At 40.1% G+C, this 72,089-nt stretch overlaps 1 long non-coding RNA gene across 6 annotated transcripts; it reads right to left on the bottom strand.

The window, feature by feature from the left end:
* Positions 1 to 12,818: 12,818 nt before the first annotated feature.
* Positions 12,819 to 34,069, bottom strand: LOC114016098 (uncharacterized). Of its 6 annotated transcripts, XR_008734478.1 has the most exons (7): positions 33,818 to 34,068; positions 22,227 to 22,395; positions 20,376 to 20,659; positions 19,677 to 19,830; positions 16,901 to 16,988; positions 14,247 to 14,440; positions 12,819 to 13,903 (listed from the first exon to the last, which is right to left on the bottom strand). It is a non-coding gene; the product is annotated as an uncharacterized LOC114016098 (long non-coding RNA). The 6 variants fall into 6 exon arrangements; XR_008734476.1 differs by having other exon boundaries at positions 19,677 to 20,659; positions 33,818 to 34,069; XR_008734477.1 differs by having other exon boundaries at positions 14,247 to 14,384; positions 19,677 to 20,659; positions 33,818 to 34,069.
* Between the last annotated feature and the right edge of the window lie 38,020 nt (positions 34,070 to 72,089).

Here is a 72,089-nt window from a genome sequence, read left to right as displayed (position 1 = left end):
TAAAAGTAGAGCTGAGAATTCATCTGCTTCGCTTCCAGAGCTCTTTTATGGAAATCAGCTATCTAATCAGGAATCATTTATCGTCACTTTGTAAGAGTTTGTGTGTCAGGATAAATTGAGTCATTAATTGCAAATACACCAGTGAGATCTTGGAATATGTGTATGATGTATATGTATGCATGTGAAAAATGTTGAAGGAATGGAAAGTACAGATAATGTGAAACTGCAACAATGAAGAAATATTGAATATGAAATGTAAGAACAGAGGAATTTAGAAGTAAAAGGGGATTTTAAAGGAAAGGCAACTGTCATATACAGAAAAGGGGAAAACATAGATAAGAATTAAATGGTAGCTATTCCATAGGCTTTTAAACATAATAGTTACAGAAAACTGCAGTAAGTTTACATTCCACTGCATTATATGAAATGTTTGGATTTCATGGGCTTTCCACTCCTAATTCCTGGTAGGTAATGTAAGCTCCGATGACAGTGTGCAGCAGTGGAATGGCAAGATAAGGACTATTGGGAAGAGATGCTTCAGGGGGGTTTCAGGTGCTGCGGAAGGTGTCTTGCCTCTTGGAAGCTCAGATCTTCAGATTCTACTTACTTCAAATAATTTGGATTTATTTAACTGTTTTGAATGAATTGTGATGAAGTAATATAAACAGAAGGCATTTATAAAAATGTGTGCGCAGGTAATGGAACTACTGGATTTTTCAGCAGAGCACTAGAAAAATCACTGTTGTATCCTTTGCAACTCTAGCAGCAACTTTGATGGTGATGCAGTCTTACAAAAGACACTGAATCAGGCTGGCAGTTAACCTGAGTAGCAATGTGTGTATACATGAAATATTGCATAAAAGAGGAATTTTAATATATTATAAAAAATCGGTAATGTGTTTGCAAGAAATCTGTTAATTGGCATGTCTGCCATACATCTCTTTGAACATTCACCTGAAGAGAACCAAGGACGGCGTTAGCAATAATGTGATACAAAATAATTAGCTTGTTTTCAGGGCTTAAATAGTCATTACTTTCTTGTGAAGTCCCTAATTAAGCTAATCCTAGTTTATAATACATTAGCAACAACTATTTATGTAGAAGCTACTTTTTACAGGATAAAAATAACTTTAGATTTTGAAATGTCAAAATTATATGCAAAATTGTAGAGCTTGGGACAGGAACAATGCAGACTGAAAAAATTATATAAGTACTTGATTTATTCTTTGCTGCCCACGTGCAATTTGTTCACCTGAAGTCTGCAGATACAACTGTTTAAAGGCTTTCATGAAACATTTTTCCTCTTTCTGCTTTGAAAGCCTATGACAGCCTGTTACCATGATTTTCTTAGGAGGTCTTGCTATAGCATTACCCAATTATTTCCTAAAAAGTGTAAAGGTTTTTCCCTGACTCACACTATAATGGAGGAGTGATTTTCAGTTTGATGTTTGACTTCAGTCAAAGGAAAAGAACTGATAACATGAAGTTGGCACAAAACAAAGCACAGAGCCTGCGCTGTAGGACAAAATGTGCTCTGACCCTCGTCCACCAAAAAAAAACCCAAACAACTGAAAAGGTAGAAAAAGATATACTTTGGAAGTGGGAGATCCGTGTCTTACAGTTGCCATTTTCCCAAGAATTATAGCTTTCCTTGACTTTGAGCCTTGCTTGGTAGTTTACCTGAGGTCAGTTGGAGGGAATATTTAGTTACAAAGACCTCAAGTTACGCAGGAACGAGTTCATGTTGATGCAAGCTAATGAAGTTAGCTGAGGTCGGAAAATGCAGACTGATGTGGAATATAAAGGATTCCCCTCCTGACCAAAAGGAATAATTCATTGGAAAAATAAAAAAGCTGAAAATTCAGCCAATGAATCCTGCAAAGACATCAAAATGAAGCAGGGAAGCCTGGATCTCCCTGCCCTTTGGATTTACAACAGGCAAGGAATTACATTTCCCATTCAAAGACAGAGCTGAACTCCTCACTTAAATAATTTGTAGAAGCTTTTGTATCAGCTTATGCTCAAAACCTAAAAACTGGAAGAGATAACCACAGCGAGCAAGAAAGCACCTGAGATCATCTGGGTATGCACCGAGCAACGAGCCACAGGGGTTCTTACAGAGCTATTTACCCAGGCATCTAGCTGAAACGTGGCTGCTTTACCATCATGTGATATTCTCTCTTTTCCCCCTGCACTTTCTCTCCTGGTACAGTATCAATAATTCATGTACTCTTCTTATTTAATATGTTGTAAGAAGCAAAATATACACAGTATGTATAAAGGAAAAGGATTTTCTGCAAGAGGTGTTTAACAGACCTCTCAAGCCTAGGAGCACGGGTAAGGCAAAGCTCAAGGGCATGTCTCACCCAGGCGTGATAGGCAATTCCCTTGCATGCTCATTTTTAATTTTTTTGCATGAGAGATGTAAAATAGACTGCTATAAACAATTTTCTGAGAGAAATATCATCGAGTTCCTGATTTTAACCTGTGCAAGATAGAGAACAGATAAAGCACAATGCAACAAGGCACTGCAGTAATGTGATGTTGTGATCAGGGCAGGGGCAACGTGTACACGTTTTTGTTTGTTTGATTTGCCTCTGGATGGGAAGTCGAAGCCGCTGACTCCCTCCCTAAACAAGATGTTGGTAACACTGCCCAAGCCAGCGTGGCCGAGCCCCTGTTGCCACCCTGCTGAAAGCTGGGACAGGCCTTTTAAAATAAAAAGTCTTTAATACACACGTGTATGTGTTGACCAGCTTACACTTATTTTTTTATGAGCAGAGCACATTGAAGTTAGAAAAGATTAAGCAGAATTAAACATGGATGCCTTTTTTGCAGAGCCAGTTCCCAGAAGACATCCATTTTTTCAGCATTCGCTCCCAAAGACTCCTCTAGCAGTGTTAGATTTGACTGCAAATGACAGGCCGTACACAGGAACCAGACATTTATGTCCCTGTCATCGCTTATTAACTGTTGTTATTGTGGCTGACAATGTAGTGATAATAATAGGGATTCTTTCAAACCTGGCTTTAAGATGTAGGAGTTTATGACTTTCAAAAATATCTCAACAGAACTGACAGGTGAAGGCATGTTCAGAAGCAGTTTATATCAGGAACAGTATATAAAAGCTGTGCAACAGTGGGCTGGGACCTTGAGGAGTCTCTGTTAACCCTTAGGATTTGACTTAGGCATTGAAAAGCAAGGTCATTTTCTTTTAATAAGGTATCACGGTCTCTGTCCAGAAATCACACTCCCGTGGCAGAGCGTGGCAGTTTATGTAGGCAAATGACTAACGGGGAATAACAGCGTTGCAATAAACAGTATGAGGAGAGGTATGATTGAGTGAAAAAAACAGGAAAACTGGCTGTGGCTACTTTCTTGCCTAGTGCAAGGCACAAAGTGAACGTACCGAGATGCTGATTTCCTTCAATTTTTGTAAGATTTGAGATTCTTCTAAGAGGGGTTTGGCTACTGAAAGCCTCAAGCCTGGAGAATGGAAAATGCCTTCAGCATCCAAGATTGTTGTTTTATGGATAATTGTATATGAGCCTTTCAGGCACTACCTCATCCACAGCACAAAGAACTGGATCCTGTCTCCTCACCTGTGTGCTCTTCCAGTGTGCAATGGCCATGTGCAAACACTGGTCCACCATAGTCACCTCCCAGTCAATGCAGAGAGGATCCCTCATCACATGCAGGTCAGATTTCAATAGGAAAACATTGCTGTGAAGATCTGAAAATTGTTGATGTAGGCTAAAGTCATCCTAATCCTGCCAGTAAATCTCCATAGGACTCCAAAAGAAGGATTTAAAAACAACAACTCCACAGCCTGATGGAAGACCATCTCCACTTCAGTTGTTCCCAGACGGTTGGAAAGACAGCACAGACCTGAGCGGCCCTAAGCTGTGCCCGTGCCCCGGTGGGTTTGGGGGGACCTTAGCAAGGCATGGTGTGCCAGGACGTGGCCAAAGGAGCGATTGTGTTGCAGTGGTTTGCAACTGTTGAGGTCTCCCTGGTGAAGACCAGCGAATGCAGACCATGAAGTGTGGATACCCAAGGCACTGACTGTCCATCACAGGTACAAGACTGGCCTCTGAGGCTGCACAGCTTTGCAGCAGATGGCTCCATTGCGGCTCTGCCTCGCCAAGTCCTGGAAACCTCGAAGGATGGCAATTTCACTGCTCTGCTGAGCGCTGCATGCTGCACTATCCTCTTGCTAAGAGATCTTTTCCTGCTGTCCAAGGAATAATTCTCTACACATTCTCCAGACATAAACTAATGATTCAGAGTCATCAAAGTAAAATTACTTAACTAATGTGTTATGTGAAGTTGGAAGGCAGGTGTTTCAGTTGCAGTATGACAAACCAGGCAAAGGCAGAGGGGGTAGCATTAGCTAGGCACTGTCTCGCAGGGTTAGAGGTATGAGATATAATATATATAAGGACCCAAGGGTGAGATTATCTCAGGATAATACACCCTTTAAGTTTTTAAGTTGCAGCCAAAGCAATCAAACCTGTTACCGTAGCATTCATTTTAATGCACAGATAAATTTGTAGCTCTTGTTTATATAGCTCATCCTCTGGAGGCATTAATATGATTCTCTTTAAAACTCAAGTTAATGAGAAAATAATGGAGCATTGTAGATATAAGCAATTTTTTTTTTTTTTTCACTATCACTATCATCATCTTTTATACAGCTAGATTGCTCTTTGAAAGTTTAAGTTGGATTTATTTTTTGTACCACAAAACCTTTAAAAATATTTCTTTACATCAAGCATTCTGATTCCATCCTAAAGCCAAAACTATTTACTGTCTAAATTTTCTTATAAATCAGTATATCATCCATGAATCTTACCTTATCCTTAATAAGAAATTTAAAATTGTAACTCTTAAAACTTTACCTTGGCAGCGTACGTTTTTATTCTACTGGCTTTTCTGGGCAGAAATCACTGATGAGATACTGTATGTGGCCAGGGAATAGGGATTGCATATCGGTTGCTGGGTGTAGTGAGCTGTGTAATGAAGCCATGTTTGTTTACTTGCCTCTGTATCCAGCACTGCAGTAAATCTCCGGCCATTTTCAAGATTTTTGGTGATTTCTTTTTGCTCCATCGGTTCTCTCAATTCTTTTGGACCAGCCGAGGAGCTCCGTTCCAATGGAATGTCCTCCTGTGCAAGGACTAGACATCGCTGACATTGCCATCAGCAAGCCTGATGCAAGGTGGTACCAAATCTCATAATTCATTTTGTCTGGAAAGGACTGGTGATATATACATAATTTACATTATCTAACATTTCTTATTCATGCAGATAAACAAACACCTACGTGGATTGGGTCTTCAGACATTCCAAAGCTATTAAGAGTTAATATGAATAAAAGGAATGTAATTTACTGGGACTGAAGTATTGCCCCTGGTCTCACTTGAAGACTGGGGGAATTTTGATTTGAGCAGAAGTTTCAAGGCTTCTGCTGGCTGTGCCTGCTGGTGAGGGCATGTCCTCAGCAAGATTCTTACTGCCACTCTGTAGCTTTTTTGTGTGCTTCTCTGCTGCCTTTTGTTTCCCTTAATCTTCTCTGAATTTTAGGCTGCTCCTGTTAACCTCTGCCTCGTGACGAGCCTGGCCGTACACCACACCATACCCGCTCTTCCCTGCAGCTCTGTTGTGGCTGTCATTGGGGATCCTTTGCGGCTGCTCTATCTGCAGGGTTAGAAAGGCATCTCTTCTGGAAGATGACCAAGTTAAATTTTCGTCTCCCTGGGGCACTAGACGCTGGTGAGCCAGCCAGGATTTTGCAGAGGTTTGTGAAGAAGAGTTGCAGGCATTTAGCTTCTGCCTTCTGGGCACGCAGGTTGGGGTGGTGAGACTGTCACCAGCCATGTCCCAAGGCTTTTCAAGCCTTGTCTTGCCACAGTCCAATATCAAGACTTGCAAGCTTGCTATTACAATGGAAATGTAATTATTGACTTCAATAAGAAAAATGCTGCATTGGGAAGTCGCTAATGAACTCGGTCTAAGACGAGTGAATTGGAGAAAGCATTGCATTGTTAGAACCTCTAAGAAATATTGTCTGAGTTGGCAGCAATGGCAGGAGAAAAAAGACTGCATAGCTTGAGTTGTATCTTACCATTTTTATATTAACATGGAAATACAATGTGACAAAGCTAACTAAATATTTAGACAATCGAGGAAACAGTCTGATCATATTAAAAGGCCAGTACTGGGGATTTAATAAAGGCCAGACCTAATTCACCTATTCCTTAAGCTCTGGACATCTCACCAGTGCATGAGATGCTTCCTCCAGGTTGCCCGGCTGCTGCTAGCCCATGCGATGCCAGACCTCCTCCTTCGCAGCCCTGCTTTCAGTAATGCCACGGGGCTGATACAGTTGGAGTCACACTCAGCCTATCCCACTGGGATCTGGTTGGGAAAACCATTCCAGTTTTCCTGCTGACAGATTTACTCTGAATAAGTTTATGTTTCAGATTGCCTTGGGATAGGAAATAAGTATGGAAAGATCTCAAGGGATTGGATAAGTAGTCTTAATTATAATGTGGCCTCTACGGAGAAGTGTTTCTTGAGAAACATTAAACAAATACACTCTTTTTTTTCTAACCCTGCTCGTTGTGTAGGAATTTTTCACATCTGAAGAAAAAGAAGAAGATAATTTAAATTTAATTGTAGTGTTTCATTAAATCTGTGTACCCAGTGTCATCTACTCTGTGCGTGCGTAGCTAACGCAGTGCTGTATTGTGGGGATCTTATCCCTGCTCCTTGCAAATAAGCACATGTAGTTAGAGAGGTCAGGGATTCACTGAGGTTGTTTTAGGTTGTCCTCGCCACCCCTCTGCAGATGTAAAATCGTCCTCCACACTGTGTTTCTAGTAGTTTCCCCAATCTAGCACTAGAGATGTCAAATGGCACTGTTTCTATTACTTCCCCTGAGAGACTATTTTAGTTTAGCTGATCTTGTTGCCGGGAATAATTTCTTTTTAATATTCCACTCCATTTCCCCACTAATCCCATTCATCCTCCTTGTAGCCTTACGTACCGCCCCGAAGGATCCTTCCCCTCCTCAGGGTGTTTGCCTCAGGTACTTTTAGATCACTCTTGATGTTGTCTCATAATTATAGCTCAGCTGAGCTACACGTATTCTATATGTGTGAGCAAACAAGGAAAACATCATGAATGAATCCATTCAACTGAATCGTTTTACTGAGCTTTCTCCAGCTCATCTCCATTTCTCTGCATTTGGTGTTTGGTCTGTAAAACAGAAATCCCAAACTGCAGCCCCAGGAGGGATATCCCACTGAATAGAGAGAAAGGATTATTCTTCATTATTATTACTATTATTAACAATAATAATGATAATAATAATGGTTTGGTTTTTTTTTTTCTTGCCCAGGCAAATAATTTAGTTTTATTTCTTGGATGAATTTTAGCTGGAGTTGGGTTGTCAGAGCCTGAACCAAAGTCCAGTGAAGGCTCCTAGCTCATTTTAATGCATATTAGCAGCCTGGATTCTTAAACCTCAGGTCTTCAGTTTTCAAGATCCTGACTGACACAGATCAATGGATTTTATTCCAGAAACTCAGTTGGGACAGTTAATGCCCATTAAATTGGAGACAGTGGGGGCCAGACAGATGCCAAAGTGCTTTTCTGATTTGGATATTATTTGAAAAATAATTTTGTGGTTTGATATAAAATTATGGAAGCACTGTATTTAACTATTTGGTGAGACAAATCAATGAGATAAGGAGGGACAATAAATTAATGCATGATTTGCACATTTGTTGAATCATTAATTCAATATTTTTCACTCCTTCCAGTCAAGCGGGCCTCTATTTCATGTATAATGTATTTAAGACCCCCTTCGCTTTACAGTGAAATTAAACCTCCTCCCATCTGTGACCACAGCTCTAAATTCTGTAGGTAGCTCCGTGTTTCAGAAGGTTGTGGGTGTGACCTTGGGGGATTATGGTGTAAGTGGAATGAGGGAGTAGGATTTAAACTCTATTTTGTTTTAGGCAGTAATAAGATTTTAAGTGCCTTGTGTCTTCTAATTGCCTTTCATGACCCTTTGAAGTTGCAACCAACTGGTTGAGAGAAGCTGTACTAAATAAATCAAATTGTGACTTATTAAAATTAAATTCTCAAGGCCTTTCTCAAGGATAGTGCGTTTTTGCATCTTTTACCCTGGAAAGACATTACTAGAGGGACAAAACAGTATGCATCAGTGATGGAAGTGAAGTCCTGCCCCTTTGAGACACGTAGATTGGAGTCACCGTTGTTCTGTAAGGAGCCTTCGCTCCCACTCCTCCTCATCCCCCTGTGTTTTGACTGCTTGCTCAGCACCTCAGCTGTGACAGTAAAACCTTGTGCAATGAAACCAGCTGGAGCTGAGCAACTAGAGAGTGACTGCAGGTGCACCGCAGCAAGGAGCACCTTGTACAAGCCACCTCTGAGGTCTTGCTGTGTCCTCTGGTCCCCCTGTGCGCACTGGCCTGGTGAGAGCATCTGCAACGGTGCCCGTGTCTTTCAAGTGTGATAAAACATTGAATATTTATCAGCACTCTGCCCACCAGTGTCTTTTTGTTGGAAATCACTTCTTTTCCAAACCCTCAAGCAATTTTCAAGGACTCTTCATTTTTTTAAAATAGCCAGTCCAGAAAAAAAGGGTTCCTTCATTTTCACCTGCCTCTTTTACAGGATGGGGAATATTTAGTTCTGACAAAATGTAGAAGCTCTCTCAGCTCTGAAGCTGAATGTCTTTGGCCATCCAGAATAGACCATGGATGTTTTTCTGTTCAATGAATACGAGTGGTCATTCCTGACACTTCTCAGAAAAGCCATGCTGTGTGTTCACAGCTTAATTACCTGTAGGACAGCTGTCTTAGGTCACATTCAGGGGGGTGCAGAATATATGAATTTCTCTTTCTCAAGACTCCAGAAGTATTAAAATTTACCTTCCAGTAGGAAACTGGCATTTTAAGCACGGAGATACAAGTAACAATAAATAACAATTCTTTTTTTAAAAAAAAAATCAACTTACCTAATACTATAATGCCAACATCAACTGGGGATGAAATAAAGGCTTACATAAGTAATTCAGTTAGCTGTTAATGAAATACCTGTAATAATACTGATATATTTACTGTACGCCAAAAAAGTACTTTTCACACATAACCATATACACGTAATATATACCCAGAATTTCCTTGCTGAAGAAAAAGAAAGCAAATTTTTTTTAAAGGAAGAATTGCAAATAATGAGGAAGCATACAGCTGACTTATATAAATACATGAGCAAATACATGTTGATTGCTACTCCATGCTGATAAATGTGGCCTATTGAAAGCTGGGAGAAGAGAAAATGTCTGCTAAATGTTATAGTGTTGTTGAATACTAACCAGGAAAGAGATTTCAACTTTATTGTTGGGAAATCCCTGAAGCTTTTGCTGTGCTGCTTCAATAGGCAGCTGTGGCATACGCAGGACAAACAGAATGCTGTGCAAAAAAATAAATCTCTAACAAAGGAGCTGGTAATACAGACTAACATATCACTGGGGTAAAGGTATGGCTGGTGTAAATACATTGATATAATTGGCATTGTGCTGGTGGTGAAACTGCTGCCGTTAGAGCTAGCCAATTTAAATAAGTTAAAAATAACCCATAACAGGTTGTGGAGGGGTTGCTAATCTTTGGAAAGAGATCTTGTGCTTTAAAAATGTGCTTGAAAATACCTAGCAAAAGCCTGGATGAACAGCTAGTGACCTCTGAGCTTATATTAGATAACTGCTAGTCAAGCAACGAATGGATGCGTTCAGGTCACCTGATTTTATTTTAGGTCAAAGTGATAATATCTGGAGAAGATATCACTGGATATCACAACTGGATGCCATAGTTGTCACTGAACAGGTGGTCATATCGAAGAGTGAGGTACTTATCATAGAAATGTCTGACTTTGTAGAAAGATTTCATAAAACCCCCTTTTGCAAGCTTTCTCAGATTATAACCTTAAAGTATGTCCAGACCAAATGTGTTCTGTCAATGTTAATTCAAATATTTGAAAAGCTTTTTTAAAAAAAAAAATTTGTAGTCATCTGCTATGTTTACTGAGAGGTAAAAAACCTCCTTTTAAGACTTCCAGTATGTGAAAAGGAGCGAGTTGGATAAATCTTTCCCTCAAAGAGGAAATCCAGCTTTTCAAAATGTAATACCGTGGGTGAGGAAATGTATACACAACAGCCCTGGTGTTTTCCCAGCAAATGCGTTAACATGTTGGATAGCTTAAAAGTTTAAGCCATTTAAAAGTTTTGGCTGTTTTGCTGCCTTGAAAAACTGCATCAAGGGGATTGATGAGGCGGTAGTCGTGACCGGGAGGAAAAGCCACCCGCAAAGGAGGATGCAGTGGCAGTTGGGGTTTCCAGATTTTGCAGGTGCAGGTTCATGTCACTGCGGTGTCACACACCTCCTTGAGCCACCTGAAACACCGCCAGCCCCTCTGAGCTCCAGCTTTTTGCCCAGTAGAGGTGACAACTGTCCCCTACGCTGAAGATTTGATACAAGGCAAAACATGGGCTAGACCGTGAAGCACCTCGAGGATGGGCAAGTTTTACAAGCGCATGATCTGTCAAGTTTCTTTTTTGGAATACACATTGCAAGTTCACAAGCGTGTAAAAATGTCATTTTCGCAGCACGGTTTTCCTGGTTTGTATGAAGATTAGCAAACAAAAGCTGAAGGCATGTCTGGACTAAGTGAGAAAGTGTTCCTTTAGTGAAAACCAAACTCAATGCTTTTCAAGCTTTCTGGGCTGCTGGATCCAAATGTGAGAATAATACCTACAAACACATGGAAAATAAGGGAGCAGCAGTGTGGAAATTAGTGTATTCTAATGGGAAAATTATAAGAAGTGCAGCTGTGCTTGCTTTCCCTACTGATCCTCAGCCTTCATATTCCTCTAAATTAAATTGTAAAATAATTATCTCCTTTTCTGTTTTCTACTAAGCTACATAGTTAATCCCTGATACGGAAATACATAAAGAATACATACATTTAGGAAAACAATTATTCTTGAAAAACGAAGGCCTTAAACCACAGCGTTTCCTCAATTTCCAATGCACATTTGAACCCATCTCTAAATTCTCTCCCTGGGTTTGTCTTTGTCTCAGTCTTTTGTTTCTAACCTGATTTTCAGGAGGAAAGTCAGACTATGATTTTAACAGGAACATTCGGTTGTTGCGGCAAATGCACACACTGAAATAATCTGAAACAGCCTGCCTGCTTTAGCTTTTTTAAGCTTATGATTATTTTTGCCTGATGATTTCTAACGGCAGCATAGTAAGAACAACAGACAGGCCTGGAAGAGGACTGTCTCTGTTATCAACAGCAGTCGATGCCAGACAGTTAAATATAACAGAGCTTCTGAGCTTGTAAGGACTAACCAATAGAAGAAATTTTAATAACTTCAATTAAAGTTGTTCCATTATTCAGGATTTCCATGACTTTAATAAGGTCACTGGTGTCAGAGGAAGGCATGTATTTTAAGTTCCTCATTTTCTCAGCCAAAGCGAACATGGCATTTAAGCACGTTGTCAACCTATGTGGCATCATAATTCTTTTTAAATAGGAGCTGTTTATTTAAGAAGAAGCAGTTGCGACTATAGGCCAGCTATGGCTCTGCACTGTGTGAACTGCAGTGTTGGCTTTTTTTGTTTACCAGGGACTAGTTCTGACCCGATTGCAGATGGCAGGTTGTGCCGTCCAGTGTGTCTGTCCTCTGGTGCCCTGAAGGCATGCAAATGAGTGAGAAATGCAAGGGACATCTCCTTTTAATAAAAAATATTGTTATATATAACTACCTTTTGTTCCAAACTGCTTTTTTTTTTTTTTTTTTTTTTTTTTTAACATGCCTTCTTTTCTCTCCAGCATCTCCTGCCACCAGGTCAAAAAGAAAACTAAGGGGGAAAAAAAGCAGACCGACAACAATTATTCTGGGACTTCTGAGGGAAACTAGGATATTTATGGATGTATTATATTCCCTGTGATAGCTAGTTTCTGAGATGTTAGTACACTGTCAAATATTTTTCAAGGTTAACAGTTTAGGGACACAATTATGTTGCAAGTTGTCTGCAAGATTAATTAAGGGTATTTCAGTGATATGGGAGAAAAATTGTTCCAGCAGTTATTAGACTGTAAGTAATCCCAACTCAAAGAGTAGTTCCCCTTCGTTTCAGTCCTCTTCAGAGAAAATAATCCCATGTTTAGGGCATACTCAGCAGCAGATAAAATGTACATCTGGGCTGAGATGCCCAGTGATGGTGAAGCAATTCTAGACACAACCCATACAGTCGGCTACCTGCTAGCACCCAGAGCAGGGCTGGCCCCTCCAGAAAGGTTATTTTAAAATAATTATTTCCCTGGGCCAGAAAACACCAAAAGGTCTCCCAGAGGTAACAAAGGCAGCAGCGATAGCCAGGCTTACTGGAGCTCCCCTCTACATCGGCAGCTGCTGGGCCGGCACTGGAAGGGCAATGGGAACCTTATAATTCAGTACCGATAGCAATATATATATAAAATATTTTAATTTTGTATATAAATAAAATTTATGTAAATATAAATAGAAATAAATAATATTATTTAATAAAAAGTCAGGGATTATTTGTGAAAATATTTACAAGGTCTTAAAGAAAAAACACCACCAACAACCCAGCACTTTAATCAAACCACTGCAACCAATACACGTATCTATCTATAATCTGATATTATTTTTAATCCTTTTTTTAAATCCCAGTCACTAATGAGGGATAACGCTGGACTGAGGAGGGCCAAAGAGATTTATTGATACAAACTCAGAGACGTCGCTGTAAATCAGGACAGTGAAGAAGTATGCCACTGCTGGCTTATGTTCTCTTCCTGCAAAAGGACAGGGATGAATGAACAAGTGTCTGAATGAATGACTGAATAGATGAATGAATGAAAGAATGAATGCATAATGAAATAAATACATTAAAATACATTGCCAACTTGCTGGGCTCATGTAGCAAGTGAGCTTTTTGGGGCCTTTGTAAAAATACAGGCAGTGGTGTCCTGTGTTCTCACTTTTATTATAAATTAAAATTTGTTTTGCCCAATCCCTCCAAGTGCTTAATTTTTACTGGAGGTCAAAAGGTGCTTTGCATTGAGAAAAACTGCAGGATTTGGCTCTCTGTGCTCTCTGCAGCCCCATGGAGCTCCCCTTCCTGATGAGGAGCACCACACCGCTGGGGCTGGCTGCTGCCCGGGGACCAGGGGAGGACCCCAGGGATCCCCATGGCCACCATGCTGCTGTCTGGGTGACAGCTTCTGAGAAATCAGCAGCCCATTTCCCACGCCCCTGCAGCACCAAAGGCCCTTTCCTCCTCTCCAGCCACAACCCTGGCCCCGTGTTTGTGGTTCCTCTTTGAAATTTAGCATTATGCTTGCATGCCATGTATCAAAGTGGCATCTTTTCCTGGGCAAGTGGCAAGCAGGACAGCTGGTGGAAATCTTATAGGTACCCAGTGACAGTTGTAGGCTTTTCTTCAAAAGGTGCCAGCTATACAAAGAACATGCCAAATGTCTCTGCGAGCTCCAGCTTGCAGAAACCACATGCCTGACTTCATGGGAACGGTTTTATTCATTTTGAAAAGACTGTGGTGAACTGAATTTATGTATTTGTTTCTGAAATGCATCTCTGTTTTGAACTGCACAATCTGATTAGCTGAAAGTCACTTGCATTTTGTTCCCCTTTCCTCTTCTGTAACGATAACCTGGAGGATGAAGCTCTTCCAGCTGGAGATGAAGGTCCTCCAAATGAGAAGTACAGAGTTATGGGTGCCAATTTAATTAGATTTCACGGATTCACACACAAATGGAAGGATTTCTGTAAGGAAAGAATATATTCAACGTGAATAAACAACTATTTTTTAATTGACTAAACCAGCAGCTTTATTTCCCACTGCTAATATTTCTGTCCATCAGGTCAGGGATAATAAAACAAAATTCTCAGAGAGTTCACTCAAACCTTGGCTTTTCTTATTGAAAGTGCTCCTGTTCATAAAACCTACACATGCAAATACAAAATAAACAGTTAAATGTTTGCCTTATCTGTGTCTGTATTTCCCAAGGAGAGGTTATTTTTACCCAGTTTTCACTTACAGCATCCTGCTGAAGTTTCTGGAGGAAAAAAGAAAAAGTCTAAAATTTGTTAATATTATTATCATTACCTTTGGGTAAATACATTCTTCTCTCTTAACGGAGTCAGTATTTTCATTCCATAGTAAGAACTTTTTCCATAGGTCTCCTCCATTCATGGTTAAGGTTAGTTCCTTTCCCCTCAGTTTTTGTAAGACAATTTTTTCCTTCTATTGAAAAGAAAAGCACAAAAAAAAAAACCCAACCCTGTAAGGGAACATGGCTTCTGGAATAAAAGAAAACAAAGTACACATTATGGAGTGTTTTAAAGATACACAAACACCAAAGTGCAATATACTTTACGAGGACCCAGGTTATGTGTTTTAAGAAACTGCTTCCAGCAGATAAAATAACTGCTAAAAGCAGGTGTTTATTCCAAAAGATGCAGCAATATTTTTCTGTCATATCACATTAAATCATTTATGCTGCATGCTGCTATGTTACACCACATCATGTTAGTACATATGGTGAAAAAACCGAAGTGGAGTAACATGATGTGACAGACAACATTTAGCAAAAATACTCACTTATTTGACTCAGATACTTGCTATCAGTTTGAATCAGGGAGCGTGGTCCCAAGTGAAGCTGACAGATGGATGTGAACTCACTAAGGAACAGCATCCAATGTAAATCTGAAAGTTTCTTGCCATACACCTGGTCCTCATCCTGCCGGTGGTTACTGCTGTCCTCAGCTGCTCTTTCTCAGTATTTTCTTTCCTGCTGTAAGTAGTTTGACCAGTTGGTTGTCATTTATTTTGACATAACTCGTGACTTTCACGTGAGGGACTTAGCACGTCTTGGTATACTGGGTAGAGATGTGCTGTTAAATGACAGCTGATGGAATCACTGTAACAGTTCTGGTGTGAGCAAAATTGTGAATTACACCAAAAAAAAAAGTCAGAACTCTGTTTTTATGTATAGACAGGGTCTGTTTTAGGTAAGAAAAAGATTATCCCTGAAGGCACCTGTATTTAATACTGTAGCAAAGTCTTTTTTGATGGACTTAAAAATATTGAGACTTCTTTATTGCTCTTGGAGGAACTATTTCATGGTAATACTTCTAAAAAAAGTTTAGGAAAGAAGTGCATGTTCATGAAGATAAGTAAATCAAGTAATCAAATATAAGCCAGGCAGCCGTGATGCAGGCCTTGCCATACAAGGATTTTTATAATCGTCAGTCCTGATCTAGATGGTGACTTCCAACCCGCAGGGCAGTGCCTGCACAGCTACAGAACCACGATGGGTTTTGGCACTATCTGTCCTAGCAGAAATGAGGATGAGAGAACCTCGTTGCAGATGTCAGAGGGCTTCAGCGATGCTAGTGAAGGTATAAAGTGGTATAAAGCCTGGCTGTTGAAACATGAACAATTTACAGGTGGACTTGAAGATTATCCCTGTTCTGGTGGTAGAGCCAGAGACAGGCCAAGCTGCCAAGTGATTGTGTAGCACACCAAAGATCTCAAAGAGCTGTAGTGGTGAGTGTGTAGATGCAACTATAGAGAAAAGAGCAAGACAAGCAACAACGTGCAGGACTCTCAAATGAAAGCTATAGATGTCAAAATGTGAGTTTGTATTATGGCAGCAATTCATGATGCACGGTCCTTTGCCTTCTCACCCCTTGCAAAGGGAATTTTCAAGACTATTTGCATTCAGCCATTTGCTGTTCAGTCTCGATCAGCAGTTTGCAACCTTTGTCCAGATGCACTTTATAAAAGCAGCAATAAATGCTAGCAGTAACACTGATGACTGGAAGATGCACCTAAGAAATAACATGTGCCCATGTCACAGCAGAGATGCACGCAACCTCCTGGAGTGTTCACACAGGTATCAGCACACTGCCCGAAGGAGCTCAGGAACAGAGGTGTAATTGCAAAAGAAGAAAAAAAGAACAACGCTAACTGTAAGTTTACTTCGGTCTGTGCCATCTTATCCAATACTGCTAAAATGTATTATACTTGAGGAATTAATTCGGCCTGGCTCATGGGTAGTTTGGGAAAAGAGGACTGTTTTGCGTGAGCCCCTACACCGCTCTGTGAATCCCCTGCCAATGCTTGCTCTGTGAGCAGCTGGTATCACTGCATTTTGTGCTGATGTTGTTCACTCTTCTCAGGAAACCTCAGGAACCTTCTTGCCTCGGGCAGTCTCCTGAAGATGTGATGGGCTGGGATCTTGCATCAGCAATCAGCACTTCCTGCTGCCTTGTCTGTCCGTAAGCCAAGCGTGGGCTGGTGCCTCCGCAGGGATGCAGGGCAGGAGCTCCGGGGCCGGGGGGGGGGGGGGGGCGGGAAGCCCCAGCACAGCTGGGTTCCCTGAAATACAATGTGATAGCAGGCTGAGAGGCTTCTCCCAGCAGCCTAGGAGAGCTGAGCTGAATGAATCCTCATCCAAAAGGTAGGTAGCTGCTCCTGGTCAAACAAAACCAAAAAAGGCCCCGAGGCCCAATACCTAAAGAGGCGACGCCCACCTGAGAAGCTGCTAAGCACTGAGCAACCCCCACTGCTGCTGCCTCTGCATCATTTGTACATCCCTTATGCTCAGTCTGGATGCCATCCTTTACCAGCTGGCCACTGAAGTGCTTCTTGCTCTCGGTCACACCAATAATGCTTCTTGCTCTCGGTCACACCAGCATGTCCAGTGGCTTTTAAGAAAAGGTTTCTGCCTACCTGCCTAGGCAAAGGCGTCGTACCTTGTGCTTGCTTTGAGAGCTTGGTCTGGTGGGTGAAGGTGTTTTGTGAAAAGAAATCCTTTGAGCAAGTGTGCTATTCTCTTTCTACCTGATGAAAAACAATAAAAAAGTGATTAAATAATTAATACTGGATGTTTCTTAACAGTTGCTAAGAGGCTTACCTAATTTTCTGAAGCTTTTTTTTCTTAATTTAGGAATAAAACAGACATAATTGAGCATGCTATACAGAAGCTGCAAATAACACTCTGGAGAGAATTGAAAGAAACATTTCTTTGATTAGAATATTTTTCTCATTAACAGGATGTTCAAAATAAAGCAAAAATTTGATTCACAGAGCCTGTGGCAGTACCAAGTTAACACTGGTGTGCTCCCGCGTTTTACTTCATGTTTGCTAATCAATCAAAAAAGACTCTTGCTGGCAAGAAAGGTCACACCTTTCATCACAGAACCAAAACTTTTTGACAACAAACAATTGGATTTTCATCAGTCCGTTTAAGGTGGATTTCAGCATGGAGGGTGAAAGCTCATGGTGGTGGGATGGAGAACCATGCTCTCTGGATAGTGGGTACCACATACTGTCAGTAAAGGGACTGTCTCAGCTGTATCAAGGTGTGATGCTGTTCTAAAACAGTGACTTCTAAGTTCATATTATTTGGAGAAGAGAATAAATACTGTTTGGGTAGGTATGGGTGTGCAGTTTTTCCTCAGGAAATAACATCAGGGTTAAGGCACCTGTGCATGCTGTGGTCAGGGTGCTGCAGGACCAGCCAGCCTGCAGAGTGTTAAAACCACATTCCTCCATTGTATACTCTTCTCTGTTTTATCTCAGGATAGAAACAAACCCTCTGTGCCTCTACCATGGCCTTCTAGTTCTATTCTTTGAATATTTTTTTAAAGGTCTGTACTCTGATTAATACCCCAAATTTTCTCAGCAGTTGGAAAAAAACCCACAACCCTACATTGTTTTCCCAGACAGAAAATACAGCCTGGTACTTTCACAAGCAAAACAGTCCCCATGCAATTTCTCCTTTCTTTCTCCCCATTTCTTCCACTACAAGCGGAGGAACAGCCCCGCTGCCCTTTCTCAGCGGGTGAGGGAATGGCTGTCTCCCTGGGAGCAGTCCCTGCTCCTCCCTGGGTGCAGATGGGAGCTGGAGCAGGGGCTGTGAGCAGACGTGGCCAGAGCACACCGCTCGGCCCTCATCTTCACCATCTCCCGGGCTCTTCCGCAAGTCACAGTCATGCCCTTGAAAGAACTGGGGTGAAATCAGAGAAGCAATCATGAAATACCACTGGTTTTGTCGTTTTTCCTTCCCCTCCGCTGGACGCACAGACATCCGCTACCTCCAAGGAGTCTCCCAGGCGCTGACAATAGTAGATCCCAGACTTACCCCTCGCCAGGATTTACACCCTCATTCTGCTGGAGAAATCATTGATATGAAAAGATGCACACGTTGCCTGCAGCTATAGCACATATTGCATGGCATGACACACACATAAGTGAGATTAATTTGAGTTCTGGGCATCATTAGCTCAATTAAAACTGTGATTTTTTAGTTCAGACCTACAGGCCATTGCAGAGAAGAGTAATCATAAGACAGAAACGAGTTCCCTAGTTAAAAATTAATTCCCTAGACTAAAAATATAATCAAACGATGTCTACAGTATTTTATGAAGAGCTGGGAGGATAATAAAATTTAAAGCAGCGCAACATTTGCATTTTGTTCGTTTCTATCCATATTTTTCCATAGACTGCCTTTCTGTGTGCTTGTTAATCATATGCACTGCTACAGTCCTGGCATTTTAAGATCACTGTTCACATCAAGATTGAAAGGAAACTAATTACAATCACATTCCAGGGTGGTTGTTTAAAGCTCATACAGCGCTGACTACAGCACGGGAGCCTTGACCTTTATTTGTAAGCATGAAAATAAGGTAAAGATGAAAGATTGCTTTTCATCCAGCTCACATGCGGGGATCAGGAGGCCCTCTGGAGAAGCAGGAACGTGGTAAGTCCCCGTACAGTCTCTCTCCTCACTGCCTCTCCCAGGCTGGCAGCAGAGGCCAGTAGTGCTATGCAGAAGCTGTGCTCCACTGCAGCGAGGTGAGCGCAAGCACGGCGTTATTTTGCAGCTCTCCCTTGGGCTGCTGGAAGAACAGGCAGTGAAGAAGCAGACCCCAGGACACCATTGCTCCCACCCCCATGCAGAGCTTTTAGGTGAATGGTTCGCACGGCCTAGTGCCCCGCGCCACGCTGAGGAGATGGTGGCAGCACGTGCAGGCTGCCTGCGGGCGAGGGCCGTAGGCGGCACTACTATCCCTTCTGCTGCTCACTGTGGCTTAATAGCACTAGTAGGATCTAGGTGGACACATCAGGGTAGCATAAGGTCCCCCTAACCTGAGGGGGTACAGGTAATCCTAATGCTATCACTGATTTCATTAGGTGTGAATGCATTTAGAACATGCTGGACAGCAGATCTATTCAAGGGATTTCACCTGCCTCTGTGCGCCTGAATTTTCAAAACTATAAACATTAATAAATCTTTACTGTGCTCAAAAGAAGCTGAGAGGGAGTTACCCAGACAGGTTTCAGCCCAGGAGCTGCCGATGTGTTTGCAGCGAATGCTCCTTTCAGTACCGTGACCCGGCGTTCAGAGCCCTGCCACTGCCACGGCAAGTGCCAGCCCCCGACGGATCCCCTCAGTCCCCCCTTCCCCCTGTTACTGCAGCTCCGCACCGACACGAGTTCACTGAGGAAAAGTACACCGGCACCGACCTGAAGCGATCACATTCCCCCGCGTTCAGTGCTGCGTTTACCCTGCACAATCGTTTCTTTTGCCAGGCTCCATCTTCTAGCAGAAATCACCATCAGAGCCCTGAGGTCCGGTGGGTTTATTGGCAGTCCCTGCCAGGTAATTTCTATCTCCTGGCTGGAAAAGTTCTATTTCAGGAATTAAGCAATGAAAGAAGGGAAACTCATCCCACAGGGGCTCAGAAATGCCCTGCAACCCACAGCCCCCAGCGGGTCGACTGCAGGCACCTGGCTGCCCTTGGGGCTGAGAAGCAGAGACAATTTTGCAACACTCTCCTGGAGTATTCTGCTTCTGTCTACATTCTTCAAAGCAAAAATTCACTCTAGCAAATATTTACAGAAACTAGAGAATAAAATAAAGACCAGTGAAAGCTGCTGCAGTGAACTTCTAATTACAATCCACAAAGTGTTTATGAATAAATTTATCTATTATTTGTCTAGTTCTAGCACTGCTAATACTTTGCCTCGTACCATTACAGGCTGAAGGAAACAATATGCAGCATGAAAATGAAAACAATTTGACTTAATTATTTACACCATTACCACCCCTTTGAATTAGGCCCTCCATTTCTTCAGTATTTTGTAAAATTTAACTGGTAATTATGCTTGCTTAATTAATTTTATTTATCTACTACTACAATAAGATCAAAACAAAAAACCTACCAGAATGCAAAATGCCAGCTATGTCCCCTAATTGTAAATGTTGCTTTTAAGCTTCTATGATAAAAATGTAGTATTTTGTACCATTCCCTTTAAAGTGTGCTTGGCTATACTCCAATACTATTTAAGTATAAACAGGAAAAGCCTTGGAGGACAAGTAATCATACTTAAATGACACAAAGATCATTAAAATAATGTTCCAAAAACATGGCAAAATTAGACATCGCAAGACCGTTTTCTTCTGTGAAGTGTTTCACCAGATGGTGAAGAGTGCTGAAATAGTAGATCTGAAAGGAAAGAAAAAACATTTCCAGTTTTCTCACGCTAGCGCCGTACAGCATGCGCAGCTCTCATCTGAGCTTGTCTGAAGTGGCATCTCACACCTTGGCTTAATCAAACATTCAAGCTTAGGATAACATCGAGGTGTCTAAGTGAAGCTCAAGGCTGAATCACAGTCTGGGAAATCCCTGCTTTATTCTATTAAAGTTGTCAACCAGATTTATTCAGAGATGAGAACAAATGAGCGTGTCAGCATAAGTTATTGTGGTAATTTGTGAAACTCTTAATGAGATATTTTCAGAGCTCATAAAAAGGAAGAGCTATGTCATTAAATTACTGCACAATAAGTGCATTTTGATACAGGAAAAGCACTGGGTTTTTATCAGAAATGACACCCTGCGTCAGTGGTGATGCATCAGTGAGCTATTAGTATTTAAATACAAGGATCTAACAACCATCTCAGAAAGTCAGTGCTTCATCGTATCAATGGGACAATGTTTATGTATGCTAGCTGCCATGTGAAACGGCCACAAGTGGGATGACTCTGCACCATTACCACTAGGTATGTTCTCTTCTGAAGGACTTGACAAAGTTCCTTTCTACAGGGCTTGTTATACCTTCAGGTATCACTAGCTTTTTTGCTAGCTTTGTCAGTAGAAATATATAGAAAACTAATGATTTGTTAAAAGGCCCTCTAATTTTGTTACTCAGATATTTAAAGGAAATTCTTCTCTTGGCTAGGAGTTTCTACTTTTAGGAATATTGGTGAACCCCCAGTATCTGTCTGCCAGCCACCCATCTGCTCAGGAACCTCTAATTTTTGTTTATGTATAGTTCAGGGAATCTGTAAGTGAACAAGGTGAAATCTTTGAAGGTCCTGAAATCATTAGTGGTTTCTGCTGACCCATTACCAATCCTAGGTCCCTGTGGAAAGGCCTGTCACTTCCTAGGAGATAGCAAAGTCACAGTGGGGACAAGAGCTGCCCTGCCCCCTGTGGAGGAGGAGGTTTCTCATCAGCTGAGCACAAGTGGCTGAGCTGAACTATGGGGAAGAGGGTGTTAATGTTGGGTTTCTTAACCATTTCCTAGGGAACATATGTGGCAAATCCAGATCCACAGGAAAGCAGAGCCTGAAATGAAAGGTGACTTCATTCCCGATTGGCAGCCATTCTAGTTCCATGCTGGGCAAGGGAACAGCCTCTCATTCACTATATTACAAATATCTTTGCACTGAGTACTCATGATGCCTAAATAACAGCCTGCATACTGCATTTAGTATACTTCCACTATCCAGACTTAGCAATAAAAAATAAAGCAAAAAATCCACCATGACTTTACATACATCCCCATTCAGTGAACATTCAGAAATGAGGTTTGCCAACTGGAAAGGATTAATATAATTTTAGCAATCCAGTTCGTCTGTTTGCACCCAGCTCATCTGCTTAACTAAAAGATGGAGCATGGATGGCTTTCAGTAGTCTCTGTTTAACAAATGACTGCTTTTAGCCCACTCCTCGAGGACAGATGACTGTTTGGTGAGCAGACACCGTAGGTGACATTAACTGTCATCCTTACCATCCTTCTCAGCTGGTTGCATTGGTGTAGGACGGAAAGTGTCCCATAATCTGAAAAGATGACTGTGCTCTGAATGGCTGTGAGCTTGCACTGACCCCCAGTGTTATTTCCAAGCTCAATAACCTGGGAAAGCCGTGTCTCAGTGATGCTCTGTGCCTCAGTTTTCCACCTGTAAAACCAGCAATACAAGAGCATTGCTAAAACATTATTGTCTTTTCCCTTACATGGTTTTCTCTTTAGAAGGGCTCTTCTAGGAACACCAAATCCTTCTGAAAACTTGATTTACGAAAGAACCCTTGACAACACTTGGTAACCTCTCCGTCTTCAGCAAGGGACAGGCTTTATTCTCCAGTCTGAGCTTAATTTTGTTTTTGGAACTGTATCATGGAGGCCTAGATGAAATTCTTGCTTTGTGTTCAAGAAAGTCACCCCGTGTTTGCATGTGCTTTGACAGAAGCCGCTGTTCTCAGTACTACACTGCCAATATGGAGTGCTTAAAACTGGGAAAGCTCCAGCTGTACATCTATTTTATATTATACCTAAGTTTTAGGCAAAATATCATTTCTTATACTTAAATACTAATGCCTTTGAGAGAGGGAGGAAACAAAAAAGCCTGGATTGAGCAGCAAATACAACAAAATCAAATCCTTTAACATGCTATGCCACTAAGAAAAGAGCTCTGTCTCCAGCCAGCAGAGGTTGCTCTGATGTTAATGATTAATCATGGAACTTATTTTCACTAATAAATCACATGACAGAAATCAAACACAAATATTGAAATGATTAAATGATCTACAGGCCAGAATGTTATGAGACCTGCTGAGTGAGCATGGCCTGCAAAGCAGCAGTCCCTAGCCCATCTCTTCTGGACAACTTGCTGCCCACAGAGTTTTCCAGTGCTGTGATGCAGCCACAGCAGCCAGGCAGGCTGCAGGAACAGCAAAGCATTGCCAGCGCATCGCTCAGCCAATCCTGCTCCCCATGAGGTGGTAGGAACTGGGTTTCCTGGTTTAGCATGTAAATTCTGTCACTCTGGCCCTTAAAAATCAAGGTTTTGTTCAACGAGGACTTGTGTTGATTTTAAATGGATACATGAATTGAAATAAACAGATTATTTGCCCTTATTTACCAAACAAGATTTTTTTTTTCTTTCCCAGTTATTAATTTCCTTAAATGTAAAGTGACATCTCTAAAATGAAAACAGTTTATTGCTTGCCAGGAGCAAAGCCTGCCTAATTTAAGAAATTCAGAATTAAAGCTTTTGAAGCATATCAGGGCATGTTTATAAAACAATTATCATTGCAAACGTTATCTCTGCTCAATACAGCCTCTCCAGGCCACTACCAAAGCCCAAAACCTCAGTACCAGTCTTCCCCACCCTGAAATGTTTCATCAGTTGCATAAAATCAGGTCATCCTTTGATTGCAACTTTCCTATCTCGACTCAGGCATTCAATACCAAACCAAGACAATCTGGAACATATCTGACACTGAAAAAAAATAACTTGATGTTTAAAATTAAGTAGTAGGCTCATTATTAATAACTGACAGCAGACAAAGGAGTGCAGTGACCTCTCCAACAGAGCATTTAAATCTTTGCACAACATGCTCTGCTTGTGCTAGGCTGGTTTCACAAACAACAGCTGTGTAGTTCGTTAACATATGAATTCCCTTGAGGTAATTTGGAGGAGCCAAATGTGCTAAACTAAACACCTCATTAAAACAGTACTTTAAAAAAAACAAAACAAAAAAATGCAACCAAACCCCAAACTAATTTCACATTCCACTTTTGCATGTGGAGATGCTCGGTGGAGAATATTCTGTTATATAGAATTCATTCATCTGTGATGTTGGAAATAGGGGGTTTTAAAATCGGTAATATGGGTTTTTCTCTGCTAAGATGCACTTGAGACTAAAGTGTCTTTGAAGTGTATTCTTTCACAAAGAAGCAATTAACTAGGACAATAATGTTTTCTTTTCCTCCCTGTTTCTAAGTTGAACTCACAGGCCACATGTTTGTGCTAAAATATGCGGGACCTCATTTCTCTAGAGTCTGGGGAGCAAATGGACACAACCAAAAAGCATCGCTCCGGCTGGTCTCAGATGGGGTCAAGGCAGAAGTGCATGCAAGTGTCCTTGGGGCCACCATGTACCCCAGGACAGCCTTGCAGAGATTTTTCAGGAAAGTCCTCTGCCACAAACACTGCTGGTCGAGCAGTGCGGTGTAAGCCCAAGCAACCACGCAGAAGACGTACAGTCCAAAGGCACTGGCAGAAACACCTCCCCTTGCTCCTGCAGAGGGCTCAGATGCCTTGGTTGAAGCTTGTCACCAAGAGTAACTTCTTACTACCCTTTTTTATTTGTATAATTCTGCTAGTAAAGAGTTTCATAAGCTCCTTGGTGCTGCCACTAAAATCCCTTCTGGAAAACAGCCTCTCCTGGCCAGGTAACACCGCCCTGTGAAACACTGGAGTTCCAATGACTCCCGTGGTGTGGCTGTTCCAAGCACACAGAGAAAGTCAGACTTTTTCAGAAAACTACTTTTCTCACCACCCCCCTTTGTCTCCAGCTGAATTTGTTGGTGACGGGAATGAGAGATGTGACTGACACATTTCTGACAGTCTACAAGGAATTTTAAAAGAGTAAGCCACTGATAAAGAGATTGAGTCCCTAAAACTGCCTCCCTCCAAAAATATGTAAATTAGTCACCCCTCTTTTATCTATGGTTTACTGTTGGCATCAAGAGTATTTTTTTTTAAAATAGATGCTCATAGAATTTATTAATTGCTAAATGAGACTGCAAATCTCTCAAAAATTTAGATGTAGTGTCAGGTTTTGATAGTTATCTTAAGACAAATGACTAGGAACTTTTTGCTCCTACAGTCTTATGAAGCAACAGCCTTTTTTCCTTCAGAAAATTACAGTTTAAGTTTAACATAACATCAGTTAATATCCTGGATAACCTGAAATTAAAGGATGCCAATAGGTTAGGGCTATTGGATTTTTTTTGTTGTCTTCCTTCAAAATTCTTATTTTAGAGCTCCAGTCACACCTATTTTGTGTTTCCCATATCAGGAAAGACATCAACCTAATTAACAATGATAACTTGGAACTTCCATAAGAAACATTTAACATGGATAAAACCAACAGAAGTGGCGCTGAAACATCAACATCGAGGAGCTTATGCGTACTCTATAAAAGCCTTTACATTCCTGAAACTTAGGCAAGAAACTTGGTTTTAGGGAGACAAAAAACCACCCCACCCCTACTATCTTATTTTTGTTCACTTTAAAGCATAGCTTTGTAATGTGTTGGAATTCCTCAAGGTTTTGTAAATACTTGTCTGAATTCCTCCCAGGTATTAGTATGTCATCCTAAACCCAGAAAATACTATTTATTCTCTGCAGGACTCAATGCATTCTTCTTTGAAATCCTGCAGGTAACTGGCTCCCTCCCAGGGTAATCTTTCATACTTCAATAAGCACGTATGTGTGAGTTCAGTCAGAATTAGTATTTTTTAAAAATTCCAATTCCTCCGTTGCTTCCAGACTTTGGCCAAGTGCACTTTGGAAAGCTCCATTCCCCCTGCCAGTTTTATAAGTAAATCCTGTGGTCTGGGGATTTTTGATGGGCACACTGAATGCAGCTTGCCCTGGCTTCCACATGTACAATCATTCCCACTCTTCCAACCCTTGCTATTGCTTTCCCACCATTTCTTTGCCTGTGTTCCATACAATTATACCTTTAACAAATGTAAACGTTCTTACCACTTTTCCTTCAGCACTGTTTTCAGCTTGGTAAATTCAACTTTGACTCTTTCTTTTCCCATTGGCATTTATAATGTTACTTTCCAACCTAGCTTGAAGTTTTGTCTGCTTTTTCTGGTTTAACAGCTCACACCTGCAGGCAACACGAGCCTCCTCTCCATATATCTTGCAATAAATACAGGCAGTGGTCCTGCCCTTACCGGGTTTAGTGCATCCCAGTTAATGAAAGAAATGCCGTGGGATAACCTTTGAGATCATCCGAGCTGTGCCATTACCATCCTGACTGCCCTCCACCCTCCAGACACAATGCAATCAAGCCCATTGATTTTAAAACTCTGCCACATTTTGTGGCCTTAAATTGAGCTCAACAGCTTCTCTAGTGGCAGTTCCTTCATCTACCCAACATCCAGCAGCTTCTTTCCAGTTTGGGGAATTTGATACAAACAACAAATTGATTTCTGAGGGTCTTTTTCATAGAATTACTATAACAACAAGCACAATCATTTAAAGCATGCCAAAAATTCAGAGTTTCTAGCTGGTTTCTGAGATGCGACTTAAATTGTTCTATTCAGGAATTTGTGGTAGACACGGTGTTTTGCAGAGGCTTTGTAAGGACTTCAGAATCCATCTCGCTGCCTTGTGGAAAGCCTGAGACTTCGAGCATTGCATCTGCAGCATAAATCTTTACACTTGATGTTTACTGGTAAGCAAAAACTCCTATGCATACAGCTGCAGAAAATACTATTCAAGAATAAGAAGATTTTGAAATCTTTCTCTTTTTTCATTTATCTGGAAAGTCTGTCATACATAGCTTTTTTTAATCTATGAACTTTTTTTAAAAAAATCCTGTCATTACTATTTTTCTGATGAACAAAAAAAAAATCGCCACAAAACAGATGCAGAAGACAGTGGAAATCTTTGTGAAGAAGCAACTTCAAAGCAGCACTTTATTTACTGGAAAGCTATCATCTTGGATCCTAATACAAACCAGAGCTGCAGCTGAGCCTGCCATACCACTGCAAGTGTAAATCCTAACCCAAGCAAAACCAACAAATTCAGGTTACATCCTCCCCCTAAAAACACTAAAAAAGCACACTTATGTGCGAGAATAGCTTTTCACCCCCTCGGTGTATTGCCGGATTCCTTGTTCACCTCTACACTACCAAAGCAGCAGATTAGGGTAGAATCACTAAAACACCCAACATTTTCACTGTGCTATAATATAACTTCCAATACGACTCCTGTGCAGTCACTTCTGATTTACCCTGATAAGGAAGACTTGTTTCAAGGGATGCCCAAACCCCACAGCCACCCTTAATCAGCTTTATGTCTGGAGGATGGATTTCGCAGGCAGGAGGGCTGACAGCCTGCTCGCAGAGCTCATCCCCCAGCACCTGGTGGACCAGTCACTCTGGATCACAGTGGCACATAGTCGTTAGGAAAATCCATGGGATTGTTGCTTCTTCTAAGTCTCATTTGTTCCTTGAAAGGCAGGTCTATCACACTGCAAAGGCTGTACTAGCCCGCAGGAGCTCTACATTTTCTGTATTTCCATAAGTTTGTAGAAGCTTTCTACAACCTGGAAATCTGAATGATTCTTTCCTACTTATTTTGTCTCTTTTTTTTTAAAAACTAAACCATCGTCCAGGTTCCTTATGCCTATTTCTGCCTGTAGCTGGTACTACCACATAGCAATTTACTCTCCTTTGAAAGGCAAGTCTGGCTCTCAGAGGTGCCCTGCCTTGCTCTGAAAAATGAAATTTCATTCAAAGGTTCCATCATCTCCTGTGTTTAACAGTATTTCTCCTTTTCTGGTATGGAGAGCAAAAAAGGAACAGATCCCCACAGAACTGATCAAGTACAAACTCACATGTGCCACACCAAAGTTAATCATTGACTATAAGTAAAATAGATTTAAAAGTCTTTTCAGAGTGGTAAGATTCTAGAGGAAGAGATCAAATTACTTGCTTTTATATTGCCATAAAGCTACAGAGATTTTTTTTTCTCTTGAGAGTTCTGAAAAGATCACAACTTTGTCCTAGGGCCAAGTCAGTTAATAACAGCAAACTCCCACTGATACTAAAATCAAACATTACTATTATTAGGAAATAACTGAGGATTAATAAACATTTTTAAACTAAATTACTGTGACCTTTTACCTTACAGAGACAAATTATAGAAATACTTTCACCTTGACAATATTAAAAATACCAATTTTTTGGTATTCAGTAAAACTTACTACATCGTCCATAGAGTACTATTGCATATCTGTTACTGAAAAAATAAAAGTAGTAAAAGATTTTTAACTAAGTGAGCAACAAATAAATTCATCCCTTAAGACAAGAAGGACATGTATGCATGAAAACAGCCCCCAATAAATAACGAGAGGATTAAACACTTGCAAATTCTTCAATGATGAATTAAATAATGGACCAAATATAAGCTTTCCTTGCCCTCCCTGCTCAAGATTTACACCACTAATCAGCCAGTTTTCAAATCCTTAATGTTCTAAAGCATTTGCCTTTAAGGCAGCAGTAATTTAAGACTGCTACCAAAATGAATGTTTTTCCATTAGGCAAAATAATTATGTCATACATTCTATCAGTGTCCTTGGACTTAAATCTTTTTAGTGCAGGAAACTGTCAGTCAGCTACAATTTGATCAAAAAACTTGATCAAAAGCTGCTGCATATAGAGAATGCAAATAAAAAGCGACTTTTCTATGTACCACAGTAATTCAAGGCCATTCATAAAAATTAACAGCTTAATGACAGGGCATGTGTCATCATACAGGTCTGGCACCTTTTGAGGAAGGCATTTGAATATTTATGCGTTTTGAGGCCAGCATCAATATCTGTGCACATTCAGTTTGCAAATCCCTACATCAGAACTCACTCATATATATTTCACTGACTTTTCATGGGGTTGTGGGATTGTAATTGTGAAGTCAGTAAATTTTTACAGTATATGATTACTTGCCTGTTGCTTTTGAATTCTCAGCCCACGTGAGGCATGCACTACTGCCCCTTACTTTTGCAGAACAAACACGGAGCATTTCTGCTTGGGATATGCTCCAAAATTCACCCCAAGGTTAAGAACTTAGGAGAAGTTAAAGGGATTAATGTATTACTTAACTGGTGTTCTGGAGCATTTGAAAAAAATAATATTTGCCTCATTTAACTGAAACTTGCACTTATCATAAAGCCTCATCTCCTGCAATTAGATCCTGCCACACAAGGAGCCTGAGCATCAGATTGCTCCCATCGTCTCCATCATTACACAGTATTACCTTGAGCAAATACTTTGACCTTCCTGTGATTTAATGTTTATCTATCTTTTCTTTGGGGAGCAGGTTTGTCTGCCAGGAAGCTGCTGGCCTGTAAGGCAATTTTAGGCAACCCCATGGGAGAGCAGGGGTGGCTGCAGGAGCAGCCTGTCTGCCTGTAGCCTCTCCCAACGTCACTTTGAGATGTATGACTATTAACATGTACACGTGCATCTCACTTGGAGAATGTGACTTGACCCTTTTAATCAGGACACCTGGTCTTATTCTAGTACTTCTCTGGGTACTGGCTATGTTCTTGGAATGAGGCATCTGGGTTGCACACATGTCAATGGAAAAATCCCAGGTGTGTGGGAGTGCTGAGACAGACATCTGCAAAGAAATGGAGCCACCGATACTTGTACAGATCTCTGTGTACATGACGGCCACTTAGCTAACAACTGTCCTCTGTCCCCCTGGGACAGGCAATGTGGTAATGCAGTCGCTGCAAAGCACTCACAGCTGACCCAGTGATAGATGGTGCATTCTCAAATGCCAGGATAATCAAAATAGTTTTACATCACCTGAAATACCAAATAACTGCCAGAGCTAAAGGCCTCATTCTAAGATGGCAAATCCTTCACTTTTTGCTATGCACTGCTCTCTTCTGATCTTTAACTTGCAACCTGCACAGCTGCATTCTGTGCATGTCCACAGCTATGACTGCAACCCCAGCTTTGCTATAGCTGCTGTAGGTAGGAATACCACATGAGATAGATTTAACCATCATCACAGATCTTATTGCCCATACAGGTGTGGTTAAAGTAATAAGAGCGTGCCAGCATCTTGAAAAAAATCATACCTTCTATTGCTGCACAGGCATGCTCATCCTTATTCATGCAATGAAAACTTGTATTGTGGACTGGGTTCTAGCGTAGTGCCCTACCTGGTGTAATAATAAATTATTGTAGCAAGACCATATACATAAAGAGCACTGATTTTCTTTACCAAGTTATCAGAACTTTTCTTAGAAAAGCAAACCCACAATGTGGGCTCCCCATTTCATCGCAGACTATGCGCCCTGTTGCTGGAGTGTGTGTGCGTGTGGCACTATTAAAATACAGAGCCTGAACTTCAGTCCCTATTAGGCATCCCAGCTGTTTGAAGATAAACTGTGGGAAAGCGCCACTAGAGGTCACTCAAAATTAATTGTTACCTAATTAGCACATTTTGACCCTACGTTTTAGGACGTTCTACCACTTTCACATTTAAGGCATAGTCAGCTTTGACTCTTCAGCTAATCCTGACCAAACTCAGAAAAGCTGGAGACAGAAAAACCTTCTCTCAGCTCTTCCCTCATTGAGTCTTCCCAAGGCTCCCAGATCTGCAGGCAGCAAGTCACTCTTCCCTCAATGAGCTTGATAATGCCCGCAGTGATGAACCTCCGGAGCTGTTGGGTTTAGAGGCATTCGGCCTTAGCTGTGTTATCTCGAGTAGCTGGTCACCCATTTTGAAAATTAGACAGAAATGAATTGTACAAGTGAGGGAATATATAGGGGAAAAAAGTCTTAATGTTTCCAGGTCCTGTAAATTCCTGTGAATTTTTAACCGCTGCTGTGTAGAAGAAAAAGTAGATCTTTATTACAATTGTTTGACTAACTAAAACAAGTGAAAAGCAAAGTTTAAATCTGATTAATGGGCATGTGTTGAAATATCTCTGCATGTGTTTAATCAAAAGCAGATGTTCTATTTGCAGGGTTTTTTTTTCCATAATCTGTGAAAACGATGCTAGCAATTTACTTGCCAAAGACAAGAGGAAAAAGGATATTAATTAGTATGTTCTATAAGGTTAAGACCATCAGCTGCTGGTGCACATACATACATCACCTGATATATGTAATTAAGCACACTTGAGGGACAGAGTCCTCCCATTGCTCAGTAGGTAAATCCTGTTTGACCAAAATGAGAAGACCTTAATTTCAAATGCAGCTCAGTGCAGGAAAAATCTTGAGCAACCAAGCTCCCATAAAGTATGCTCTATTGAAAATGACCTACTCTAATTTCTCTTTTTGGGTTACTGCTGATCCTCTTTCCCATTCCTACCCCTTCCACTCAGTTTAATTGACAAAGAGTAGATTAGCTAGTCAGTTTATCCATATGTATGAACATGACAACTGTAAAGAATATTGCTGTTTCCTGAAAAAATAATTTAGTAACCTCACAAGACCAGCTTGTGTGCAGTTGAGGGGAAAAACACACATTCAAACACCGTAAGATGAGCAAGAAATTTATCAGAGACTCTGGTATCCTAGTTGCTTCATCAAGGTAATAAATAAATAAATAGATTTTCAGCATCTGAAAAGTGACATGGGTTCTTTCTCCACTTTCTAGAGATTATTCTTGCAGAGGTAGAAAGGCTGAATCAGCCACAAAATAGCATATCCACAGACTCAACTAATGGGATTTAGATGTAGTTATATTTTGTAAAAAAATGAACCATCCTCTAAACTTCTACCCAAGAAGCCTGTAGGACCTGTGGCAATAGGACAAGGGGTAATGGTTTTAAACTTAAGAGGATGTATTCAGACTAGATTTAAGAATATGAGGATGGTGAAATACTTGAACAGGCTGCCCAAAGAGGTGGCAGATGCCCCATCCCTGGAAATAGTCAAGGTCAAGCTGGACAGGGCTCTGAGCAATCTCATCTAGTTGAAGATGTCCCTGCTCATTGCAGGAGGATTTGACTAAATGACCTTTAAAGGTCTCTTCCAACCCAGGCTATTGTATGATTCTATGAAGCCAGCCAAGTAAATGAAAATAATTTTCTTCCTTAAAACCTGTAGCTATTGAATAATAATAACTACCATTTCAAGGTCTTCCATGATCTGAGGAATCCTTCATCTGCACATACTTCATATGACCCAAAGACATCAGCTTTCTACTGCTGATGAAAGTTCTGCCTTGTGTCATGCAATAACCTCCACCTATCCCCTAGGAAAAGCTCTGACCCTTTGGTGACCACATCGCTCCTTCTGAGGAAGCAGTTAGCAGCACATGGTCCCTTTAGTTAGTCCACACTGTATTTGAATGAGAAAAGTAGTCTTATGCTAGGCCTATAGCCACATCTTCTCCATTTTAAAAAGGACTGGATAAAGAAGATTAAGGATTGTTTAACAGAAACCCTACTTAAAAGCCAAGCTTACCAGAACCTCTTCTTTGGGAGACCTCTGCTACTGGAGCTCTTACTCGAGAAGAAGTAGAAGAGTTATTTAACACATTCACCTTCTCCTGAGCTTGCACAGAAATGCTTGCTGAACTGTCATCATGCAACAAAGTACAGATTTTTAAAAGTCAGGAAGGATTAAGATAGCAAGCAGCCAAAGTTTTAAACCTGAGGTAGAGAAATGGAGGAACAGGTTTGCCTTTTTTCCAAAGTAGTAGCTATAATTAGGGAAAAGCCAACACCAAAGAAGAGTTAATAAAAAAGGCCAATGATTGAAGAGTCTTACTGGATAAAATAAAAATCAGGTGGGCTCAGTCAGAGAAACTGCCATTCATTTTCAAGGAAAATTACAACTTTTGATATGCAAATAGCTGTAAAACTCCAAAAGTCTTGAATACCAGCTACCTAAATCTATCAGTTGCCCCAGATGGGTTGCCAGAGAGCGATTTTTTGCCAATTATATGTCCCTTGTTCCCCGATCAGTCTATTTTTCTATCCATTGTTGTACTGGCAGCTATCGTAAAATATTCTCAGTTGGGGTAAATAACCCCCTATTCCTTTCCTTTTCAGCTTCCAAAAAGCATCATCTAGCAGTAAAGTTCCTAGCAAGATTTCTACCCAGCTGACACAACAATTTGCAAAGACTTCTTCTTCTCCCCTACAAACCTGCCTTTTATTCTGTATGCCTCATCATCAGAAACCTGATTTCCAATTTACAACATCTTCTAAATCCCAGTCACATGAGCTTCTTCCTCTCAATCCCCTGTACAGTTTTAACCCAAAAATTAGAAAGCGGGGAAAAAACCCCAAATTTTCTCTTCTTGTTGAAAAGCATGCTCCAATGTTTCTTACTAAATATATACATTGTATAATGCAATCATCAGGGACACACTTTTTTTTAATCAGACTTTTAAAAGCATTGAATGGTGAAGAATAAACATAAGCTTACTACGCAATCTAAAAGATTTCATAGAGATATAAAATCAGTTCATATATAGTGGGATTTAGGTGCTCTGACTTTTGGAATAGTTCAGTAAAGGTTCAAGTGTTGTTTCAAAATGAAGCACTGAAAACCAAGGGAAATGATACCATCCTAGCATATTAGTGAAGTTATAAAACAGAACTCACAGTGGGCATTATGACTGAATGTACAGAGAAGATAAACATCTGAACGCATATGGCTTAAGTTTTTTTTTCTAAACTAATCCATAAAAGGCTTCTGTAATTCTCTAAAAGCATGTAAAAATACAGACAATCCATTTCAAGCTTTCCTATCAATCCAATCAAAAAATCATAGGTTGCAAATGATAACAAATATCTGTGATACTAAAAATAACCTACCTTATTAAATTTAAACTGATTTACGCAATCTCAGTTACAATCCTTTCTGCTGCTTATGCTCCACTTTCCCTAAGGAAGGTCTGTGCTCAGCACTCCTCACAGCTTTGCACCTCCTGCTCCCCCAATGAAGAGATTCAAACATGCAAAAGCCTTCTCTCTTTTAAAGAACTGGGCTTGATGGAAGGATCTCAAATGAACCAATTAAAAAAGAAAGCATGTTTCCTAACTCAGCTGAAATTGATATAAGATGAACCTGGCAGAATTAGCACAGCTGTAGGAAATCAGTATAACAAAATTCAATAAAAAAAATATAAAACCATAAAAAGGGGAAAGATTTGGCCAGATCTCTCAGACAGTTGGTTTGACCTGCTTGGTCTCACTCTTATGTACTCCTAAGCACTGGGGGGTGTGTGCCCAAGTAGTCTGGTCAGGATCACTTGTGTGTGGTGGATGATGAGGGACACTGCTGACATCCACACTTTGTTTTCTGGGTTCTTCTTGAGTGAGGACAGGAAGCTAATTCTGGATGTCCCTTTTATGTGCTTTCAAAATTGATGTTGGCCAGGATATTTTGCCTCATTATTTTATGGTTCCAGTTCTGTTCTTCATCATCCTGTCACCTTATCTTTACGTTGTTTGGTTTCCATCTTCTATAGCAATTAGAAAGGTCATTGCTTTAACCCCTGTTTTGCTGTTTCTTCTAGTGCTTTCCTCACATTTCCATTCTCCTGCATTTATAACAATCACCAGCCTCCTGGTGTACCTGGGTACAAAACAGTCATCATAAAAATCATTAAATACCAGCTGGCTTTACTCTGTACTTTGTTTTCGTTACTTTACCATTATGGGGTACGTGGCTGCATACCCACATTCCAACATACACAGTCACTACCGCAGCAGAGAGATCCTGGGAGTGCCTGCTTTCTGTACGCAGATTTCTTTTGCCATTGCACGTGGCAAATCCTGGAACCACTGCAGCTTGGAAATTATCCCAGACGGGGCATGCAAGGGAGGTTCGGAATCACATATTGGAATCAAGCCCCCTACGTTTAGTGACAAAATCTTGGACATGGGCTCTAGCCTCTGAAGATAGGAATAAAAGAGGTGCTCAGCCAATATTATCGGGTAATGTGAAGATAACTACAGATAAAAAGGGCCTCCTTTGTCCATAAAGCAGCTGTTAGATTGGATTAAACTGGACTGAGACATGAAGAATTAGTGAAGATGTGGCCTGACAGTGCTGCTTTGCTGGTTATGTGCGTACAAAGACCTTCCCCAAGAAGGGTGAGTTTACAAATAGAAGGCATAATGTGGAGCTTAGTTTTTAAGATCAGCTTTGGACGTGTCTGGCTGCCCAGGGCTGGAGTTCTGAAGCTGTGAACAAGTCAGCAGATATTCAGCACATGGTGTGTAAGGCTAACCAGTAACATTATAGGAGAAGTAACTAAAAATGATATCGCTAGCCAAGTTTTTTCATATATTCACATGCCCATGAGCAGGTATTTTTTTTTCTTTCAGCATTCATGGTGGAATCCTGGAGAGGCACCAGAGGACAGTTAGCACTTCAATTAGCTCGCGCACTCAGTGTAAGCTCATCCCTTGGCATTGTCAATGACAGGCAGGTTGGCCATTGAGCCAAGTGAAAGCAGGACCAGAGCAAAACCTCCCCAGCCTTGGGCAAGAGAGCTGGGGGTGCCGGTCTCCCAGCACACCTGATGATACTGTCGCTCAGACAGTTTGCATAAAGGTGAAGCCCCGGGCCAAGAGGCAATGCTAAAGGCCAATCCAAAACTGTGGACACTATGCAGACACAACCAGTAATTTGTTATCTTTGAATGAAAGTGTTGGTAGGGCTTAAGAGGATAATATGTATCACCTGCAGGTGTGCCATAAAGATGTTCTTTTCCTTTTTCATATTCTTTGTAAGAAATCTTCCTTAATGTTTGGCACAGCTCTCTCCCCCAACCTGGAAGTCTGAATTGAAATGACAATTTGCTCCTCTCCTAGCTAATTGGAACTAGAGCACAGATATTTCACAAGAGAAAAATGATGAGCTGGCTTCCCTGCATCTGCTCTCTTTGTCTCCATTTTTACGTTTATACTGTCTCGTCTGCTCTGCTAAACTGCCAGTCATCTCCTGGGGACACTTTCTCTGCTTGACAGCTCATAGGACTGTCTGCCTTTCCCTCATCTCCAGAGTATGCTTTTAGGTCCTGAGGCTGAGACATACCATCTGGAAGCTGGACCTGTGGACAAGGCAGCTGCTCAGAAAGTGCCTTGTAGTTATGGGTCTCCTCATTACCACCGTGGCAGCTGTTTCTGAGCTTGGAGGAGTTCACTGCTAATGAAGGAGCATTGCCCTCCTCCTGCTGAACTACATTCCCTCCTTGCTTGGCTCTGGAGGAGCTGGTGGCTGAACTGCCTCTGGCTCACCTTAATCAACTCCATTTATTCAAGGGGTTTAAGTTGCTGCATGGAAGTATCACATGGCTTTGCTTTGCCCATAGACAATGATTTCATCTTAGTAATGTCAGATACTGGTGCTGCCTTCTGCACTGTTGAGTGAGGGCTCCTACAACTCCCAAAATACAGTAACTTTATTAAAAAATAATATATTGGACTATATAAGAAAAAAATGATATCTTTTTCCTTTGAAAAATTCTTAAAATGGGCCACAACTAACCAATCTGAGGCAGAGGGATCTGAAACACTTGTTTTTCTTTTTTCAGAGTATTTTATACGGAAACAGTGGATGCCGCTGTCATTGCAGGAAAGGGTTAAAGGAAGAACATTAAAAGAGTTAAGACCTTTGTTAGGCCTGAGGACACTTATAAGCCCTGGTTTTCTGTACTGCTCTACCCTATCAGGTTTCTTTCTCCATCTCATCGAAATACTAACTTATATAATTGCCTAATTCATATGAATTTGCAAGGCAATAATTGGAATGAAAAAGTTTCAGCTCCCATACCTTGGAAAGACCAGCATTACATAAAAATACAGATAAATCAAATAAGCATCTCAAAACACCTAAAGTGACATTTAGCCACATTCAATTCCTGCACTGCAAGCTGCTAAGCCTATGAAATGTAGTAAAAATGCAAAGCACAAAGCAAAAATGTGCCAGCCTCTTTAGAAAGCTGTGCATATCATTGGGAAGGGCTGGTTTGCATTAGTGTCTCTCAGTTTGTTGACTGATTTGTTTCTTAGGTATAACAGCTGCCTACAGGTTGTACCTACACAAGTGAATCGAAGGTGACACAAAGCCAGAAACTGTGGTACGTTGTTTCTTGTACTAATAAATATTTAAGGATAAAACCTAAGTACTTCTTCAGCATCAGATCCTTCTCTGTTGCAACTGGCAAAAAAAAAAAACCTAAGTACTTCTTCTTCAGCATCAGATCCTTCTCTGTTGCAACTTGCAAAAAAAACAACTTCCAAATTGCTATCCATAATGGAAAATAAAAAAAAAAAAAAAAAAGGATGTTGATAAGCTTATGGTAATGGGCATATTTTTTGAATTGATTTTTGTTTCTCAGTAAAATTCCACAAACTTTTTTTTTTTTTTTTTTAATAATGTCTAATAGTCAGTCCTTTCCCTCTACTAATAGGTCAACCATGAGAGCCTGGAGAAAATAAACTGCCCACGGTCTACTTTTCTTCATGAAATTTTGTCTACGAAAGGGGAAAAAACCATATCAGCCATTCAGGGTTGGAGCATCCTTCTCCCTTCTTCCCCCATTTAGTGTCAAGTGAGACTTACCCAGCTCAGCCCCCAGTGATGCTCCTTAGCAAAATGTCCTGGCTCCAAACAGCAGTGCCCAACTCTTTCAGAAGCTCACCTTGCCTAGTAAGTTCCATGACTCCAGGATAAGCAATCACAGCTTTACCAGAAACCCTGAAAATAATATTTGTACAGTTCACACGACAAACAGGCATGGGCAGAATGCATTTACAAAATCAGACAATGTTAATTGCTTCCGGGAGCGTCTAGAGATTACTCTACCTGAAAATATTTGAGGTTTTTGATGAAAACTCATATATTGTGGCGCACAGACAGCAAAGCAAACATTTCACTCATTTCCTTTCTTGATTTCAAAATTAAGCACAAAGGGAAGAAAAATGCAGCCTGTATTTAAAAAAAAATAATTAAAAAAATAAATCCATATCTGTGTTCAGGAGTCCATTCCAAAGCTGCCTACCCAGCTGTGTTGACTTTCATGGCTGGACAGTCTTTTGATTTAGTAGAGTAGGTCATAAATTTGGGATTTAATTCTAGAACCTCACTTGCTTACACTGCTTTGGGGATTTTTTGCTTGAAAATTAGGAATGCGGAAGACAAAAAAAAAAAAACCCAAAAAAAAGAGGGGGAAGTAGCTTAATTTTTCCTTCTAGGAACACCCTCCATCCTCAATTCTACACTGAGGTTTTGCTTCTGTGGACATCTTTCTCTGAGTCAGAGTAAAGCCTGTGGTGTAAAAGTAGTTATTTTACTTGCTGTGAATATTCTGTGCTTTCTATCAGGAAAGACCCTCAATCACAGAATAAAATCCTAAGCACAGTTTTTTGTGTGGCAAGATTTTTATTGGTAAAATAGAGAAGAATAATGTAAAGCAACATATTTCCACCAGCTTTACCCATCTTATTTACTGTGTCAGGAAATTTCCACTGGTTCAGTGGGAGTAGGAGATATGTGTGGCCTCACTGAAGATTTTACTTTTATTATTCTGGAATACCCATTTATTTTTCTCAACTGGTGAAAGAAAATTAACCAATGTAAATATATCCATCATGCACACAGAGTATGTCCCAGGACTTCATAAATGGAGTTTCATAAGTAAACACAAGATCGGATTGAATTTGGTGAATCCATGAAGTGGATTTTCGATACTGAAGGACTGTCATTTTGGAGGGTGATTGAAGAGCTCTGAATATTGTTGTCACCCTCAGTGTTATGAAATGCATGCATCTAGCCGTGCTGTCTGAGATCCCTTCCAGCTGTTTCAAAAGAGCAGTTATTATCATCTGCAGGCAAGATTGTTTTGCACCACAGCAGATATTAGGAGGAAGTCTATGTAATCATTTACAGCATCTGTGGTTCTAAACACCGTAGCGGAATTTTTTAGAATAGGCTGTAATAAATTCTGGTATCACAAGTTTTCTTCATCATTACTCATGTTTCTACATCTCAGCAAAGCAAAATAAATGCAAAAGGGCTCCTGGTATGTTAGCAGGGAACACTGCATCTGACATGTTTTGAATGTAGGTTAAGACAAAAAAAAAAGACAAAATAATTGTTACGCTACAAAACACGTACTCACAGTCAATAGTCCATGAGGAAGTAATTTATACAGACATATCGACATTGTGAATTTTCAATGTCCTCTTTAAAAAGGCACTATTTCTTCTGAATTTTCTTCAGATGTGAATGACAGAGATCTCTGGTTCCCAAGAAAATGCAAAAGGACCTTGAAATAAAATGATGCCATAATGGCTCACAGTGATACACTCCTCCCAAGTTTTCAGCACAATTATATGCTTATTACTTTGGAAGAGTTAGAAAACAAGCAAGCTGCAGCTTTTAATGAAGCTTTCATAGCAGTGAGAAGAACTATGAAAAAGCATTTAAAGCAGCTCATCTCCTCCTCTATTCAGGCTCTCTTTCATTTCCAGAGGCAGTTGCGATGAGAAATTGGATGGTATCCAGTTTGGATTTATAAGGAAGCAGAAAAGGAGATAATGGCGGAAGTATGTGCTTTTTTCCCCCATGTAAATTCAGATCATCTTTAATGTTTGATCAGATTTTGAGGAACACGAGACAAAAAAGCAGCAGATATTTCCAATCATACATTTTAAAAACTCAAAAGAGCTTTGCAGAGTCTCCCTGTATCCAGAGCTGCTTCAGACTTTTCTTTTATTATTTTTTGGGAAACTGTAGAACATAACCATTTACTTAGCTCTGCTATCTGATTATAAAATCCTGACTCAAAGCATCTAAAAGTTATGCTTACAATGCACAGACATACATCCCAGTCCTTTGTACTGTCATGCTGCCACCCTAACAAGCTAGAAATATGTATGTGAGTGGAGAAGACATTTCAGGATCAGAGGAAGAGTCAGTTAACAATATATTACCGAGACTGATTTCCCTGTCAGTCCATAAAAACTAAATGTGACCCCAATGGAGACATTTTTTATTATGGGGAAGCTATTTTCCTACCCTTTTATGACACTATTTTTATTGCCAGCATTATTCACAATTCTCTAATTAGAGAGCACAACATTGTTATGCTAGTTTTCACTCTTTGATTCGGATGCACACAGGCATTACAGATGCCATGAGAAGTTGTATTATTGCAATAAGGCTGAATAATACTCCTTTTTTCTTTTGGGTGTTCTGTACAGAGGCCAGTGGGCCACAATATTTTAATATGAGTCTGCTCTAATCCTGTGACCTTACATATGCACTCAAAGAGAAATGATGAGGCTGAACAATCTGTTCATTTATTTTTTTCTCTTTAAAGGAGCTTATCTGAAACTTCGCAATCAAAGCTTGTTTCAGGTTTCATTTCCAAAAGTGTACACACCCATTAAGTGAAAAGCATAACAAATGTCAATCCACACAAAATAGTTCAAACTCAAGCACTCAGATTCAGCACCTTACCTGACTTCCCCTTTGGTGCTCTCCAGTAGGCAATCTTGCTTTCTATGCTAACATGGAACTACCACAGGGGACTGAAGAATGAAGTCATTAGGGTTGTGCCTAAAACTTGACCAAGGCAATTTAACTTTGGAAGGGATCTTGCTTATGGCTTTGTCTGTTTTCATAAGAATTGCCATTCATAGCAGAGTATAAAACCTGAACTTGAAGGGAACAAAATATAGAACATTTCTGGGTTCTCAAAAAACTTTCTGGACAACCATAAAGAAGTCGCATCATGCAGCAAGCTATTAATACCAGAGAGGGTACGAACTACCCCAAATCTTCTTTTCCAAACCTTGAAGAGTCATAACTCTTTGGCATTTTGAGGGACATCGTGAATCAATTCCCTACTCAGGATTTGACTTAAAAGACCCAGCACAGCCCTAAATGTCAACTGTGTGGAAATGGTGAATTGGTTCCTCTATTTGGTGGTGGGGTTTTTTTTTGGTTGGGTTTTTTGGTTTTTTTTTTTTCATCTGAAGTCTGTGTATATTTCACTGCTCAGAAGTCAATGAAGGAGTTTTACGGCAGGTCTAGTAAAGTGCAGTTCTCCAATTACAACCTAGCTGTAAAATATACAGTAGGGTTTTTTTCTTTTTATTTCCAGGCAATGAGTTTTGGTCACGTCAGTTAAACCCACCTAAAAGAAGGAGAAAGAAAGAGAGAAATGACTGTTCAGTGAACCTCAGGAGAATTATGAAGTTATACAGCCTCAGAAGGATTTTAGGCAGTTTTATATGGCCCAGCTCAGCTCACATTTATATCATCTGTCTCAGTGCCCGAAATGAGTTAAGCTATGTGCTTGATAGAGAAAAGTACCTCTACTGACTGATGTATCTAAGAAATCTGGTGTGGACGTGGCTGGGTGAAGCAGAAAAGAGGGTTGCTAGCTGCACAGAAGGTGAACTTTAGTACAATATATTTAATGTAAGCAAGAACTAGATAATGCTCAAAAAAAAAATTGTACATGGAGAAAAACAAAGGCTCAGTAAAGAGCTAGGAAATTTTTAAAAGTCAAATGCTTCCATGCAAACTTTGTTATGTCCAAGTTACTGCTTAAACTTGGAGGAGGAAAAACTGCAGCAATCTGAAAAGTTGTGCTGCAAATGTTAACTGCTCTTCTAGACAAAAACATAAATATATCCTAATTCAGTGTAATTACCCAATTGTGCCTGGATTTTGACTATGTAAGACACTCAAAAAGATTTCCAAGAACCTGGAGATATTCTGTAAGCATAGTGCTCTGCCACTGAAGATTTATCTGTGGTTTCACCTGATAAGATTTTTCATCTTGTTTTGAACAGCATAATTTTCCATACTCAGCATGCTGTATTGCATTCATATATGTAGAGAAGAACTGGATTGATTAACTTCAGGCTTCCTGCCACTAAACTCAGCAAATTAGCTGTTCATGATTCCAACAAATGACTGCCTTTTTTTTTTTTTTTTTTTTTTTTTTTTTTTTCCCCTTCCTAGTGCTCCAGGAGAAATTGAACTGCAAAGCTTTGGCTGGGAAGCTAAGAACTTGTTTAGAGACTCCTGAAAGAGGAAAGAGATATATAGCTGCTGTTATAATTAGTAAAGTAGTACGGCAGTATATGAGATGGTTATGATATCTCAGAGAACCCAAAGAAATTGAGCTCCATTTCTCCTGGTGTCTTTTCCATAGAGGTAGATCAGCTGATGCAACCGTAAGATCCAGTTGTAGCAAAGCTGATGGAGGCTGGTCTGTTTCCTTACAGTCCCCAGAAAGGTCCTAGGACACATACTCATGAAATCTGTTGTCTACCATGAGCAGGGTGAGAAGTCTTTCAGCCAGCAAGGATTTACCAAGAGCAGCCCATGCTTGGCTAACCTGACTGCCCTCTGTGGGGAGATAAGAGACTACCTGGAGCTCTTCCAGCCTCCTCCTCTGTAAACCAAGGAGGCTGGGTTGGATTATCAGCTCTTAGAGTGGCCCAGCCTTGCCTGAGGTTCTCTGGAAAGGAAATTATAAAACTGTGGAGCCAAACTTTTCTTGGCACTGGCAGCTGGGGAGTGGCTGGACAATGCAGAGACTTCCTGACTAGGCAGCACTGGATCAGGTCACCCAGGGCAACTGCGGTGTTTCAAGACTTGGGGGAATTCAAGACCCTCCCACAAAAAAGCCCCTACTGACCTGATCTCATGCTGGTGACAGTCCTGCATCAGGCAGGAGGTTGGGTTAGGTGTCCTCCAGAGGTCCTTTCCAGTTAACACCTCTACTATGATATGATTCTGGGAAGAGAAAAGAAATAAAAAGAAAGAAAAAAAAAAAAAAAAAAGAAGGGGGGGGGGGAGGGGGAGGAATCAAAAAGAAGGAAAAAAAGTGGGATCTACAAAAGAATGTGAATCCTAAACTTTTCAACTTTGGGCATTCACCAACATCATTTTGTTTTGAAAGTGGATTCCACATTGAAATAGAGCAGTTTTTGGTTCCCATTATTAAGAAAAATGCTAGGATCAAGGAACAATAACTGCAGTCAGAAGATATGATGGAAATCAGGCAAAATATATTTTGGCTTAGGTTATCCAGGACTAGGTAGGACAGAAAACCCATCAGACACATGAGAAGATCTGTGAATCCATTGAAAAGAGAAGTTCTGGTTCCAGGATCCACCACTGATAAACCTGCTATGCATTGCAAGATCTTCAGATCAAATGACCTGTTCCTCCAGTCCTGGCACCAGAATTACACAATTATACCCACAGACTGTATGTGCAGACTATATAAAACTATATAAAAGGAGAAGGATATTTACATCTAGGTATTGAACTATACTGAGTATGTTATGACTGCAGCACAGACAGCAACCACATTTATTGACACTGTTCCTTATTTTAGCAGCACCTACCCTGGAGGTCAGTCTCTGAGGTAGTATCATAATGTCACACCTGACATTACTGGCATTAATCCTTTTCTGGAGTAGGGTATAGTGGCAGAGGAAACAACAGGGGAGTAGGTAGAGGAGACTGAAGAATGGGAGAACTCGGTTATTCTCTGCCTTCCCTTGCTGCGGTGCCCGCTCACGGCCAAGGCACACAAGGAAAGTGCTTTACAAACACGTGACAAAAACGGCTTCTGTCCAAACCGGCTTGCATTAAACTTCCTGAAACAGAAAAAAGAAACCCCTCTTAGCCTATACGAATCCCACATTGCTTTAGAGTGGCATAGAAATAGCAGAAATAAAAACCTTCAGGAGGAACATCACCGGGAATGGAACAAAGCACCCGTCCCCTCTCTCCACTCCGCAGAGACTCTCAGACACTCCCTTTCAGTTAACCACTTGGCACGGTGCATCTGGGCCCCACGGCCAGTCCAGGAGTTAATCCATGTTTGATCCATTATCAGAAAAAGCTTGGCTGCCTTTTCCCTTGGGCCACCTATATGAGATGTGTCTGTTTCTGCAGGCAACCGCGCTCAACGAGCAATAGATGGTGACGAAGTAAAGTGCATGTGGTTGTAAAATCCTGGGACTGAAGTGGTTCCCGGTAGAGGTGTGTGTGAGGATGGAGTAAAAGGAAATGTGCGTAGGTAGAACAGCTGTGTCAAACGTAGATTGTTTCCTAATATAAACAAGGCTTCTGGTGTCCACGGAGGACAGGCACAACCTCCTCTCTGTGTGACACCCAGGCTCACCCCCATCCTCTCAAAGGTCGCTAAAGTCAGGGCGATTAAATTAGAACTGATTACTAGGGGCTAAAATACAAACCAAAACAAAGTAACCCCAAAACATGTTTCTGAAGAGAAATACAGTACGTGCCTCGCAATTTATGGTAAAAAAAGTAAGTTGTAAACTCCTTGGGGAGGATTTGTATCTCCCTATGTGTTGTTATAATACTAAACTTGCATCCCCAGAGGTAATTATGGCTGTAGCAGAAATAATAAACGCTAACAATTATTACCAAAAAATAGATGATAAAGGTTGGTATATTGTTAAAAATTTTGCATTCAGAATGAAGTGTTCTTTTAATTGCAAAGATACTGTGCATGGACCATTATACAGTTATGCTATTAGATTAACAAGATGCTTTTATAGTTAATTTTTATCACTGTGTGCCACAGTGCTTATATTATTTAAAATATAATATGTTTTCTTACTTAATTGTTCTTGATCTCAGTTTATCTTGTTACTCTATAGTAAAATTATGGAGAAACGGCTAGCATTTTCCATTTTTTAGAGGTTTTTGCATTTTTAAATATGAATTAAGACAAAGCCTTGAACATTTTATTAAAAAAATATGTAAAGTTTAAAAAAGTTGCCAATGGATTTATATTTATGGAAATGAAAACATTTAAATCATTTATGTTAAATGTGTAAACTGATTTAACTGTGGGAGGAATTCTGCCAACAGTTTCCTCACTGTAAGTTTGGAGTAGCTATATCAGCTGACTGCCAGATTAAAACAAATGTAAACACAAAATGAATTTAGGTTGTGCCTTATTTCTGTTCACACTGGGCAGGTTTTCAGTCTAGTAGCTTGATGACAGCCCTTTTGAAGAAACAAAATCAACAAGTGCTATGATGTAATTGTTTGGCTAATTAATGGCTGTATTTAATAATTGTTCCAGAATCAATATTCTTTAGATATTTAGAGAAATAATTTTAAATGGACTATGTCTGTGAATACCTCCAAGTTGTTTCCCCACTCCTCAGGGGCAGACCATGCTTGTACAAGATGTTTTTGCAGAACTATGTCTGAGAGCCTGAGGTGTAAGGGCAGAGTTTAAGCCATTTGTATATCGCGGGGTTGTGTGTGTGTGGGGGGGTGGGGTGGGGTGGCGCTTATTCACCTTTGCAGTAAAGTTTGTGAAGTTTTGTAAATCAGGCACTCTCAGGAATACATTTTCTTTCCATACAGGAGGGTTATACATAGTCAGAGAGAATACTTTTAAAGACTGCAACGTGACAGAGTACATAGGAGAATACGTTCCGCATTCTTAATCATTTTGCAATGTAAAGGATGAAGAGTGCAGGACCCTGCACACAAATATTGCATGCAAACCATCTTGGCTTGGTAGCCGGGGACTCAGAGGTCTGGAAAAAACCTTTTGTGCAGCCATTCTTATGTGAGAATAATTAAGGAGAAAATCCAGCTTCTAGGAGTCAGGGCTAAAGCTGAAGTTCAGTCTGTCAAACCTTCATTTCTCAGGATTTTCTGTTTTCCCACCCAGAGATGGTGCTGGGTGGGAGCGGAGCATCTCACGGTTGGTTGGCGCATGTGCAGCGAAGCCAGCGATGCCTCTGCCTCGGCACAGCACATGCCGCGTCCAAGATCCCTGCTCAGCTCGCCCGCCGGTCCTGGGGTGGCTAGATGAGCTGGGACAAAGCCCTTTCATTTTCCCTCCTGGTTTTCCTTTTACCTTAACAATACACTTTCTGCCAGTTCAGAGAAACTACTTATTTCTCCCGTGAGTTTTGACTGTGGCAGACTTTCCAACACAAATAAGAAATAATAATACATCATTTTCCAACTGTAACATCTTTGCTAAAAATATATATATTTACAAAATGATAATAAAAAAAGCTTGTTCAAAGCTGGAAGTAACTGGGATGCTTTAAGGACTAAAGACGTCTGCCTGTTTTGAAATTTCTACGCTGCTCCATGCACAGGAGCACATTTGAGGAAAAATTCCCACTTTGCAGCAAGAATACAGTTTGAAATGATGCAGGGAAAGAGAAAGCACCAGGGCCAGGCTCTCTCCTGGGTGTGGGAATTCCCCTCTGTATGCTCACTTAATATTTCTCTTGAAAAAAGTTTAATTAGGTTCAGAGACACTATTAATTTTTTTTTCCTCTCTGACCATTCACTTTTCCCAAGGAAGGAGCAAGCCACGTCTTTGAATACAAATGCGGCTGCTGTCAGAGCCGAGTCTGATGAGTCTCTTAGGCATGGGAAGGAGGATGAAGCCTTGTGAGCTCTGGGTGAAGACCCTGGGGTTGTGTGACACCCAGACCTGCCCGGTGTATTTTGACCATTTCCCTTTCGATTTTGTTCAGTCTTATTAATTCTAAATCCCTCTTCTTCCTTTGCCTTCTAAATGTTATTTGTACCATTTTATCCTCGCTGTTCATTTTTTCCCCTTCCATAAAAAGCAATAAAATATTAATGTGGCATAAAAAAATCTGTCTGTGCTGGTAGTCTCTTGGAACCATTGATGAATCCATGAATAAAATATGAATCTTTATTTTGCTTGTGGTAGATCAGATTTCACGTGTTTATTATATTTTCTGTGAAGTAAGCTTGTCCAATGGAGGTTTTGTTTGCTTGTTTACCTGCTTTTATTTTAGGTAGCCCTTGATATATTAACCTTTGGAAAAGGTAATGTCTGGTGTAGTCTTACATGAAACATGAGAATTCCATTTGGATCAATTTTCTAGTCTCTCTCATCTGGGAAAAGAAAAAGAAAAAAGGAAAAGAACCACCCTGCTTATCCCAGCAAAAGTACATCTTTTTCATCCGTGTGCTTGAGCTGCATCTTCCAGTATTACCCTGGCCTAACGAAAAGTCTTTCGAATGTGATGAGTGATGTTCACTACAAAAAAAAGCAAAATCCTCAAACCTGGGGTATTGTAATATTACTGCTGTTTTCTTTGGAAAAAATATCTTTCTTCAGCAATATTAATCCAGATTTTTCTTCCAATTACCCACTAGTTTGTTTAAGCGTGATTTTTTTTTTTGGTTTGGGTTTGGAGTTTTAGGGGTTTTTTAACTATAATTATGGCTCACTATTTTTGTGCAAGATCAGTGGCCATATAAATCTGAAGTCGTTTTTCTCGAGAAGTCTACACTGCCTACTGTTCTGCTGGTTTACTGACAAAGGACCTGCTCATCTGGGCATCATCTTCTTGAGATAATCTTATCAGAGATGGATTTTTTATAACACTGATTTTCTAACAATCCATTTAATGGAGACAAAAGATGGTTTTGAGTTAAATCTGTGAAACAGACAAATAATGCATGATGAATAGCTGTCACTTCAAGGGATGATAACAAACATAGCTGCTGGCATAAACTAAGAAACTGCTACTTATTTAGGCTCTTTTGGTTGTCCCTACCAGGCACACAGCATTTAGAATAGAGAATTTCCTACTCTAGTAATGCAGGTGAAAATCCTGATGAGCTGAACATTACGAATTTAGTTTGAGGAAGAAAGGACTACTCTTTTAATGAAAAGCATATTATGCATTTTGAACAAAGCATATGGAAAAGAATGAACCCTAGGAATCCCTAAAAAATAACATAGAAACCACACTATTAATATACAACATTAATATAAGAAACCTTTCAAAATTCATTTGAAAGAGGTCTTCCAAGATCTGGTAACTGTTTGCGATATTATGATAGCTTTATAACTTCACTTTAGGCATATTTCTTATTAAATATTTCTCAGGTAAACTGTGCCTCATGCTGAATATGACATTAAGTCCTAAAGCTCAGCAGTGGCCATGCAAAGAGGAGACAAGCAACAAGGAAGCCGAAATCCATGCAAAGTTTGGCTTAAGCAAGAAGGATGAGGAAAAGCTGACTATGGGGTAATGCCCCCTGATAAAAGTCCTCTGAACTCACAAGTCTAAGCAGAGGTTTAAGGGAAATGCAGTGTTTGGCTTACAGTACTTTCTGTAGCATGTTAATATTTATTACTGAAGGATTAATGACATAGCAGACAAATATGACTGTATGATGGCAAGGCAGTGTGGAGGATTTTGTTTCTTCTTTCTTTTAAACAAAGTTCCCCTACACAACACATCCAAAGCAGTAATTTACTTCAGCTCCTTAAAATACAAATCAGGTAATTAATAATTAGAAAAAAAAAATAGCCACTACTAATTTTCCAAGAGTGTTTCCTATTTTAGGCATGGAGTCAGTACCGTGAACTGTGACCCATGTGAGTCTGGGCTACCTTGCTGCCCCCCGCCCCCCCCCCCCCCCCCCATCTTTATCATTACAGGTTGCAATGCAGCACACCATTTAAGAGCTCTCTCAGAAACGAAGGGATTTTCCTCCACAGATTAGTATCAGCATCTGCCTTCTCTGTGAAAGAAGCAGGTATGGATAATTACTGGGTAATTGCAAGTGCATTTGCAGCCCCTTGAGAAGGGGTGCACAGCTGGGGAAGGAGCATCTCCCACCACCCCTCAACCTCATGGCTCCGCTGCTGGCCGCCTGCTCGAGCCTGTGGCTGCCTGAGTTCGTAACATGCCAACAAGAACGGGGAAAAGGTCCAATCGGATGAAAAAAGGAAATTCTGAGGGGTCTATGTGGAATGAGGATTAGCTGCTACGGTGGCCTGAATTGTGGCACCGAGGGATTTTCATCGAATGAATGTGACAAATGGCAAATGCAGGTACAAATCAAGAGCTACCCACAGACACGTTGCAGGCAAATAAGGGGCTGTTTGGAAGAGGCTACTTAAACCATTCTGTCATGACAGAAAATAGAAGATGATGCTAGGGCTTCTGTTAGTTAAAAAAATGAGGTGAATTTGCTGAGCAGTGAGAAATTACATTGCATTCTTTTTTTTCCAGGAGGAATCATAGGTTTCCATTTGTTTTTTGGTTTTGCTTTTTACTTTTTTTTTTTTTTTTTGTGAAATGCTCCCTAGAGGAATGATGGTCATTGTCTCTTGTGGAACTCGGACAAAAGAGACTACTTTATCGATCGCTACTCCTTACTGCAAAGTTATAATTAAAAATAAGTAATAAAAACTGGTTACAGTATAACCTGGCACTCTATAGCTGGCTAAGTACAATAAAAATCACATCATGTTCTCCTCGTCAGAAAAGCCATCACTGATCCAATTTCAAAGTTCTGCAGCAGTAATTGAAGGCTGCGGGAGGTTGTTCAGCAAAACTTCAGATTAGGACTTAGCTGAGAACATGTCAGCATGCAGCTACAGCTCTGCCCCATCTTGTGCAGCTTCTGGGCAGGCAGCGCTGCAGAATAGGGCTTAATACTACGCCGAGCTGCGAAGTCTGTCACTCTGCGTACCCAAGAATTAAGAGCATTTATACACCAGGCGGTGCTTGCATCTTATTTTTTATTAGCAATTAGTTTTAGAAAAAGGTATCGATCTTTTACAACTGCTAACTTCTGTACTCTGACAGTTCGGTTGTTTGGGTGGTTTTGCTTGGGAAGAAGAGTGATAACACCGCCAGTCTCTGAGACTAGAAGATCGTTCTCTGAGTACATAAACAGTATGAATATATATGCCATAAATATATGTATAAATATGGTCAGGATAGTATATGTTTAAACAGGAAAGGTCAGGATTAAGCCCCCAGGAATCTCATTTCAGAGAAACCGAAGCCTGCGCTTCTATAACTGTTTACACCCGCTCGCTCACATTTCACAGGGGAAATTGCCTCTATTACATTTTATTTTATTTTTTCTTGGAATTGGACCTGGGTAATTTTAAAAATATAAGTAGCCTGTTTTGAGTTCTCAGACCTTAGGACATCACTGTGCAGGGATGTTGTAGCTTTGAAAAGCATCTCAGTCCTTGTGCAATGTGTCCTCGACCCCAGTACTACCCTAGAACCTCAACTTTGTCAGCATTTGTGCATTTCTTTTTTTAAATTAGCAAGTACACTGTGATCTTATCTAGGTACTGATTTGTGCTAGTTGCTGATCTTATATGCTTTGGTGGTAGATGGATGGTACGAGTTGTAAAATACTAGGCAACAGAAAGGGTAGCCTTTGAGATTACTAATCAATTTTCTAAAGAATTACCTAGCAGAAAGGCCAGTTTTAAATTGTTTCATATTTCTTTTTAATTTAAACAAAGCCATCTACAGTGACCTCCTGGCATCGTCTATGTTGACTTTCACATATTTTATTGGTCTTTTAGCATTGCTTCTATTGTTCATCAGTGACTCTGAATGTCCCTGTAAAGTTTCCCAAGGAAAATAATATGCTTACTGTGGAAATTATTTCCCTCATTTTGGGTCACATTACATTTATTAATCTAACCCTGAATCTCTTTGTATTGCTGCTTTTGAAATAGTGAATGGCAATTTAGGCTCTTCTGTGCGAGGTGCTCTGCTTCTTAATGGGACACATGCTGACACTCGATCACATGAACTGAATGCAAGAGATAAGACACGTGGAAGAAAAATTATTACCAGCCTCTTTCATAGACACAGAGCTGAGGTGAGAGAGGACTTGTTCAAGTTCATATAAAATAGGCTGTGGCACGGTCAGGTGCTGAACCTTGATGTCAGGCTCTTCATCTCAGCCCCTGGTACACACACATCCATCCTCAGACTTACAAAGAAATAAGGATAAATGTTTTGGGAGAAGTTAGAATGAATCAAGGAACCAAAATCATCATCTCTTACACTGTAAAATTGAAAGTTACTGTCAATAGGAGTAACATTACAAAAATTGCTATATATCACTTGCATTTCTAAATATTTTAACTGAAAGCTGCTTTGATTTTAGAGTGTAGAGAAAATTATCTGTCAGCTTCCCTAAAATCTGCTATGTCTCTTAGAAAAGAAAAAGCCTTGAGATTTAAAAACAATAATTGAAGTTTGTTAATTGCAGCTCTTTACTTTTGCCTTCAAATAATTGTAATGTAGCAGCTTAAGAAGGATGCGTGATAGTTCCTGCAAGAATAACACAATGAAGTGATTTGGTTCTGCTATTAGTACATCTGAGGAAATCTCAGCATAGCTTTCATGAAAGCTTATTGGACTTTTCTACCCATTTCTACAATCCAACATCTGATTATCCCCTTCATTATTTCCATCAGACACTAATATTATTTCATGTTATTTAGAAATTGAGGACAACTTCCTCAGCTTCTTTGAATGGGAAAGCTGCCTGGGCTCACAGTCCCTCGATTACACCCACGAGAATCTCACTCCTACTTTAAGCAATGTAAACCATTTATGCCAGCAAGATGCTCCATTTATTTAAGCTGCTTCAAAAAAGGTAAAATACCACTTAAATTATTTTGTTTTCTCTTTAGCTTCCAACATTCTTTCTTTCGGATCAGAATTTTTATAAGAAGAGGAAAATCCTGGGTGGGACAAATAGTTTAAATATTTAAATATAGAGATTAAACCAGTTACTGAAATACTTAATCCAGGAAAGCCAAGCGGTGAAACAGTCAAGGGAATCGGCAAAGACACAGCGAACATGAGCAGGGCTGGGCATACGCGGCAGAAGCGATGCCGAGCAGCGCTGGGCAACACACTGCTGGTACCAAAGAGTCTGGGGGGAGTCGGGAAGTTTGGTTCCGTGGTCAATGACACCAAAAGCTCAGGTGATTTATTCATAGAGGCTTTGCTTAGCTTTTAACTCAGAGGGAATTTTCCCTTACTAAAGGCTTCAGGATGAGACCCCAGATGACAAAAGGCAATAGATCAAGAAGGATGTAATAAGTCTGCAAAATGTGGGATGTCACTTAGGCACATTCAAAGTCATTTCCTAGTCCTTGTCCTAGGCTGTGTGCCAAGCTAAGCAGTACCTTCATTAAGAATGAATTACAAATTTTACAATGTAAAGATAATCTTTTGTTCACTAGATTTATGGGAAAAAAAACCCCATAAGTAGACTTTAGCTGAATATTACAATATTTACAGAAAAGGATGTAAACCTTGACAGTGAGGTGACACAACTGACACCAGCTCTTTTGCTTCCTTTTAAACGCCAACTGCATCAAGTCTTCGCTTTTATTGGACTTCAAGTATCACTTGCAAGCCCTTGAAGAAGAATAGGACTAAAGGTTTATCACAACAGGATCATAATCAGAGATGTATGCTTTCTTCTTCAAAGATCTTGTTAACTTGTTAAAGAGCACTTCTTGTTGGGATTTTTGTTTCTTGGCTTTTTGCATGTGTCTGATGCAGTGTATACAGGAGAGAGAAAATGAAACACCACTTTGCAGCAAGGAAAGTGTTCTGTTTTTTTTTTTTTCTCTTTATTTTCAGTGTTGCTCTCAAGGACAATAGGTTATTAGTGGCCTTTCACTCTCCCGTGCAGAAACTTTTCAGGCTTCAGAAATTTTACCTTGTTGAGTGAATGCAATCCATTGAATTTCTTTATTACTTTCATGTTGCTAAGGTCTGTTTCAATTTGTGATAAAATAATTAACTGCTACTCAGAACAGGAGAATGAAACTGGAAGCGTAAGAGTAACAGCAAAGAGCTCCTCATATAACCCAGGAGTAGTATGAACTGATTTTTTGTTTAGCTACCAGTTCTGAAAAATCAAGGGAAATCATTTTGGATTTGCTTTGACAAAAGCATTTTCAAACCTTCGGAACTAAATAATAAAATGAAAGGTTTTCTCTTGAAATTAAAACCTCCACCTGTTCTGGGCTTCTAAAAAGTTTGAGATTGTTTAATATTACATTTAAAAAAGATAATTGCTTTTCATCTTGTAAAACTTTGTAATTATTATCTTGGGATTTCTCCCCCCCACCTACCCACCCCAATTTTATCATCCTTTTTCTGAGTAAGAAACTTAATGGAGCTGGCAGAGTATTCTATTAGCATTATGAATTGACTTGTCTCTGTATTTTTGGAAAAGCTATAGGCAAAAATTATTCCTATGGACAAGTCTGATTGACAGACCAGAAAAGCAATGACAGTGCGCACAAGGGGAAAAAAATCACACTGTTTTTTGCTAGCAGTTATTGGATCTCTCCCTTATCCAGACATATCAATCAGCAACATGTGTTTAATTGTGTTGTCAATGAAGAAGCATTTATGTGTAGACTGTGAAACAGAAGAGACACCATTTTTTCTTTAGCTGAAAGGGTTGGTAGAGGGCGGTGCCTATCCTTTTATCTTCTGTGTAGGAGTGCACTGAGAGCAGAGAACACAGCTCCCTCAGATGAAGTGGTTAGCATTAGGAATTAATTACAATGCGTTCATAAAGGGGGAAAGATTTTTTACTTGGGGGAGAGAAAAAGGGTCCTGGACCAGAGCTGAAGATGCAATCTCAGTACATGCTGTCACTTATGAACATCTCTGGTTCAATGCCTGGTTGGCTTTGTGTGCCGTCCCTGCTTACATCCACGTGCCACAGTGCACAGTGTCAGACCGCCACGCAGCAACAGGCGCCTGATACTCAACAGGATCACTTTTCTGAAAACTGTGGAAAGGACAAGTCTTTCACTTCACCTAAGTTAAAAAAAAACAAAACAAAAGAACACTGGAATTTTTTTTTATCTATCTTTTTTTTTTTTTTTGCTCAGTAACTGAAACATGCAAGTAGAAAAGTAGTGAGTTCAAAATCCTCTGAACTCATATATTTCTATTTACATAAAATTTGTAATGTAAAAGGCATGCTATTTGATATTGCAGCCCCAGAAACAAGAGAGCAAAACAGCCACCTAGAAATACCATCCAGATGAAGCCATCAGCAATGATTCACTGTGCAAGTGCATCACAGAGAATGATAACATTTTAATTTTTTTTTCAAAGCTCTTTTTTCACTAAATCTGTGCCGGTGCCCTAAGAAACCATGGAGACATCAACAGCACTGCAACGTGCAGTAAGGTGTGACAGGAGCTGCAAGAATTTGACCATTAAATTTTCAGTCAGATCATGATGTGGGTCCCTCAGGAAAAGACAAAGTCCATAAATTTTGGTGACATTTAAAGTTATGTCATAGCAAATACCTCTTTACTTCACAGAAGTGTTTCAACCAAAAGCTCATAACTACCTTGTAAACCACCAGGTAAGTTTGTTTGTTGCATTTTGCTATTGCATAGGCAAGTTTTTAATTGCCTCTATTGAAAATCTATTAATATCAGCTACATTTGTTGACTTACTTTTTAAAAGTGTTGAAAACTTGGAAAATTTTGTTCCTTCTATTGTAAAGGTACCTTTGAGCTAATGTCCTGCAAGTCAACTTCAAGAAACTAATAGCACAGCCAGGGGAACTCATCTGTATTTTTTGTTCATCTTATTGTAAACTTTCAAAATATGACCCACTGCAATTCACTGAAGTGTCAAAATTGGTATTAAAAATTGCAAAAAAACCCCCAAACCTGTCAAAAAATAAATGAGCGGAAGAAAAGATGTGACACATCTATTTAGTCCATTGTTAACACAAGCCAGGGTCACCTGTTCTGAAAGCATTACTGGTAGATGTTTATTTAATTATATTTTAAAGTCTTTACAGAAAATCTATATTTTCTGCAACATCGTCTAGCTTTTAGCCATCCTTACTATTAGAAAATGGAAAGATTGACCTAACAAGCTCCCTTTGGGATTATTTTATCCAGGCAACACAAAATACTTTGCTCAGAAAGTTATCCTCAAGCCATTTTATTCCTCTCGTAATTTTTCCAGCCCCACCCTGCAAAGACTTTGGGCTGGACTTAACTAGATCCGTCCTGCTGGGCATGCAGTAGATAGAAAAACTATCAGTCGTTTAAATTTCTAGAATGCCCAAGCAGCAACATTAAAAAAAATGCCACCCAGGTCTGGACTGAGGAATTAAGGCTCCTGCAGTGCAGTAATAATAAAAGCTGGGCAGAAGGGCACTTGGGCAGGGGAGCAGGGTTGGCGGTGCTGCTGGGGACTCGCAGGTTGGCTATCAGTCACCCAGCAGCTGCTGAGTGATCAAACCACCCCGAAATCTCCTGGGTGTCTGCACGCTTCTCCCTTTAACAGGACGGCCGCAAATCTCGTGCCTGAAAGGCCTCTGAGCCCTCCTGCTAAGGGAGGCTAATTACTCTGCCAGGTCTGGCTATCACCTCGCGATGGTGATCCACCGCCCCATGGGCTGCAGGCTTACGCTGTGTTTGATGGATGATGTTCTGTGCTCAGAAACACGCACATAAAACTTCATTTGACTTTGGATTATCCTGGTAGGTTTATAACTCAAAGGGCAGCTTTTATTGAAAAGTTTCATTTATTGGAATAAATTAAATCCAGACATGTAGAACGTATTTAAACTTTGGAACAGCAGAGACCATTTGTAAATAGAAGCAATCAAAGCAGACAGTGTTTGGACTGTAGTGGAGACATCAGGGGACAGCTTGTAAGATAACGTATTAGAATTATACAGCGATCTTGTCATCGGTGACCCAAGAGTGTTTATAAAAGTTCTCCGCTGAAACTTTTTGAACCGATGTGCTGTTCAAAATAACCTTGGCAGAAAAAAAAAAAAAAAGAAAAGCAATCGACTGTCATTAATTATGAATGGAGAGAGGATATAGCTTCGTGCAAAATCAAATCTTTTAAAAACTCAACATAAAGAAGGCTTCTATATTGGTGAAATGTGATCAGTGCTTTACCTTTTTGTCCGGGTGATTTAGGAGAGTAATATTGAGGTTATTGCATATGAAAAGAAAAGGCCAAGTCCTCAGCTGTATAAATCAGGGCTCAAACGTCAGCACGTTACCAAAGTTTAACAACAGAACTGCTGTAAATGACTGTGTGCCGTTGTCTGCCATAAATGCGATATGGAAAGTGTTAGTTAAAACCTCATCAGTAGATACAACATGACATAACATACTATGTTATGGCATAATATAAGAGCTGAGCAGCAGCAGCTGTTCTCAATATCAATATCATATCAAACTCACGGCAAACCTTTGTGAGAAAAGGGTTTTTCTGAAAGTATTTATATCCCCACCTCTTATAACAGAAAAATTCTTACCTGGGCTCTCTTCTTCCAAGATAAAAATAAATGTTCTCAGGTACAGCTGGTGATATGACATTAATTAGTACTATAACAATGATTATTAAGGCATTAACATCCCTTCAACATTCATAGCAATGTGAATAATGAAATATAATTGCATATATTGTGTTGGAAGTTCACAGCTAAATCGTATCATTAATAAATAAAAGCAAATGAAGCTATGGTGATCTACACAAGCTGCAAATTAGACAAAACCTGATGTCTTTGAGAAAAGATCCATGTGACCACGAAACTACTAGGTAGAAGAAGTTTCCATCCAAAGTAGACTTTTCTCACAAAAATAAATGTTAATGTTATACAGAGATTAATATCAATATCTGTAATTCAGTCTTCCTTATCTACTGACACCAGAGAATGTAGCGCTGCTTCTGAAATTCCTAAGCAACACAAAAGATTGGCTTCAGTGACAGTTCAGTGAACCATTTTTAAAGTTAAAATTTTACCAGACAGAACTTGTCTAGGCCAGTGATAATTGCAAAATGCTGTTAGCACTGCCAGTCTCCCTGTATGGCTGTTTCCCCCTATTTCACTTTCGCTGTTCAGCTCTGATCTGTGTCCCCTTAATGTTGGTGTTCCCAGGAATTAAGGGAAATACCAATTTTTTTTGCCTTGCTCATGAGCAGCATATACAAAAGATCTTTTTCAGGGTTATTAGCTGTTTCCAAACTGTGTCTAAATACTTGCCTTTTAAAAAATAATAATAAACCAACCATACCTGCAGGAGCTTTTGCAAGAGTTGAAGTGTAAAGGTGAAACTGGGACTGTTCCTGTGTGGTCGTAGATCTTCTAACTGCATTGCCAAGGTGCTGTAAGGGATGTGCCACACGTGACACGTTCAGGGAAAAGTGTATTACGGGAGCAAGGGAACAGATCATTCCAATGTTGTGTTCGCTTGTAGTAAGCCTGTAGGAGATCAAAGTGTGCAGTTTGTGCTGATGTCTCCATAGGCTCACAGGTTCCTCAGATACGACATCAGAATAAGGATTTTTTTGAAAAAATATTATTGACATGATTTATGACATAGATAACAAGAAACTATTTTATTGCAGCTTTCAGGCATAAAGAGCATAAACTTTTCATCTTCTAATGATGTAAGGATTTTGCCATTGCATATTACAAGGGAAAGAAGCAAGAGCTGTTAGCCAGTTTTCTACTTTTCTTTCTTTTTCTTCAATAATTAAGAATTTTCATTAGTATTACTACTGTAATCAGATTTAAGAACCTGGAGCTGCCCTCACCTATGCAAGCCCCTTTAAGCAACTTAGCGGAGACACGGCTGCCCAGCTGATGGCTCACCACTTGTTGGGAGTTTGTCTACGTGTCTGTATTTGCACCCAGGCAATTCTCCACCATCAAATAACATTTGTAAGTTGTTGTAAGTACAACCTCTGAGTAAACTGCTATGTTATAATTTTCCTTAGAGTATCCAGTCTAGGACACAGGACAGTCAACCTGACCTTAAAGCCTTGCTATGTATATTTTGATTCCTACCTTTACCACTGATTTATTTTCTCTAGAAAGTGTTGAATTTTACACATTCTCTCTTTTTTTGTGTGTTTGGATTCAATTGAGATACTAGCTGTTTAGGGCTCTGCACTTCTTTGTAAGAGCACACCTAGCATAATAGGGCTCTGATTTTCTTGGCACCCTGGTGTACTAATATGTAGTGTTATGACAACTCTACAGTATAATGCTGAAATCAGCATAAAGCCTGTCTGAGCCCACTCTGACTGTGGCAAAGCTCAGAGCTAATAAAACAGATGAAATACTGTCCATGGAAAGTTCTATTTAACATGCCAGCTATTAGTATCTGGCAGTAGATAAATATCAAATATTAATATTTTTATTAACTGAGAATTCAGAAAGTAATCTAATTAGCACCCTAATAAAGAAAAATATTTGCCAAAGAATTAATCACACCTTACTATAGTTCACTCCATTAGTTCTGACATCTTCATTTTAAGGAACTGCCTCTGCATCCCGTTCTGGGCACCATTAAGTGCAACTAATTGGGAGGAAACAGCTGTTGTTGTATCATTTACTATGACCAAGATGGAGATGTGGTTACAACGTTTTTTGTTATAAATATTCTCAAGACAAATTCTGGTAATTCCGGAAGTCAGCAGGCTCTAGCGAGAGAACCTCAGGAAATATATTCTCCCCAGTACCAAAACAGGGAAGGATTGCTCTGCTCTCTGCTGGCTCTAAGCCACCCCTTGAGCTTGTTCATGCCTTGGGGTCTTCACAGAAGCTGTAACGGGCTTGATGGGAGCTGGAAGTAATGGCTGTATAAAAGAAAAAATATTTTCCGTGTTGCTTATCTAGACCTCAGTTGCAAACAGAAATGACTTGCATGGTCATGTCTCAGAGAACAACACAGCAAACAACAGGAAAACAAAGTGATGAGGTTTTTCCAGCCCATCCTGTCTAAGCTAGCAGGGTTGTTTCCCAGAACAGACGCTGAAGTCAATTTTCCAGGCTAGTTTTAAGACTTCCAAGTGATGAGATACCCTGGGGCATTTTTTAATGATACTTCTTTACCTGCTGTCCTGATGTTCAGCCTTCATTTTTCTTTTTCTTACTTTTCGTAAAATTACCCCAGATTATGAAATTAAGCATGTTATGTCATTTAATTGCTCTCTTCTCTGACTCGTCAACAGTAAAAGCAGGGAAAAAATACTAGCAATAGAGAACTAACAGATGTCGTAGCTGAAATAATGCAATGCTAATTATTTATATCAAAAAATCCCATTTTATATTTGTAAGTGTAATACCACGCCACATGTAAATATTGATAATAGCCTATAGAGCCTTCATAGTCTGTAGGCAAAATTATTTTGCCTTCACATTGCCTTATTTTACATAAGGGGAAAATCAGCTGCATATTTTAAATGAGTTGTTTGAGGTTAGCAATCCTACCCCTTGCAGAGCGAGGAGTCAGAGAGTCACTGCTGCCCGTCCCTTTGCCCTATATCTCACCTTTCTCTCTGCTGTGCTAGAAACTAATTCCTATATACATGCATGTATGTCAAACACAACATACCATGATATAAGATGTAGTTCTGCTTTTGATCACGAAAGGAGGACAGTAAAAGCTAAACACCTTTAAAACCCTAAGGCAAAATGGGAGTAAGGACCATTATATGAGCAGGGGTTAAAAAAAAAAAAAGAAAAAAAAAAGAGAAAATGTTTGTATGAGATGACAGAGAAGATCCAAGGAATTAACTGCCTTGCCAGGCTATAAAATGAAGTGGAAAGAAGCAGTCATAAAACACTAAGTAGAAAAGGTGGTTTCATTTCTGCACTAGTTTGTAGAGCTTATAAGTTGCATACCTTTGCTCCATCCCTACACAGTATGTACACTGCGGAAGATAGAACATTATTTAAATTTCCTCTAGCCTCTCTGTCTTTCAAGCATCACTGATAGGCAGTGTAACAGAAATCCTCACCTTCTCTCTCTTGCATTTTCTCTGAGTCTTTAGTAGCTCATATTCATGGTTGTCCAATAAAGAAGGCTTTCTGCTGATAAAACTCTTACATATTTAAATGGCATTTTCAAGCAAATGTAGTCTTCTCTGCTTAACTTCCAGTCAAGACAAGCAAAAAAGAGCCCAGTTTAAAGGAAGGAGGCTATCAGCCAGATGGGTAAAAATATGTTCTCTGTGTGTCTGCACTAAAATGAGAGAAGTTACAAAGCAGGATGAATTGGTCTTCTAAAACTTGTTAATGTCGTCTCTTTACTGTCCTTTTTCTTTCATAATACTTGAAAAATGGTTGGCTTTTTTCTGGAGTGAAAAGTCAGGCTGGAAATCAAGCCTCCCTCCAATCTCAGCTGGTGAGTCCTGGGAGTTGAGCGTGCAGCAGGACTGCAAAAGACATTCGTGAGACATTTTGTCTTCAAATTGCCAGAACCAAATCATTCCCAGGACCAGTGAAACCAGGGCTTGGGAAAAATGATTCACCCAGTCAGAAATTTGTGTCTACATTCAGGCATCTAAATAAAAGGTCTAATTTAGTGTCATGCTGAGTAACTGATGTCCTCTTTTGGTTTTAATGAGGCCATTCAATGAGATGTCTCAGTGCAGCTAAGGAGTATAAATTAAGGCAATCATTTCTGAAAATTTTGTTCAAAAGCTTTGATTGCTTCGTGGAACCAGAGACCTCTCTGGAAAGCTTACCCATCATTAGGGCTGCAGGAACAATACCTAAGAGCATATTATCAAGTCAAAGTTAACATGGCATTTTGATAGAGAACCCAAACCACAATTCATTTCTAGCAGGGGCTGGTCCTGAATGATTTACCTTAGGAGAGCAAGTGCTTCTGTGCTGTTTGGTGTTTCAGACATATTCCTCATTGGAAAAGCTGTGAAGAAGGAACCAGCCCCAGAGGGACCTCAGATGTTTCGGTCAGTCCTTCAGGGTCTCTCTTAGACCTGGGCTCAACACAGGAAGAACAGAGATTACGATGTGAGGCACAAGGAGAAAAGATGGAATGGTCAGAGTCTTCCCCCAAACCACTTTTCATACAAATATCCAGACAATAAAGAATAAAAAAGGAGTATTGAACATTCCCCCCACTTCCTGAAAGTACAAGAGCACTCTTAGTACAAGAGACTAATATCTTTTCTACATCAGAATGTGGACTGACATAAATAATATAATTACATCTAACCAAGCCCTGATTTATAGTGCAAAACTTCCCCCACATACATGGACATAAGACACTCAAATCAGACTACGCACACCAAAGTCAGGTTCCTTGCAACGTAAATGGCAGGGCAAAAGGACAGACGAGTGAGAAAAGAGGGCAAAGTACTAGCTGGCTCCAGGGAGCAGGCAGGAGAAGAGGAGCTCCAAAACAACACCAAAAAGATGTTTTTTCCTTTCCTATCCCTATTACTGAACACACACAGAAAAAAAGCCTCCCAAGGGATGGTCAGAGGGAGAGATCATTGTGGAAACTTCACAACACTTTAAAATGCGTTTTACTTCACCCACATTCACCTGAGAGACTGGAAAAAAGAGATAAGAGGAGGAGAGAAAATGATATGAGGAATAAAGTATTAACATGTACACAAAGTGTCAGAAGCACAAATAATTGAATATTTGATATTTTTACTCTTTCAAGATTTGTGAGCCTCCAAAAGCACTTCTAGATGCATGTGTCTTGGAATGAATGAATTGCGTTTACATTAATAATTTTTCTTTCACTCACATAAAATCTTAAGGGATTTTACCAGCTTGGGAGAGAGGACTCACCAATAATTGCAAGGGAGAGCGCAAAGGAGCTTCCCCACCTTTCATTCTTTTTGTGACATTTCACTGTTTCTCCCAACCCTCTCTGGGAAATAGCAGTGCACAGGCAAAATGTCTAATTCACCTAACAAAAATGTAGGTGGGATGAGAGTTTCTCTGCTGGATTTCATCGTATTAAGATCTTCTTTTCACTGTGGCATTAGGTGTACCATCACCACCTTCCCATCCTCGCTGAATGGAATAGTTTCTCATTAAAAACATTAGCAAAACGTTCAACTGGAGTCCTGGAAATACATCACAACCTGAGATTTTTTTTTTCTTTTCTTTCAAAAGTATTATCAATAAATAATGGTGGTTACTAAGAAAGACTGTATCGGCCTGGAACCTCTCCAGAGAACATATATTAGTCTAATTTAAAATTTTAATTTTGTATGTGCTGTTCATTTCTACATGCTTTTTCATGTAGCAAGCTATGAAGCAATGAAATTCACTTGAATTTTCCACTTCTCTTGGATGCAATGACAAGCTTAGGCTGATTCAGCAGAGTAGAAATAATTTTGACGCTTGCAGTTACCAGATGAGGTTTAATATAGGGATTCAAGCTGCCATGGGAAATCTGCAAGTGCTTGCAGATTCATAAGTTTATCCATAAGTGTTTAAGAATTTGCAAGTATTAGAAACCAATTTTCAAATAAAATAAAAAAGGAGAAAATCCCCCACCCTTTTAAGCGTTTTGAGAATTTAACATAACACGTACCGCTAACAAAAATTCACCTCATTGATAGTAAAGCTGATCCACAGACAAAACTCTTGTGTTAGATATATTACCAGTTCTCTTGTTAAGAATGATGATTACATCTCTCTGTGAAGCCTGCTGTATACCTGTGTGCAGATATGCGTCTCCCTCTCTAAACACAAAAGCAGCCTCCTTTGAAGGCTGAGGGATTAAGCCCCAACCCCGACGCTCCTCCAGGTGGATCTGTTCTACTAAAGCACTCTATCAAATACCAGATTATGGTTTTGGAGAAAAACCTGCCAAACGGGGTTGCCTCTGGGGGAATGTGTAACATGGTGATGCCCCAGCTTTCCTCCAAAATTCGAGCTGCCGGTAGCCGGTGACCGTGGGTGCTCGCTGCTCCCCCGAGACCACCAGTGTGTAGGGCGTGAGTCAATAAACCACTCTGGGAAAATCCCCTGGGAATCACCATTGTGCTGCACTGATTCCAGTATGGATATGCACAGCCCATTTCTTCAAGGGATGTGACTGTGAGTCCGCTGTAACCTTTCCTACTCCCCTTCTGCCTTTGTTTCTACCCCACTGGATGCTGTGGCTTTGACAAGCCAGGGCTCAGCTGCCCGGGATCGGGTGCCAGCACGCTGGGGCTCGTGGGATAGCCACCGTGGGGACGTCTCCTCTGGCCACAGAGCAACAGGAGCTGCTTGGAGGTCACCAACACCACTGCCATGGCTGCTCAGGGGTTTAACCTTCAGGGGTTCAGCCTTCATTGTCCCGCTGGACCCAAACTGCCCAGCTCTGCAGAGCAGCCCAAGTCCCCAGGGATACAGCATTTCCCTCCTGGAGCATCTCTCGCTCACCCGCCTGCCCAAACCACCTTAGACAATGTTTCCTGCCACATCAGGTACCCCTCTGTCTCCCACTAATTAGTTCACCACCAGTTTTCTGAAAGCAAGCTGCTTTCAGATCTGATGGGTGAGGGTGGCCGGCTGCAGGATCCCGTGCAGGGAAAACGTTCCCACTGCGGATGGTAGCTTGCCTAAGGAGAAATCTCGGTCCTTGTATTACAGTTCAATTCCTGTAAAGATGCTGACGGGGGCTAAAATTTTGCAATTCTGACATATTGTTTTTATTGTTATGTAGATTACAGAAAGCCTTGGCTGAACTGTAACCACTCACCCCCCTCCTAGCTTGTATTAAGCACTTACAAACACATGGCTGGAGCCACGCTCTGCCCTACTGAGTATCAGAATGTCCTCCACCTGCTCCAGCCAGACCTCCAGATGACATTGAAGTGTCCTCAGACATGAGAGCTACTCATCTTAAGATACTTGATGTGAATATACTCAACAAGCTTCCCCTCCCTTTGGTAATTTTTAATGTTATTTGGCTTTATTAATTTTTACCATATAATAGCATTAATGAGAATGGACCTCCAACATTGCCATGTTTTGTTTGAACATAGTTATATGTGGAAATTTCTGTATGTTGCTGGTCACATCACCTAGAGATTAATATTTAGTGTGGCAGTATGTGAAGACATAGTAAAAGAGAGCATCTATAAAATGTTCAGAAACTGGGGCAGGGATGGTGTGGATAGGGAATTGCTACTCTCACCTATGCTGCAGGTGTAAATTTTATGCATAGGGAGATAAATGATTTACCTAAAACTATATTGTAAGTCTATGGCATGGAGAATTAAATCCTAGTCTCCTAGCCTCAATACGTTAACCACAAACTCACCTTTCCTAGCATGTAAATATTTGTAAGCAGAAATTTTCTGTTTAACAACTCGATGTTTTGTATGCTAAAAGATTACACTTCCTATCTGTGAATTTCTGAGTTCTCGCCCCAGAGTCACAGCATCTTATTATGAACAAGAAGTAGCAGGTAATACATTGGAAGCTATTGCTACTTTTATCTTTTGCAAGATTTTCTTTAGGATCTGTCATCCATGCATCAGCCTGTTCCCCAGTGGGAGCAGGTGGCTGCTTCTCACAAACATGCAATAAATGATATTACCAAAAGCTACATACATAAAAAATAAACACCACAAGAAATTTCATGGCGTCTCAAAATCTACTGAGGCAGGGAGGGATTTGTGATGGAAGGGGACAAGCCGGTTATACTTTAGCAGTGAAAAAATTAAAGGATTAATGCCCAGGGTATTGTGGCAAGCACCAAAAGTGTTTGTCTGCAGCAAGAGCAAATAGGCTCCAGGATCGTTATATTTTCCCAAGCACAATGATAAAACACATGCATTCAGTCTCTGGAGATGTTTACCACTCGTAACATACAAAATCTGCCTTAGGTTACTTTGTTGTGACTGCAGTTTGGTAGATAGTTTCTCTAGAAAAAGACACATGACATCTCCGTTTTGCTGAGGATGAAGCATATTTATATCCCCATTCCTGATCTAAAGCCTGGAGTGGAACATCCAGGTCAAGGTTAAAGGTTTGTTTAAATTTTAGGATGGATTTTAGAATTAAAAAATAAATAAGTAACTTAAGGCTTCTCAAAACCGTAACATTTTCTGTAGAGGAATTTTAGAGGGATGAAGGCAGGTTAATTAACACTGATAACATACAGCTGTGGGCTGGCTTCAGGGGCGGTGGGTTGGCTGATGTGGATGATATGCAGCTGTGGCTGGTACCTGCTAAGTAGTTAAATAGCTGTAAGGGGTATGGAAGAGGAGTCCTGGATGAAGAGAGAGTGAGAGTGTCCTGGATTTAGGTGAGGCCCTGGGAGAAGTGGGGGGCCTGGATGGGGAGAGGCTGGCTGGTTGGAAGAGAAACGAGAGAAGGAAAAATCTGGACATGGCAGAGGCAAGAAGCAGGGTGGACTAGGCTGAAGAAACAACCCAGACAGTAGATGAACTTTTGAAACCTTGTGGGGAATTGGTGGCTGTGCTGGGGCAAGGTGTGGGAACTGCTTATTGACGTTAACCTGGGATGTGATGGTAAAAGCTTTGTTGCAGCTGGCTGGTTTTGATAGTGCTGTGACAATTCTCAACATGAGATCACACACACACAGGATTGAAGTCAAAAGTTGTTTTTTTCCTAAATTAATTCTTTATATAGGCTTCAAAACAAAGGTGCTTTGAATGCACAGAAAATGTATTTGCAATGCTTCACAAACAGCACAAAACAGGGGTAATGCTTGACGGAGGTTAAGGCAGCAACACTGGCTCAGTGTTTGATACACGAGCTAAATTTTTGTGTGTGTTTATACATCGCTGTGACCTAAACATTTAAAGCACTAAGTGTGCATATTTTCTTTTTTGCCACTGACTGTTCCTCTTGATCATATGCATTACTCTTCCCTAAAGTGGCCAAAAAACCACCAAAAAGAATTGCACAACTGTGCTGAATAACTACTTTTTAATGCTCTTGAAAAGAAGGGGAAAAACCTGTTTGCTGTGTCCACAGGGAGCAGGACAAGAAGTAATGAGCTTAAATTATAGGGAAGGTGATTCTGCTCAGGCATTGCAGAATTTTTCTGAAGTAGGAGGCGGCTGCAGGTCTCCAGCACCACATGAAAAAGCTAGATAAACAAGGAAGGATATTTAGTTGATCAGGTCTGAGGGAAGAGAGATGGGCTAGATGATTCTTGATTGCATGACACTTTCTTAAGTTATGCCCTTGAACCCATTTTCTTTTTGCCGTTTTCCAGTTCTTACATGTGATGCCAAATTACCTCAAGGAAGCTGGAAGGTTTGTAGGCAGAAATGTTCACTCTCAGAAAGAGCTGGGCACTAAGGAAGGGAAACCCAAGAAAAAGCATTTTTTTAAGAACTTGTCTAGATACAAAATGATGAGTTGGGATTTTCTTATCACTTGCTAAGGGATCCTATTGTATTCCCTGTAAATAGTTGAAAAACTGGACTAGTAAAATCTACTAAGGCTAAGATGTCCAACTCAAAGGAGATCTAATAGGTCAGAAACGGAAAAAAAGGATTAAATCTTAGGTATCCAGTAAATAGTTGTCTATAAGCAACAAATGTTTTTACACGGACAAGGTCCTATTTTCTTTTAAAATGTTTTATGCTTAGCATTTTTAAGTTTGATTTTTATTCATAATTACAGATTTATTGTCAATTAAGACAGTTTTGCCCTGGGTAGGTAAACAAGGTGACAATATGCCCAAAAGCCATGGAGGGGGATGGTTAGTTCTACAGCACTTTTCTTTTTTAGTAAACAGTGTGGTATCGCTCTGCTGAGCGTGGCTCATGCTCCTGAGTTTTGTGGCATGAGACATTTTTGGAAAGGGATTTGAAAGCAAGCAGGATGCAGATTAGACACAAGGTACTCGCAATCAATAGGAGTCTTCATATTGATTTCAGGTAGTTTATGTATTATTTAAAGATATAGCTGCAAACATGTCAGGAATCACTTTGGGAGGCACAGACTAAAAAAGCAAGGCAAAGTAACTCCTCTCTTACAGGAAATTCTTGCCTTGAATATTGGTCACCATTTCTACAGATACTGCTCTTTCAAGGGATTAGCAGATACCACCTTCAACCCTTAGTGTATCCCAAGCAGACACGGATCTGCATTTCATAGCTCCCTCAGGAAATCAGAATGCATCTTGCATTTTAAAAGTAAGACCATACAAAACTTCTACTTTTTTGGGGGTATATTTGTATCTGCTAAGGTAACACGTTGCCAAAAATAGTGTATTTTTCCACTTCAAATCACTGTTCCCATTTTCATTGTTCATAAAGCAGGAAAAATGAAAGAGAAAAGATGAAACAATTAACATCTGATGAAGAAACAGAGCTGTTAAATAATACATATTGAGCACAATGAGGTCTTTAATTTGATAGTGTTCTACTTAAGAAACAGAGAAAATAAGCATGTGAGAAAACCCCAGAAAGATCAGAGATGGTGTGGGTAAAATACTTAAGATTCTATTCACCGAAAAATAAAATCAAGTAGATGTATCAGTGATTTCCTTCATATAGGAACATACAGCTTCAATGGTGAATTAAGAATGCTGAACACAGAAAATTAGTAGGTTCTTTCTGCTAAATTGTTTTAATTATTCTTGGCAAAGGCAGAATAATTCTACAAGAGTTTTTAATGATTTTTTTTAATTAATTGAAGAATTTAAATGAAGAACTTTAAACAATAGTGCACTTCATTAAATATGCGTTGTGCAACTGGCAGCTGAACATGAGAGCTGAAAACTGTGGCAGTCCAACCCGGACAGCTTCCATACTTTCCCATGCATGCAGGAATTTTAAATGTGTAATACATTTGTGCTCATAAATTTCACTTGCATAATGCTTTGCTTGAAGGTTTAAAACCAAATTCAGTCTCTGCTCTACTGATAAATTCTTGGAAACCTCCGTATGCATTACAGATGAGATTTTTCAGGATTGCCCAGCACTCGCCTGGATCTCCTTCCCTCCCAAATGAATCACCTGTTGATTTTGATGGGAAAGATGCAGTAACTTCTGAAAATATCACAGTCTTAAAGATGGACTGACAACAGAGCCTTGTGGTGAGGAGTGTTTTGCAATAAAAAAATTACGTCTTAGAATATGAAGCCCTGATTTTGAAGGTCTCTTGGTCTTATTCGGGATCTTGTCCAGTGAATATAGTGAGATCTTAGTCATCAAACAACTGAGCTTTTCATGTAGATGAACCCCTAGCTTGATATTGCAGGTGCAGGGGACATACGTAGCAGTCTGTATGCTTTTCAGAACATACAGCTTTATTTTTCTTGATCACTGTCATCAGTGTGATTCTTTCCTTTGACCCTATGTGAACATCCATGCATTTCTAGTTAAGTGCCCTGTTTGTGCCCACCTGAGAATCAAGGAAAGATTTTTTCCTGTTTCTAGAATTACAATATTTTTGCTTTCTGCCAAAAGACTATTAATTATAAAATACACTGCTTGCAGTGTATAGCTGAAAACCATCAAGATTTGAATCCTATACTAGCCAGGTTAGATCATACAACCTCACAACCCTTTCTAAACTAAAATAATCCCTTTATTAGTGGTGATACAAACTCAGAGAAAAGCAATTCTTTTGCCAAAGGGCTTAAAAGCTAAATAAAAGCATTGCTATGATTTCTATCCTCCTTCAAATAGTTATTTAAAATAATGCTATTCAAAACCTGTAAAAAGATTTTTAGAGTAGAATATTGCCTTGCAACATGCTGCAGGGTACTGCAGAATGTAGAGCTTGCAAGGAAGGGAGGACTTTGAGATGCTAGCAAAAGTGTTGATACGAAATTTTGGTTTCTATATGCTTAAGGTTAAATAAAGCAGAAAAGAATGCAGAAAGTAGAAATTAATTTAACAGCATAACAGCCTAGAAGTGTAAAATGGTGAGAGATTTGGCATACTGTTTTACTTTTTGAAACAGTTGTAGAAACTTCTATGGAATATTTTGGCTTTATTTGACTAGTAATGAAAGATTTAAAACTAACCAGAACCCAGCACTGAAGGAGTATCTACCTTTACATTTCACCAGTTTTATTTTCCTCTGATCATCAGGCTTAGTAACATCCTTCTGCTGTCCCCAAAATCTAAAAATCATAAAAATCACTGAGTTCTAAAAAAGAGCTCTCCGGCTTCTCTAGAGCTCTGCTGGCTGATGATTTGCTTTCTGCTTTCTAGCCTGCTTAATCTGTGACCCAAACCTCCCTGGCAGCGAGCAGCCCACACGTGGCACCGTGGGGTGTGTGAGAAGGACCCATCTCTGCCTGTGGATCCCCCACAGCCGCTGGGGGCTCAGCTGGGGCCCCCCCAGGTGAAGGCCCCCCCCCAGGTGAAGGGCCCCTGTCTTTTCTCCCACTGCTCAAAAGAGACCAAAGCAATTCCACATTTCAGGGTAGGGTTGGTTGGTTGTTAGGAATCTTGCTTTTTTTTATGTTTATTTTTTTATTATTTTTAACATGCTTCATTATCTGATTATGTACAATAAACTTTGCAACAACAATAATTATTTAAACAAGTCAAATATCTCAACATCTATTCATCCCCAGCTAGGCAGCAAGAAGGATACATAAAACTTAGGGGATGCATAAAAACCTATCTAAAATCTCGAGTCCACCATTGGGTTTTTACTTCTTTTTTAACCTTAGGGCATGCAGTATTAGCTAATGGATTTTAAACTAGATATAGCTCATTGGAGAAGGCTTTTCAATTTTATCTGCAGCAGAAAAAGTGAGTTTTCACACAGCATTTATATTCCTTGCTGAATTGGAGTCCATTTGCCTTTGATCATCATAAAGAAATATAAATCAGCTGTAGCATTCCTTTTGATTATTTACCCTTTCACACAGAACCCTTAGGCAGGAGAGACTTGTGTTTGCTCTTGATTAATTTGCTGTTGCTCCTTTTAAAGGCAGTGCTGGCTGTAGATGGTTGTAGCAGAGATAAGAGGTTTTTTATGCTTAAACAGTGGACAAGTCATATAATTTCCTCTTATTAGTCTCATTTCAGGGGAGATGCAGACAAGAGATAAAACTACCAGATTTTAAACAAATGAGGTGGGAAGTTGTAGACATGAGGGGTTTTTATAGAGCAGCTATTATTTCACATTTCTACTGGAAAAAAAAAAACAACCAACCAAAAACCCCCCCCACACTGTAATTTCTCAGCAGTGCTCATAGGCACTACTAGACCAGGAATTACTTGAAGTTAACCCACTGCACGTTAATTAGAAACTGCTTGCATTAAGTTAGACTTTTCTGGAATGCTTTTGACATGGAAAAAAGATTTTTAAAAAATTCAGCTTCAGAGAAAATGTACTGAAACAGTTGGCTCCTTCCTGCTAAGTTACAAAACCTTGTAAGTACTGGGTTTAAGGGAAAATCTTTCAAAATGAGAAATGCAGCATTGCATGATAAGGATGGGGAGGACTTGGTCTCTTTTATGTATTATGAAACAAGGTGGATGAATGCAGATGGAGTCAAGGCATGGAAGGAGTGACAGGCTGCGGAGCACGGGGAGTACCCAGGTGTCTGGCTCACAAGCCCTGCGGGCTGAAGGCAGGGGACTTGAGGCCACCTAATGCAGAAAATAGGATCTCCAAAGAGCCAGCCCTTCTTGCCTCAAATGAGAAAGAAAGTCTGAGCAGGAGACTGAAAGAAAGGATTCTGCGTTTCTTAAAGAAACCCAATGAAATCCTGAAGACCTGGAGCCGGAGTAGATGCTTCTGTCCTAGACTGATGCACATGGAGCTCCTGCTTTTGGTGCAAGTGCTTGGGAAAGCTCTCTGATTCCTCTTGTTTCAACCTAGCATTATCCATGACTAAATACTGGTTTGGGGTGGGGGGCAGGGGTTGCTAGTTGGTTGTTTTTGTTACTCAGTGTGGGCAGAGTGACCACAGATTTGGGTAAAACCAGGGAGCAGGGGATGTGCGTGGATCTGGAAGCTTGGAGACAGGGTCTAGTGCTACATTTCACTGCTAACAGCAGCCTCAGGCGTCTGGCAGGAGATTGACCATAAAACAACATTTGCTTTCATTATCATTTTTCCATGTTCATTGTTTCACACCTTGCAGGTATACATGAATCACCAAACCTGTCCTTTGCAGGATTAGCCCTCAGTGTAAACTATAAAATGCCTCATAACAAGGTTCACAGTAGTACTCTGTTCCCAAGTCGATGCATTCGCTTTAACTCCTGCAGCAAAAAAAAATGTCCATAACTTTTTCTTAATTTCAAGCATTAAATAGAGTCATTCCAGATTACCTCATCTGTTATCTTTTAAACATGAAAAAAAGTCACCAGATGGTAAATGTTTCAGGTGTGCTGACCACCCTTCCTGAAGCACTTGGCAGCGTCTGGGAATTTTATTTCTCTTAGCCTCTGGTAACAGATGTACAGTATAGAAGAAAATGAGGTAACGGATGATGGATGGATGGATAGTACGTACAAATTGTTTGAATATGTTTAACACTCCGCAGTTTTACATAGATGGCTAAATATCCATATTGTTGACATAAAGAAAGAGTGTTTTAGGGTGTGAAATCAACTTTGCAGGTGTTGCCTTGAAATCTAGAAAACTCTCCTATGCCTTCACCAGACCTGTAAGACCAGCAGGTCTTTGGCTGGGGTGAGCTGGGTTTCTGCTGTGGTATTCCGTGGAATTGTAACCCTCTGCTTAACCACAGCTCGATATCACAAGATGCAGTATCAGCAGAAATAATCGATTGCCATTATTAAGTTATTTTCAGTGAGATTAAATTATATAATTTTTTTACCATAGTATGGAAAAATGACTTATGGTTTTGCAAGCTTGGCTTTCAAAAAAGGTAGAATACAGAGTGGTGTTAAATATACACTCACAAGTCACATACAGGGAATAAAAACATTATTATTCTTGGCCACATTGTTCTCACTAAGGGCACTATTAATGCATCCAGTTTTATTAAAAGAGAAATGTTAACAAATGTACTGATATTGCTGACTGTCCAAAGTTACTCCTGGAGTGGTTAAATACTTGAGACTGCATTACTATTGGCAATAAAGGTATTCAAAGTGCAGGAAAGTTACCCATATGCAGAAGCTTTTTATTAAGTTAATCTGGAGCATTTCAGTCAAATTACTGATGTGAGTGTGAAGGGGAATGGGTAAATGATGAAGGTGAAATAAAATTAGGTTTTCTAGTAAGCATGTCCCAAAAAAAATCAGAGGTCTTCAGCTAGTTCTCGAGCCATTAAAATGCACTTATTTCACTTCATCATAGTAAATATTTTGATATTAACATTATTATTATCAAATATATAAAATAAAAAAGAAAATATTAAATATTTTTTTCACATGTAAACTCCCAGATATAATTTTCAGTAGGTTTTTTTGAAGCTCCTTTTCTTAGACATCAATAACTGTCAGTAACTTGGAGTAGGCAGGTAGGGTTTTGACA

The sequence above is a fragment of the Falco cherrug genome, chromosome 11 (genome assembly GCF_023634085.1).
Source record: "Falco cherrug isolate bFalChe1 chromosome 11, bFalChe1.pri, whole genome shotgun sequence".
Lineage (NCBI taxonomy): Eukaryota > Metazoa > Chordata > Aves > Falconiformes > Falconidae > Falco > Falco cherrug.
Note: the sequence above shows the minus strand (reverse complement) of the source record. Positions and strands in the feature narration are given on the sequence as shown.